The sequence below is a fragment of the Lontra canadensis genome, unplaced genomic scaffold, assembly GCF_010015895.1.
Source record: "Lontra canadensis isolate GAN:19392208 unplaced genomic scaffold, GSC_riverotter_1.0 scaffold43, whole genome shotgun sequence".
Lineage (NCBI taxonomy): Eukaryota > Metazoa > Chordata > Mammalia > Carnivora > Mustelidae > Lontra > Lontra canadensis.
Genome location: NW_022631037.1, coordinates 15,096,632 through 15,164,335, shown reverse-complemented (window position 1 = coordinate 15,164,335; position 67,704 = coordinate 15,096,632). Strand labels below are relative to the sequence as shown.

Sequence of the window (67,704 nt, the reverse complement as noted above, 5' to 3'; positions counted from 1 at the left end):
GGTTGGTAAAGATGAGAGAAGGGACTAGTCCTTGCTCCAGGGAGGGGGAAGCTCTCTCTTCAAGTTGTGATGCCAAGAGGCCTGTCCTCTGCTTTGCAGAAGGAAACCTTAGGAAGACTCATATTTGGGTCTTGACTCTGTCCAGGTACATCCTTGAATATGTATGTGGGGTCACTAATTTTTCTTTCTGTGTTATCTTTTCTTCTCAGTGAATCTCATGAATCTGGACGAAGCCACTTTGGAGATGGCAGAAATAGATATCAAGGTGGAAGTGGAGGCAGTCATGGAAGAGGATCCCGGGGAGGAAGTGGTGGCAGCTATGGAGGAGGAAGTGGAGGCAGCTATGGTGGAGGAAGCAGTTCTGGAGGAGGAAGTGGAGGCAGCTATGGTGGAGGCAGCAGCTCTGGAGGAGGAAGTGGAGGCAGCTACGGAGGAGGAAGTGGAGGCAGCCATGGTGGAGGAAGTAGCTCTGGAGGAGGAAGTAGAGGCAGCTATGGTGGAGGAAGTAGTTCTGGAGGAGGAAGTGGAGGCAGGGGAGGAAGTGGAGGTAGTTATGGTGGAGGCAGTAGCTCTGGAGGAGGAAGTGGAGGCAGCTACGGAGGAGGAAGTGGAGGCAGCTATGGTGGAGGCAGTAGCTCTGGAGGAGGAAGTGGTAGTGGCTATGAAGAAGGCAGTGGATTCAAAGGAAGTGGAAGATCATCTCAGTCCCAGTCCTCTTCCTCCAAATCTGGTGAATGTGATGATAAACAAGGTAAGGGACAACTCTAGCTTGTGAGGTCAGGGGGCATGGGTTTTAAGCTGTCAAGTTACCACCCCTTTTTGAGTATCTTTGAGCTTTCTGGGAAATGAGTATTCTGAACAGAACTAGATTTTAGGGAGGTGTATACACTCTAGTGAGGTGTAATACATTTGCCCTTGTTTCTGAATTATCATTCATTAATTTTGACAGAGTTTTGGGTGAGGCTAGGACAAAATCTACACATGTTTTGAGTCTCAATAGCATAGGAGATGGGTTGGAAAGTGTGCATTATCTTATATATTTCCCACCACACCCTATGAGATGGGTATTGTTTTACCTATTTTAGAGATAAGGAAAATGAGGTTCAGAGAAGATATGTAGCTTATTCAAGGTCATACAACTAACAATTGAGGGACTCACCTCTGTGGGTCTCTACAGCCAGTACTTTTAATCATCATGAGGGTGGGGAGACCTGGAACAGCATTAGTTCAGGTAGAAAAGAGGTTCAGGTGTTGTAGCCAATGGTTGGCTCATACAAGTCTGTTATATGGTGCAACCATCTAAAAAAGGAGATACTGAACATAATAATCTAAATGTAGAAGAGTCACACAGTCAAGTGGTCTCCAGGTCAGAGAAAGTTTCCCTCTTGTATGTTGAATTTTATAAAATAAAAATTTAATATGAAATTGTAGTAAAAGTCTGGGTAACACAACTGGGAATGTTTAGCTCAGAGAAGCCTTGAGGTGTGTGGGAGCTCTCTTTCTCTAGGGTGTCTGATGTGGTTTTGTGTGTTAAGTGGCACTGCAGGGCCATGGATGTGGTTGAGGCCTTGCCTCAGTATATAAGAAATTTACTAATATAGCTGTTGAGTGGAGAAAGGGCCAGGCTCATGAGCTTTCATCCTCAGAAATGGAAGGGTATCAGGGCTGAGACTGGGTGGCTCAGTCAGTTAAGCATCTGCCTTTGGCTCATGTCATAATCTCTGGGTCCTGAGATTGAGCCCCACATCAGGCTCCCTGTTCAGTGGGGAGCCTGCTTCTTCCTCTCCATCTGTTGCTCCCTCTGCTTGTGCTCTCTCTCTCTATCAAATAAGTAGAATCTTAAAAAAAAAAAAAAGAAATGGAGAGTATATGTTAGGGCTGCTGCAGGAGAGGTTTAGGAATTAGATGGGGGCCACTGGGACCCCCGGGTTCTTCCAGCTCTTTGAGCTCCAGTCTCCTTGCTCCCAGTGTGACCTTCTTTCTTTAAGTCTCATTCTCTCTTTCTCCTCTTCTAAGTTCTCTCTTCACACTCTTACCTCTCTTCCTCTCTCCACAGGCTACCAGAATCAATATTAGAGCTCCTGTAAACGTTCCTGGCCCTGCCCCAGCTGAGTGTCCTCCAGACAGGCAGCCTCCCAATGAAGCCTGCTCATTGTCTTCTGGCATCAGGCACAGCTGGCAACGAGCCCCAGAGCTTATTTGGGACTGCCCTGAGTGGGTCTCTGTCTGCCCATTGACTCCCTCCCTTGGGAGGGTTGGGGAGACCTCTCTTCCACTGTCTGGTCTCGGGGTGATCCCACTCCCTGACTGATTTCAAGTTCCCAATAAAGCATTCCTACTGCAAATAAAACTTGGGCTTTGACTGATTTGTTCTTTGGGATTAAAAAAGAGCAGAAAGGAGGTGAAGGGAGAACCCACCGAATCCACCTTGAAAAGTGTTGGTTAGGTTTTCTGTAAGTTGACCTTTGCTTGTAACAAAACAACTCATTCTATAGTGAATTCAGATGACAACCATTTATTTAGCTCATGATTTTGCAGTTGGCAGTTTAGACTGGCAGTCCTGTTTTCCTTCATGCATCTATGGTCAGCTATAAGTTGGCTGGTGGCTCTGCCTCTGGGGCTTGGCTATGTGCTGTTGGGGTGTTGGGGGATGAATGAGACACATGACTCTCATCCTCCAGCTGGCTACCCCAAGCAAGTGTCCCAAGAGAGTGAGTAGAAGATGCAAGACCTCTTGAGGCTTAGGCTCAGAGTAATCACTTTGGCCACATCTTACTGTCCAAGGCAAGTCCCAACCTTGGCCAGATTCAAGAACAGGGGAAATAGACTCTTCTTGATGGTGGAAGCTACAAAGTTACATGGCAAGGACATGGATATAGGAAGGGCCATAATTGAGGCCAGTTTGTGCAAATGGTGTGCCATAGTCTATTAGCAAGTCATGTGTTAGGTACAGAGGGAAATAGGACAAAAACAATGTGATTTTGCTTTGGAAGATTTCACAGATGGTAACAAATACAGTGCAAATAAAGTGCTCCAAGGCACAATAAGGAATATTCCACACGACAACAGCCAACAATGTTCTCCAGGGATTCTGACTGGGCCTGATACAAAACTCCTTGCTCTAATTAGGGACAGATGGCCCCTCAGCCTATGTTTCAGATATTATGGCTGCTTATCAAACCTTCCCAAAGTTTGGAGGCTTAAAAGAATTACATTTGTTTGAGGGCTTGGTGGGGACAGCTCACCTCATCTCCACTTATCACTGTGGCTCACAAGCTCAGGGCTGGAATCATTTGAAGTCTTGCTCATATGTCTGGCCCCTGGGCTAGAAAGACTCAGATGTGGGGCTGGCCCCACAGGGACTCCTTAGCAGTTCTGTATGGAGATTCTCAATGTGATCCCTCCAGCAGGGCAGCTTTGGGGTAGCCAGACTTCTTCTATGCTAGAGCCGGGAAGAAGCTGTTTTGCTTTACTCTCTAGACTCGGAAGTCATGTTGTGTCCCTTCTGCTGTAGTCATGGACCTGCTCAGATCCAAGAGAGGAAGCATAGACCTTGCAGTGGGAAGGATTCTAAGATGACCCCAGTTATTCAAACAAACACCGATCTAGGTACTGCTGCAAAGGGATTTTGGAGAAGTAATTAATATTTCTAATGTGTTGACCTTAAGAAAGATTATCTGGTGGGCCTGACATAGTCACATAAGCTTTTTATTTTTTTAATTTAAAAAATTTTTTTATTTTTTAAAGACTTATTTATTTATTTTTCAGAGAGAGAGAGAGAGAGAGAGGGCGCAAACAGGAGGAGTAGCAGGCAGAGGGAGAAGCAGGCTCCCCACCAAGCAAGGAACACTCTGTAGGACTCGATCCCAAGACCTTGGGATCATGAACTGAGCTGAAAGCAGACGCTCAACCAACTGAGCCACCCAGGCATCCCCCACATAAGCTTTTTAAAAGGAAAGAGTTTTCTCTGGCTTGTCATAGAAGAGGAAGTCTGAGATTTGAAGCACAAGATTTTGACATGCCACTGGTGGCATGAAGATGAAAGGTGCATGTGGCAAGAAATGTGGGTGGCCTCTAGGAGCTGAAAGCCACCAAGAAAAAGGGGATCTCTGCCCTCCAGTTGCAAAGAACTGAATTTTTCCAAGAACAAGAAAGACTTTGGAAGCGGATTTCTCATCGGATTCTCCAAATGAGAACTCAGACTTGTCGATACCTTGATTTCAGCCTGGTGATATTCTTTGTAAAGAACCAGCCACACCTGCAGAGCTGTGATCTAATATATGGGTGCTGCTTTAAGCGTCTACATTTGCAGTAATTTGTTAAGCAGAAATGGAAAACAAGTATAAACTCCATCTCAAGATGGAGGAGTGTCAATATCACACTGAAGATCAGCATGTAGAAGGGGATATATTGATCTTTGGAAAACACAATTTGCCACGATTGGCCAAATTATTGGGGGAGAGGTTACATAAAGGTAAACATAGGACACCAATGGCACAGAAGCTCAGGAAAAGTCAAGATCCTGGGGTTTATGAAGATGGAAGCTGAGTGGTATCTCTGGGTCCAAGATGGCTCTAGCTGGTTGCTGGAGCAGTGAGAGTTTGTGATTCTTTTGCTATAACTCCACCCCTTACTGTGCAGCTGGTTACTGTTTCCTGGTTCTCTTCCTGCTCCTAGATGTCTTCCTCTCCTACCACTTTATATCTTCTCTCTACCCCCACTTGGAGAACTGCCCATCTTGAGTCTGAGTTTCCCCAAGAGAAAAGCCAGAAACTCATTTTCCCAAACTCCCTTGCAGCAAGGGCATGAGCATGTGACACAGCTCTGCCAATCAGGTGTTCCCACACAAGGTTGACTTGAATGTGAAGGAAGCGCTGGGTAGAATCTAATATGGCAGGAACAGAGCTGATGCAGAGACACATGGTTTATTGGGGTCACAGAAATGGTGGCTCTGCAGGGATATTCAGTACCCAACATCAACTGTTTGAGCTGCAATTCTGTGCCCAGTAGCAATGGCAGTAGTGTTTTCTTAGCACAATCCTTTAGAGTGATTTGGGCAATGTTTCTGGTTGCCTATACCCCAAGTCTGATTCTCTGAATATGCTGGGAATGAAGTACTGCTTTCTCTATAGCTGAAAGCAAACACATTCTGTTATTCTTTGCTTATTAGGGTAAAGAAAAAAGAGTTTTCCACATCAGAGTCCAGGGATGATGGTGGTTTGTTCTAGTAAGTAGACCAAATCTGGATCAATGATTGCTATTGGAATACCTATGTGTTAAATTATAAAGTAATCATTCCCTAACAACTGTCTGTATTCTACACAGGGAAAATGGCAAGTTAGTTGGGAAGATATCAGAGTCTACAATGCTGAATTTATCAAATCTTTTTAGTGGCACTAATCTCTGTCATTCTCCTAGTGGTGTAGTGTAGCATTATTGGCTCTTCTTACCACAATAATCCTTACTGTATGAATCAGAGAGCCATTTACTGACTATATTGATTCTGCTTCAGACACTAGGAAATAACAACAGGATAGGTCCCGTGTACTACTGGGCTCACAAGAAGCAGACTTAAATCAAAACTCCTTTGCTATCTGATCTTTTGTACTGGTCAGATTCTCAGTTGCAACCAACAAAAGCTACTCTTCCTCTTCCTATTTTAACAAGTAAGGGATTTATAAGAGTTCTAGATAACTTGAAAAATCATTAGGAGGGCTGGAGAAACAAAATCGAGACTGAATTTCTAACATCTCTCCAAATGACACATCAGAATGGGTCTGCCAAGGGAGTTGCTGCCTCTCCATGAGTAGGAGGTTTCCAAGTCAGGATGTGGCCAGCTGAATTAAGAAACAGCATCCACAGCTAAGGCCTCAGAACCATATTGTCTCTGTCATCACGCCAGCAAACTGGCTGCCCCAAGTGGAGCCCATTTCCTCAGATACCTCCCTTCTAAATTAAGGCTCACATGGTACAGAACCTCATTTTAGTGGCAAAGGAGGCTGGGAAATGTAGTTTTTGGATGTACCTGGGAAAGAACAGTAATCAAAATGATATAACATATACCCACATTATCTTCCAGTCTAACTGGTAAACCACAGAGTTTTTATGCTAACCTCCAATTTTCAGAAATTAAAGTTAGTGTGGAGTTAGTGTCCAATAATCCAAGAAGGTTTGGGTATTTCTCTTCCCCCAATATATGGCTACTCTTGTAAATGCCCACAGGTTCCTGTGGGGAAGATTGGAAGTAGACATACACTATGCGCTTATGACGTTATTGCAAAGACCTTCCTCAAGGACACCTGGACTTCCCTTTATTCAAAGTCCTCTGCATCCCTGAGCTAGTTCTGGTTTTGGAATTATGAGTCGGTCATTCTCTATCATGGTGTTAAGACAGGCCTCTTTTTGACCCAAAGTTTTCTTTTTGGAGTGTGGGATAGGGAATTGGGGGCACATATGGAAGACCCACTTGCTTATATTGGTCACACATCCTTCTAGGAGCATTTCTGTACTCTAAAGCCTGGTAATCTTAGACCTGGCTTTCCCAGACTCCCTTACAGCTATGGCTGTAGGTGCAATTTAAATTTTCCCAGTCACGTATGCTTCAGTGGGACATGAGTCGAGTGGGGAGAGGTCCAGAGTGGGGAATGTTTTTGCTGGTATAGATCTAGGTACTATATGGTTCTGGGGTCAACAGATCCAGTTCTGGCTTACAGATTCCCAAGCTTTCTGATTGTGACATACCAGGAGTTCCCTTGGGCACTGGTTCTGTGATGTTAACCTGGGAGCTATTCCTGAGGCCCAATCTAGAGTCTGCTTCTCCAGTCTTCTTATGATTTTGTAAGCAACTAATGCTCTGTATTAAATTCCTTTCTGTTAAAAAAGGTGAGGTTTGTTTCTGTTACTTAAAATGGAATCTTGACTGAATCAGGACCCTGGTGGGCTGCTCATATATTTTGGTCTTAGACACCCATGACCAACTGACCATAATCATAGATCCCTACAGATTTTTATCATCCTACCTACTATTCTAACCCTGCAGCATTAAAATTCCCCTATTTGTCCTCTGACACTTAGAATTCCATTGTTATCAAAATAGGGATCTTCATTTAGTGGTAGCATCTCTCACCCACATCCTCAGAGAACACTGCTACTGTGCTTTTCAGAGATTCTGTGTTCCCTCTTGTCTAGGTATTTCTTAATTGCCAGAGTCTACACAGTGTCTTCTGGGCTCTCGTAGTTGGAGAATTGTTAAGTGGGTTCCACATGATAACTCCACTCCAACATTCCTGTTTCCCTAACTGGTTGCATTTCTTCTTCTTTATTAAAACAGGATTTTTCTGGAAACTCAATTTTATTTTGTATAGGCCACCACTGAGTTCGGTGTCTGCCACCCAACTGAGCAAATATTTAGACCTACTCCCAGATACTCAAGCTAGTAGTTGAGCTGTGAATCTCTGGTGAATGCTTCCATATTAGTCAGCTCAACCTGATTAAAAATGAAAATTAACTCTCAAACCCAAGTCTCATTTCTGCTGATACAGATTGGCAACATCTTGAAATTCTCCTGGTGGGTAACCTTTTCTCTCTAAGCTTTGACTTTATGATGTACCTTCTTTTCCAGAGATCTGGCTTATTTATAATTTTGGAGGCAGTAAAGAGTGGTAGCATGGAGTGTGAGGATAACTTGGAGTTTCATTGACTTACAATGAAATCCTTTCATATAAGCCCATTCCAATTTTGTGAGTGCCCCTGTTTCCAGATCAACAGTCTAATTTTTATGTAGGAGACTTGGCAAGGTTGTGATTTCAACTGGTGCTGTGACTTAGCAACTTGGGGAATTCCTTTGAGATGAACTCTTACCTACTCCAGCCTGGTAAGTACAGGGAATAAGAGACCTTTTTAGTGTAGCCATGGAAAGTCCCTGGTCTCCTGACTGCCCGTAAAGTCCAGAACTTAGGAATCTGAGCATATTACTCTTTCTTTAATCTCTCCAGTATTGTTAGAAGAAACTAGACAACTCCTATCTCATCACTGCCTCTTTTGGGCTTCCAGAGCTCCATATTTTAATAATATTAGACTTACACTGGCCCATGTGGACCAGATTCTCATGTCATTCCCTTCAACAACCCTTATGGGGTAAAATTGTATTATGTTCCTTCTACGCCAGGCACTGTTCAGTGAACAAAAGAGGCAACGATTCCTGCCTACCCAGAGCTTACATTATAGGTAGGGGGAGGGGAAAATAACAAATGTAATACACAGATCAATTGTTATGATATATTTTATGGTGGTAAGTGCAGAGAGCAGTAGGGAATGGTGAGGGGGATTGGAGTGTTGTGGTAGGGAGGGAAGGATGGCAAGGTCAAATAGGGTGGCCAAGGTTGGGGTCATTGAGAAGCTAAAATATAAGCAATGACCTGACAGAGTGAGGGAGATAGGCAGGCAGATCAATCTGGGCACAGGGCATGGGTGTGTTAAGGCCCTAAGGTCAGAAGGGAACATATTCAGCATGTTTAAAGATGAGTAAGGAGGCCATTGTAGTTGGAAAAGAGCAAGTGAGGAAATCAGCAGTGGAAGATGGGGGTCAGAGAGGTAAGGCATGGCTATATCACAGAGGGCTTTGTGGGGTCACTCTGAATAACTTGGCTTTGATGTTCAGTGAAATGGGGAGCCCCTGAAGGCCCAGTTGAAAGCAAAGGAGTCCAGGGGCACCTCGGTCACTCAGTCGGTTGAGTGTCTGTCTGCCTTCAATGCAGGTCATGATCCCAGGGTCCTGGGATCATGCCCTGGATTGGTCTCCCTGCTCAGGGGGAAGTCTGCTTCTCCCTCTGCCCCTCCCCCTGCTCGTGTTTTCTCTCTCTTTCAAATAAATAAAATCTTAAAAAAAAGACAGAAAAGGACCCCAAGATGGTAGATGGCAGAGGATAGAAGGAGCCTGGATGCCTGAGTTCATCGTTTGGAGGGGAGATTTTAGGAGAGCTGCCCAACCTGGTTGTTCCTTATGTGAGCAAGTGACAGACATTCATCATGTTAAGCCAGTGAGGTTTTCGAGGTCCTTACAGTTAGTTGTGGTGATCATGACTAACACACGGGGGTCCCAGCAGAGGTGTGGCACCATCTAAATGATGTCTTAAAAGGATCTCCTTGGCTATTGCTGGGTAAGTGGTCAAGGGACCAGGGGTGGAAGCAGAGAGACCAGTCTGAGGGAGGTAATGCAGACGAGAGACTGTGGCACTCACAGCAGAGATGGTCAGGTCAGTTGGTTCTGGATATAATTTGAAGGTGGCTTCCACAGGATTTTTGAATGACTGATGCTGGTTTAAAAGAAGGGAGTCCAGGATGTCTCTGAATCTTTGGTCTGAGAAACTAGACTAGAGGAATTGTTCCCCACTGAGATGGGAAGTCTCTGACTGGAGGCCAGCTGGGGTGGAAGATGAGTCATTTGGGGACACGCTGAATTACAAGGTCTGTTGACACCATTATGGGCTGAGTTGTATCTCCTCAAATCCGTATGTTGAAGCCTTGTCCCCTGTTACCTCAGGAGGTGACTGAACTTGGAGATAGAGCCTTTAAAGTGGGGATTAAGTTAAAGCGAAACCATTATGGTGGGCCCTAATCCACTCTCACTGGTGTGCTTATATGAAGAGGAAATCTGGACACCAAGGGGGATGGCAGGGTTGTGCACTTACAGAGGAAAAGACCACAGGAGGACACAGTGCAAAGGCGGCCATCTGCAAGCAAGGAGAGAGGTCTCAGAACAAACTAAACCTAGAACACCGTAATTTCGGATGTCTAGCTTCCGGAAATGTGAGAAAATAAATTCCTGTTGTGGAGGCTGCCAAGTCTGTGGTATTTCGGTATGACAGCCTGAGCATGCTAAGTGAATCGGACACCCAAGCAGAGATTTCTTAGGAGTCTTTTGCTGGCTGCGCCCCCCCCTTTTTAAAAATTAATTCTGAATCAGTCAGGGTTTTTACCTGCATAGATTGGAAGTCACACTCTGAAGCCAGTTTGTTAAGGGATGGTCGGTATGTCAGAGAATCCCCTAGAAGAACTCCCAAAGAAGGAGGCTGGCAGGTCGTGCAGCTGGAGGAAGTCCCATGCTTGCCACTGTCTGTGCGCCCAGGTTCAGTGGCATGTTCTCCTTGGTGCTACCGCTAAGGCTTGGGCCTTACTGCTCCAGGGTCTCTGTGGCCACTCCTGCCAGAACGGATCCCATGGGCACCTCCTTCCTCAGGTCATTAGCTCTCAGTTTGCAGGCTTAGGCCAGAGGTTTAGGTTGGGGGGGTTGTCAACGTGGACCCCCCCCTCCCCCACACACACCCATGGATTTGAGTCATGCATCTTTGTTCCAGCTGCCAGGGAGCCTGGAAGGCTAATTCTGGCTTCTGTACTGGGGAGGCACAGCCACCACATGGAGAATCCCTTTGCAAAGGAGCTGGGTGACAAAGACCAAGAACAAGAGAAAGGGGCAGGGAGAAATATTTATCAAGTTCTTAACCATCGGCAAGGCGCCATGCTAAGCGCTTCATATATATGACCTTTCTCAGTCCTCACAGCGACCTCATGATGCCGCTCGTATTTTCGTTTCATGCAGGAGGAAACATGTTTCGAGGGAGTCAATGACTTGCCAAAAAGATTGTGCAGCCTGTAAGGGGTGGAGCCAAGATGTGAATCTAGAACTCTGTTCCAACAAAGCGGAGATGATTATGCCCATCTTACAGAAGAAGAAACTCTAGCTCAGAGAGCTCAGGTAACTTGTCTGAGGTGGCACAGCTTCTAAGTGACTGAGCCTCAAATCCAGCTTGGCCTGGCTCCAGAACTCCCTGTTCTTCCCGCCCTGTCCCGCCTCAGATAATTATTGAGCTTCCTGTGAACGTAGAGGCAAGCAGCGCCGGTAAGCAGAAGCTTGTCAGAGATGCCCTGTGTGGGAAGCAGTGACGGCACAAAGAACTGAGAAGATGGGCAGCCTCGCACATGTGGGTTCTTTCCTGGGACCTCAGTTTCCCCCCTGCTGAGAAGGCCCTGGGTCTGTGCCTGCCAAAGGGAAGAAGGGGTACGAGCGGATGGTGGAGGAATGAGGAGTGACAGCTGGATGGCCTGGAAAACCCTCTTGGCTCCAACGGTTCTTGTTCCAAAACTCGTAACTCTCCAGAGCCTTGATCTCACTGAGGTCCCTGCCCCTGCGAGTCTCTCTTGCGGGTAGAGGCTGCTGCCGGCCTCGTGGCTTGGGGCTCTGGTGCTCTCTCCCCACCTCAGGCCCAGGCAGGAGCAATGTTCCCTTCTCTGCTCCTCTTACTAGGCTGGGGACCACTGGGACTGTGGGGGGATTCTCGTGAAACCAAGGGGAAGTTCAAGGAGATGGACACGTTCACCAAGTACAAGCCAAGACACATGGTACAGCGTGAGGTTAGACGTTAGGAAAGGGGAAAGAGGAAAGGGGCGCCTGGGCGGCTCAGGTGGTTAAGTGTTGGATTCATGATTTCAGCTCAGGTCACGATCTCAGGGTCATGAGGTTGAACCCGGTGTCGGGCCCTGTGCTCAGTGGACTGTTGGCTTGGGATTCTCTCTCCTTCTTCCTCTGCCCCTCCCCACTATGCTTGCTCTCTCTCTCAAATAAATAAATAGAATAAAAAATAATAAATAAATAAATATTAAAAAAAAGTCAGGAAAGGCAAGGCGGTGGTGGGAGTCTCAAAGCTGCCTCTCTATGAGACTCTCATTAGAGCTTCTATTTTCATCTCCTCTTCAAACCATTTCATTCATCTATTCCTTCATTCCACAAATATTTACTGGTGACTTTTCTGCATTGGGGCCCGAAAGAAATAAAACTGGGGGGAAAAGGGATGCAGTGTCTTTCCCCGTGGGGCTCTCCATCTCATGCTGGAGGCAGATGTGCAGGTCGGAAATTGCGGAAAGGTGCCATGAGCTCGGTCCACGGAGGGACGAGCCTGGCCATGGCGGCTGGGAGCTTCCTGTGACAGGTGCGGGACAGTGTGTCACTGTTTCTCAGAACACCTCATTTCTCACAACAGCCATGGGAAGGAGATACTGTTGCTTCCATTTGTTAATGAGCAGACAGGCTCAGAGAAGGGGAGTCACTTGCCCAAGTCACATATACCAAGGTTGGCCTGGCTCCAAATATTGCTTTCCCCACACGGCCCACCAGGACTCTTAACAATTTTTGGAACTTTCTTAGGTCAGAGATGGGCTTCCGATGTTTTGAGACAACCATGCAAACAACCAAGAGTGAGATCTGTAGTTTCTGGTCTCAGTTTCCCCCTGAGGGTATTTTGTCTGAACTTGTTAAAGGAATGAGTGAGGGGATGAAGCCACTGGGACAGTTGGTGCCTAAGAATCCCTCTGCCCCAACGGTACCTGCTTCTGACCTTCATACATTGCTGGGTGGCTTTGATCTTCCTGAACTTCCTGGAATCTCTCCCCCAGGAATCTCTGAACCCATCTTTGCTGCCACCAGCACCCTCAGCATCAAGGACATGCCATTTTCACTTGGACTCAGACCAAACCCAGTAGAACATGATCCCTTTCATGGGTTCCCCTCAGCGTGGCTGAGATGTGTTGGGGACCTCAGGGAAGGGAAGCACGAAAACAAAAACCCCATAGGAGAGTGTCAAGATTGCGACAGACCCAAAGGTGAGGTGGGGGTGGAGAGTAAGTTGGCACCTCTGGGCTCCCTGCTCACGGAGAGCCCCAAGCAGAGCCCTGATCTACTTTTATCAAGTCGTTGTTCCTTTCATTCAGCAGGTGCTCGTTGAAGGACTGCTCTGCACCTGGCATGCTGCTCGTTGCTGGGGCCACAACAGTGCCCCATGCAGACACAGGCTCTGCCCTGTGGGGTCTTGTCGAGGAGACCAGTGAGGACCAGCAGCCATCGTGCAGCGTGCTGAGAACCTGCCGGGGGAAGTCTGTGGGGCTCTGGGACATAGCGGGAGTGCCTGACCTAGTCTTGGAACATTCCATGGAGGAAGTACTGGGCTGGGACCCGATGCATGATTGGGTTTATCCAGGTTGTAGCTGATGGAGGTGTGCTGGGCATGCGGGGGTGGAAGGGTATATTTTGGGCTGGGGTACCTGCACCTGTCAAGGCCTAGAAATGGCACTGAGTGTGGCACAAGAGAGGACCCAGACCACGCTTCCCAAGGCAGAGTGTGAGGAGGGGCTGCTGAGAGGCAAGGGGGGTTGGTGGGGACGCTGAGGTCTGGGCTTGTTGAACATATGTGCTCAAGTGTGACAGATGCAGGAACCCCTGGCTCTATTGATTAATGATTCTGAAACTCATCAATTTCTCTTTCTTTTTTTTTTTTTTTTTAGGATTTTATTTATTTATTTGACAGAGAGCGAGCGTACAAGCAGGGGGAGCAGTAGGCAGAGGGAGAAGCAGACTTCCCACTGCAAGGAGCACGAGGACATGGGAAATGATCCCAGGACCTTGGGATCATGACCTGCACCAAAGGCAGATGCTTAATCTGAGCCACCTAGGTGTCCCTGAAACTCATCAATTTCACAGAAAACCTTCATTTCCCAAGCTTTCTCCTTCCTGTGAGGCCTCACCTCTCTCTCCAATGTCATAGCTCTCCTCTGCCACAGGGGAATGCTGCTCTAGTTTTCTCTTAGGTCCGAACACCAGGAAAGCAAAATACTCTTTTCTCTTCCCTTGGTTCCCTTCCTTTCCCTTCTTGCTGATGTCTGAGATGCTTTGGAATTTTCAGACGAAAGTTTGGCAACCCAGGGAAGGCTTACTAAAAAGCAACAAGGAGTATTCAGAGATGGACAAGCTTGCAGGATTCAGGGATCATGAAAGGTTTAGAAAACCATGCCAGGGAAGTGGGCCCACTGAAGGTCCTGTGTTCGGGCTGTGCAATCTTCCAATGTCAAATTACTCGAAGGCTTCTCCATTGCCCACATTTCCCACTGTGTGGGGAAAATGCTGGGGGGTAGGAGATCTTGGTGGAGGGTCCCCTGGTCCAAACATAGACCCACCACCTCTCCCGCAGAGTGTCTACTCCCACTGAGCGGTTCTGGGAGGTTCAGTGAGTTGTCTTAGACCAAGAGCTATGGAGAAACTCACTACCCTCCTGGATTTGAACCCGAGTACATGGGATTCCATGACTAGTGGCTTTTCTTTTGGCATCCTGTCTCAGCCCTTTGCAAAGGATTTAGGGCTGTTTCTAGGTCACATTGGATATAGGCTCCTATCTGCCCTGCTTTCCTTGGGTTGATCTCCAAGAGTCCTAATCAATTCCACTCCATTCAATAGAACTGGATTAGGAAGATTGTCCTATTCCTGGAAGTGTTTAACCATTCGGGTCACACTGTGATTCCGGCAGGTCTGGTACTGGGAGGCAGGAAGCTGAGCTGAAGCCACAGGGGCACCAGGGGCAGGGAGTTGGGATGGGGAGACGCGGGTGCCAGCTTCCTTCACAGCTGTGGCTGCAGCGGCCCCTTGTGGCCATTTTACACACGGGGAAACTGAGTGTTAGATAAGGAGAAGTACCTTCCCTTAGAGAGATGGCCTCCTGCACTCGTTTGTTGCCCAGAGAAGGAAGGACGCATGCCCGGGGTCGCACAGCTGGAATCCAGTTCCTTCGACTTCCAGCCGTCCTGGAACTCCTTCTCCTGTTACCTCTCTCAGCTCCTTCTCCTGTTACCTCTCTCTCCTTCGTTGTCCGTAGGAAGGCCGGGGAGTAGCCTGGAGTGTGGGGCCTGACCTTGCCCACATAGGTCCCCTCTGGTCCTTCTCGCTTCAGAAATGAGCAGGGTCAAGGGTCCGCAAAGAGGGGTCAGGGTCGCAGGAGGGAGCGCGCCTGATGGCTGGGCAGCTTCTCCAAGCGGCCTCTAGGGGCCGCTGTGGCACCGAGTTGGCCTCTCCCTGGGCGCCCGCTTGCAGGGGCGGAGCAAGCTCGGCGGAGGGAGAACAGAGGGCGGTCAGCCGGCCTGAGGAGCGAGTGGGGGAGCCCGCAAAGTCGGCAGTCTGCCCTGTGCAACGCTGTGTCTGGCTCCACAGTGGACACCAACACGTCTTTCCGTGGCTCAAGATGCCAGACCTCTAATCCACCTTGGAACCCCCTCCTCGAAACTGCACTTTCCAGAAGCAACCTCTTCTTGTTGAGTTTCCCCACATCCAGGGAGGTGGGTAGGCAGGACCACTGTCCCTGTTACTAGGATGGCGAACAGTTTCAGAGAGGCAGAAGTCTTGGCCAGGTCCCCCCAGCTGATAAGGGGGAGGCTGGCTTCCAACCAGAGCTTAAGACTCGAAATCCAGTCCCGTTTCCTACACGCTAAGGTTGCTGTGAGTTTGGCTCGGGGTTAATGGGAAGGTGTGCTGCGGCGGGAGAGGGGGCTTTGAGGTCCCCTCCACTACTACCTGCTGAGGGGGCCTTGGGCAAATCACTCAGCCTTTCTGTACCTCCTCTTCTCATCTGTAGAATGGGTGGTCATCATTTCCCTTGGGAGGTGGCAATAAGAAATGGACATAAGGATGGAAAGAGGCAGCTGGGCACCTGGTCTAGGATGGCCAGTGTTGTAAATACCACAGCCACTAGGCCCTGTTCTCTGTATAGCCTTCTCCCTAGGGATCCAGGCTGGGAATGGCAGAGCCCTGCTGTGCCTCTCTGAGGCAGGGGTGCGCTGGTCTGGACTCTGGGGTGCAGAGCGTGGGGCAGGAATTGCTCAGACTGCTGGAGCCATGCGGCAGTGGAGCTGAAAAGGGCCAGGTTTGCTGGGGTCAGGGGCAGGGCAGGGTGTGAGGGATGCGGGGTGAGTCACTCACCAGCCCAGATGCTGCGGAGTGAAGGGGAAGGAGTGTGGGGGCTGGCCAAGCCTGGCGGCACCAGGCACCAGAATACCAGGCAGGGAGGGTGGCCGCCTAGCAGCGGGAAGAGAGGGTATGGTCCTGTGTCTGGCCCACACTGCCAGCTCCTGTCTTGTATGGTGCACCTCGGGAATGGGCCAAAGGAAAAATGTGGTCTGGGACTTCTCAGTGTGGATCTGTGTGGTGACTGAGGTCATCCCCCAGCTCCCTGCCCTCTCCTGCTCTCCCCTGCTCTCCACCCTTGCTAAGGCCTTTCTTTCTGCCCCTGTGGCTGGGGCTGGAGGAAAAAGCTCTGTGGGCCTCTCCCAGCCCCCAGAGGGTCCCCATCTAAGACAGACAGACCGAGACAGTGTCCACAGTACATCAGGCCCGTTGCAGCAGACATTAGCCACACATACCTGGGTCAGGGGGTCTGCAGGGTACTATGGACACTCAAGATCAACCGAAAGGACTTTACAGAAAGAACAAATTTTGGAAGTGTGAGCAGGAGCAGGGTTGGGCCCGAACCTGGGGCGTGGAGTGTGGGAGGGGAGTGGGAGTAACAGCGGGAGGCTTAGGGATAAGTGAGGGTGCGGTGTGATGGTCGCTGGTGAGGGTGGTGGTGGGGAGGGGTGCCCAGGGCGCTTAACAGATACCCCCCACCGCCTGCAGCTGCCTTCCATTGGCTGACCAGCCTTCCTCCATCAGAGCAGGGCACAGAAGTGTGGGGAATGGACCTGGAAGGACCCTGGAGAATGATCAGTATGATGGGGACATCAGATGAATAGGCCAGACTCTGCCCTCCAGTTGCTCACTGGCTGGAGGAAGCAAGAGCCAGCTAAGCTCCCCAGGTGGGAAGAGCATAGTCCCAGGAGAGACAAAGCACTAGACAGGCCTGGAGGAGGGAAGGAGCTGGGCCTGGGCTGCACGGGGCCGGGGACCACAGTGGCTTTGAGGAAGAAGCTTCCTTTGATTGCTGTTACGAGTTGTCACAGACTTAGTAACTTAAAACAGCACCAGCTTGGTGTCTTATCGTTGTAGGGGGCAGAAGTCTGAAATGGGTCTATGGGCCAAAGTCGTCCTGTCAGCAGAAACGTATTCCTTCTGGAGATTCTAGGGGAGAGTCTTTTCCTTGCCTTTCTAGCTTTTAGAGGCTGCTGGATGCCTTGGTTCGTGGCCCCTTCCTCCTTCAAAGTGCATCGTTCTGCCCTGTTTCCATGGTCCAATCTCCTCTCTCTGACCTTGACCACCTTGCCTCCCTTTTATGAGGACCCTGGCAGCTACATCAAGCCCACTCCGATAATCCAGGATATTCTCTACAACGCGAGACCCTTAACTTCATTGCATCTACAAAGTCCCTTTTTGCCACAGAAGGTGCGTGTTCAGGTGTTCTGGGGACATGCATCTCTGGAGGGCCATTATTCTGCCGACTGCAGGTGGCGCTGGAGGCAGGGTGGGGCTTAGACGTGTGAGGGCTGAGGGAGGGGACGCTGCAGGTGGCGGGGACAACCTGAGCAGAGGCCGGGACCTGAGGACGGAAGTGGCATCAGCCAGCTCCTGGTGTGTGGTTGTAGGAAGCTGTGATTTGGGGGAACAGCCCTGGGGAAGCTGAAAGGCCACTGCCCACTCCATGTCTAAATAAACCCAGCCTGCCTCCAAGGCGACAAGGCAGACTAGCCCCTGAAGGGTGGTGGGTCTGGGGCAGGACTGTTCCTCCAGGACTTAGCACTGCTCTTTTCGGGTACGGTGCCCAGAATACCCTGGTAATTGTTTCCCAGCGGTGTCCTCCATTTAGCCGCGCCCCCTCCCACCCATGTGACTCCCACTGCAGACTTCCTCAGAATCTGTACCATCCACTCCTTCCCTCTCATCCTCCCTTCCTGCTCCGAATGGTGGATCTGGGCTTGTTTCCCCTCCGTGGCCTGCGCCAGCCTCCAAGTTCTGATTATTTCCTCCAGCGTGACTCCCCAGCCACCCTGAACGGTTCCCTGCTCCTGAACTCCCCCTTTCGGCTCACTGGTTAGGCCCAGACCATTCTAGCAGCCCCCCTCCCCCTTCCCCACTATTCAGCTTCGAAGCCTCAGCTCTTGGGAAGGCTGCCTCCCCCTTACCTCCTCTCCACCAAGCATGGAAGCTGTGAGCGGCTTCCAAGGGATCTTATATGATAGCCCGTGCCTGCTGAGTGGCCGTCCAGTGCCTGGATGATGGACACATCACCTTCAGTCTTCCTGCCAGGGGTAAGCACTGTTGACTCTTGAAGGCTTACTGTGTGCTGGGCACTGTCCTTCTTCTTCCTCCTCCTCCTCCTCCTCTTCTTCTTCTTCTTTTTTTTTTTTTTTTTAAGATTTTATTTATTTACTTGTCAGAGAAAGAGAGAGCACAAGCAGGGGAGCGGCAGGCAGAGCAGGCAGAGGGAGAAGCAGGCCCCCTGCTGAACAAGGAGCCTGAAGCAGGGCTCGATCCCAGGACCCTGAGATCATGACCTGAGCCAAAGGCAGCTACCTAACCGACTGAGCTACCTGGGTGTCTCCCCGGGCACTGTTCTTGACACACGGTTTTGACTTCTCCCCAACAAACCCTCTGAGACTGATCTTATTGGCTGTAACTGGCCTTGAGTGACATGGCTTTAAAATAAATAGTGGATCCATGAATTAAATCCAGGCCTCATTTTATAGGGGAGATTTAATAACTGGGCTAGGCTAAGGAAACCAAGGTGTGGCTCATTTCAAAGGCCACGCTTGTCGCTGTCTCACTACGTGGTCACTCATTAATCTTAACTGCCACACGATGCCACTTAGCCTTTGCCTTGTTGTTTGTACAGATCTCTCCTACCCCACCTTCCCCTTGGCCACTATCTGCGCAGCTGGTTGGGTGCTGGGCCTGGGTCTCTCTCACCTCTGCGTTCCATACCTGGTACAGGTCTAGCTCAGAGCACAAGCCTGGCCAGATGAGTGAACGGAGGACGAAATGATGTTTCCCTGGTCATGGCTCTGGGCAGAGGCCACCAGCAGCCACTGAGCTCTGGAGGGGCTGCAGGCTTGAGGCCATGTGAGGTACAGAACCAGGGTTCCGGCCCCTCCACATTTCTTGGCAGATCCAAACATTCAAGTCTGCTTTTTAAAAAAAATTTACAAATATATTTTATTCATAGTTCTGGGAAGAGGTAATACACGCTCAGTAGAATACAGAATTGTAAAAGGACCAAAAGGATCTACAATGAAAGGGTCCTCTCCCTGCCTCCGTGAATCCTGTGCTCCAGCGCTCTGGCTACAAGCAGCAGCCTGTGCTGTCACTTTCTTATGTGTCTTTCTAAACATATCCCTGCATTTAAAAACCTGTTTGTGGCTATGTTCTCCCCAGGAGCACGCATACAAGGTGTGGCCATTGATGCACATGGCTCTGCAGCCTTACTTTTTCATTTAATAAAATATTTTGAAAAATCTTTCCTATCAGTCTGCTGGACACATTCTTTCTGGAGGATGCACAATATCTTATTGTACAAGAGGTATCCTATGATGGATATATCGGTGTTTTCACTCTCGCAACTACAAATAATGTGTCGATGAATATCCTGGTACATGGTGTCACTTTGCACGTGTGCAAAATTACACCTGAAAAAGATAAAACACTTGTAAGAGAGGTTGACAGGACAAAGTGTGAGATTTAAAATCCTGATAGATGTTGGCAATCATTGTTCATGCAAGTTCTCCTGATTTTACCTCTACCGACAACGTGTGGGTATCTGGCTCCCCCTGTTCTCAACAAACAGTAAGATATCAACCCTTTTTATCTTTGCAGATCTGACACCTGTAAAAAAGGAGATTTTAGGATGGTCTAAATTTGCATTTCTCTTACTGGGAGGCCGGACACTTTCATATATCTAAATGCCATTTGTATATTCTTTCCTAGGAACTGTTTGCTTTTATTTTTTGCTCTTTCCCTCCTGGGTTATGGATCTCTTATTCAGTTCTTTGTAGGAAGTCTTTATATGTGTTAAGGATATTGAACCTTGGGCCATGATGGAGGTTGCAAATACCTTCCCTATTGTCATTTCCGCAAGGTCTGTTGTGAAAGGCTAGCTGCTTATCACTTTCCACCTTTGACTCTGGTGCCTTGCCCCCCTGCCTTATCTCTTCCGTAATTATGTCTCCTGGGCTGGGTGTCTTCCTCTTGTGTGACCTGGTTTACAGCTTCTAAGCTCCATGCAATAAAAATGCCCATTTATGTTGGGAGACAATTATCCACGGATCTGTCCCATGTATTCTGTACACCTTGTGACCAGGGGTGCTGAATGGCTCTCGATGTGGTCTGTCTTCTCCAGAATGTTTTAGGAGCTGACTGCCTTGGAGGGCAGAGAGAGCATCTCCCACTGTTCCGTGTAATAATGACGATGCTTCCTGCTGGAGCGAAGACTGCCTAGGTCTGCTTGCTGCTCATTATAAAAGATCTGGTTTCCCAAAGCTTGGGGTTTCTCACCTGTGAATCAAAACCCGTGGCATATGGAGCACCAGCTGGGTCAAGCTTTGCATCACCCCATGGTCCCTGACGGACAGGGTGAGAGGTGTCAGCCCAAACACCACACCGCAGCTGCTTGCTGTGCCTTGAGTAATCAGATCCTTTGTCTCTGACCCAGGAATCTCTGGTTTGTCAGCACCCAGAAAACTGCGGCAGGCTAACTTGTCAGCTTGCCAAAAGAGTAAATCTCAGACCCTTACGGTTGTTGTCAGTTCGGCAGTTGGACAAGGTGAGGCTTTGTTCACCTGAGTCCAAGGTCACCCAGATAGAATGCAGCAAAGCCAGGCCTGGAATTGGGTCTCTTCCTTCCGAGCTTTGGCCATGCATAGCCTTTCCTCGCTGGCAGGGAAGCTGGCCATGTCTAGGCTCTTGAGGCTGATTTATCTTCGTGTCTTTCCCATGCCTCCTGCACGGTTCCAACATGGCGGTTCGATGACTCTCATTCTGACGCTAGTGGTTCTCAAGCTGCAGTGAGCCTCAGAGCCATGAGCATATAGAAGCTGTGGACTGGGGGCGCCTGGGGGGCTTTGCCATTAAGCGTCTGCCTTCAGCTCAGGTCATGATCCCGGGGTCCTGCAATCCAGCCCTGCATTGGGCTCCCTGCTCAGTGGGAGGCCTGCTTCTCCCTCTCCCACTCCCTCTGCTTGTGTTCCCTTTCTTGCTGTGTCTCTCTCTGTCGACTAAATAAATGAAGTCTTAACAAGAAAAGAAGATGGGTACTTATTGAAAATGTAGGCTCACCGCCAGAGATTTGATTCAGTAACCCTGGGGCGTGGGGCACCCAGGCATCAGCGTTTTAAACAAGCTCTTCTGGTGATGCTCATGCAGGGGGTCTAAGGACCCCAGGCGGGGCGTCACTGCTGTGAGCTGGCGGCCACTGCAGTTCGTGGGCAGAGTGACTTGAAGGAAGCTGGTGGAGACGGAGGAGCCTGGTAGTGGGAGAGGCACGGCAGATCAGCCCTGAGGGAGGCACCGCTGTTGCTGGCTCTTGAGGTGATAAGGCTTGGATTAGGGGGGTGACAGAGGGAAGGAATGAAGGGGGTGTGGGGATGCTTAGCTGGGACCATGGCCCTGGTGTCCCAGCTTCGGGGCATCCTGCTGTGGCTGTCTGACTCATCTGACACTTTGCATGTGTAACCTTGCTTCTGCGTTCCAAAAAAAAAAAAAAAAAAAAAAAAAAAAAAATAAATAAATAAATAAAGAAAAGAAAGAAATCCGGTAGCCTGGTCTGGAAGGTCCTTCCTTGTCTGAGTCAGCTCTGCAGCCTCCACTGGGCTCATCCTTCTTTGGCACAGAGGTTAGACCACGAGTCATAGGGCCAGGCGTCCTGGGTTCAAACCCCAGCTCTGCCACTTACCAAACTCTAAGCTTAAGCCGGTTGGCCTCAGTTTCCTAGTCAGCGAAATGGGGAGGTTGCTATTGGCCACAGTGTCTATAGCATAGGAGCCCTGATGATTTAAACAAGTCAGCGTACGTCGTGCACTTAGAGAGTCAGGCCTGTAGTAAGGACTTGATAGATTTGGATCCTTTGTTCCTGGGACTTTCTGCCCACCTGCCACCTTCATGTGCTCATTCCCTTCACTGTTTATGGTGGTTCGCCCCAGGCTCTACTCAGAGCCCTCCTCCTCTAGGAGGCCCTCCCTGCACACCCCAGGCCTCCCTCTGGGTGTTTGTTGTCCTTCCCTGAGCCCCAGCAGCCCTCTGATTTGCATCCCTTCTCTAACCCTGGCCTGCACATCTGCCCTTGTCGGGAACCTGTGATGTTTACCTTTCTCTCCTGTAAGCACAGATCTTCCCTTAGGGGCAGACAGTCCGGATCCGGGACACCTGCCTGTGGGGCCCAAGTTCAGCGGGAAACCAACTGTGTGAGCAGGGGCAGGTGGAGTATCAGCTGCTGTCTCAGTTTTCTGATCTGTAGACAGAGGGAGTTGGGCTGACGCACCAGCTACGGGAGTTTAAAAGAAGGAGACCTTCTGCTTAAGCAAAATCCTATGGGAAGCGGTATGTATGTATGTATGTAGCACGAGGGAGGGCTGAGCTGCTCTGGGTGAGTGTGCACACGTGTGTATGAGCGTTGAGGGTGTGAGTGAGCGTGTGAGCATGTGAACACATAACAGTGAGTGTGGAGGGTAGGCGAGGGTGTGCGAGTATGTGTGCATGAATGAGTTGAGTGTGGGCGAGTGTGTGTGTATATGTGACTGCACGTGTGTGTGTGTGTGTGTGTGTGGCTGGTCAGCGGCTGCTCTGTGCTGTGGGCTTTGCGGGCCATACTTGGAAACCTCTGGGTGAGGAGGTTTCGACACTCCCATCTTACAAGGGTAGGAGTTTGTCTGATTCATCTCGCTAGGCTCCTAGTAGATGCTTTTTTTTTTTTTTTTAAAGATTTTATTTATTTATTTGACACACAGAGAGAGATCACAAGTAGGCAGAGAGGCAGGCAAAGAGAGAGGGGGAAGCAGGCTCCCCACTGAGCAGAGAGCCCAATGTGGGGCTCTATCCCAGGACCCTGAGATCACGACCTGAGCTGAAGGCAGAAGCTTAACCCACTGAGCCACCCAGGTGCCCCTCCTAGTAGATGCTTAATGCTTCTCAGTGGTCAGGAGGAGGAGAAGGACAAGGGAAAACAGGCCTGGCAAAACTGGCAAGTTCTATGTTCCTGAAGCCTCCCGCTCCCCTTCCTGAGCTCAAACCCTTCCTTCAGAAACCGCAGATACCGATCTGTGTGTGTGAAGGCATCTGTTTGGTTTCTGTGTGCCGGGGGCCCTAGCTGTGTGTTTACTGAGCTAGGGCTGATGTCTTTGCTGGATGTTCTGGTCTCCGCAGGCCCCTGCACTAATCCCAGATGAGGTCTGCAGAGGAGGTATCCCCTCCCCAACTCTAGCACATTCCGAGGGAGGGGGGCTGCGTCTCAGGTAGGACTGGAGGGCTTCCTAGCTGCTTCCCGATGCCTTTTCAGTGTTGGCCTGGTCGGAAGGCCTCAGGCTGGTGCCCAGGCACCTTGGTGAGGGCTGGGCCGGATAGGTCCTGCCTCGACTAGCCGTGAGGTGCCCATGGGAGCCAATGAGGCTTTGTCCTCTGGTAATGGTGTGTGTGTGTGTGCGTGTGTGTGTGTGTGTGCGCGCGCGCACCTTGGCTGGAGTATAGATTCCCTTTCTCTCCCAATCCACTGTCCACTGATACCAGGCCCCTGGCCGAGGGTGGGGCCTCAGCTGTGCTTTCTCCGAGTAAAGGACATCTCACCCATCAGACCCCAGACCTGGGCATTCCTAGTGTTCCCAGCTTCTGGCAGCCCACCTTGCCATGGGATTCTCTGTGGTGTCTGCTAACGAATGTTTATGCTGCAGCCAGCTGGAGCCAGGAGGGGCCAGGCAAAGCCAGGAAAGGGGGGCTCAGCATTTTGTCTCTAGAGCAGCTCTAAATTCCAGCTGCTCTCAAGAATGTCTCCCCGCCCCTGCCTGTCTTCCTTTCGGAGGAAGAAGCAACTTTTCCAGAAACTCAGCTAACCTGACCATCCCCACCCCAAGGGGGGCCCCACTTGCCAACCTGAAGCCAGTGGAACCTGGGGCAAGTCAGAATTGAGAATATATAAATGCCCCTTATCTCGGATTATAGAGGTGATACCCATTCATTGTAGCTTTGTTGAAAATGGAGAAAACCACACGTCAGAGATCACCTCCCTGCTTCCTCCCTGATCTGTGGGCTTCCTGGGTGGGCACAGCCTTTGTCCTTCCCCTCCTTCAGGGGGTGTCAGCACTGCCAGGCTTGGATACAGTGAGGGCTTACTGCTTGGTGAGAGGAACCCAATGAGAACCTAAGGCTGCTTGAGGACCCAGCTCTGGGGTTGACCCTGGGGTGACCACTGTCTATCTGGAGGGGCATCAGAGAAACCGTGGCCCCTGCTGACCTGTCCTCTGACTGCAATGCAAAGGTCAGCCTCAGACCTCAAGCTCGGAGTCACCTGGATGCCTCTTCTTCCCTTTGCTGCAAGGGAACGCACCCGCTCCCCCTGTTCAGAATGCCAAGCCACCTCTCACATGTACGCACACACGGTCTCCCCCATGGCCCCAGAATAAGCTCTCAGCATCTCTAAACTTTATAAGAGTCTCTTATCAGATTTCCAGCTTCCACCCTTGGCCCCTAGTTCCAGAGAGCAGCCCCAGTGCTCCCAGTGCTGCCCTGAACAAAGCTCTCAGGACAAAGCCCAGCCCTTGAGACACACCCTGCTCCTTCTTCCTCTAGGACCTTGCCCCTGCCTTGCCCGCTGCCTGGCTCCCCCAGGAGCCTGCAGGCTCCTTTGCCTCATTGAGGTCTTTCTGTCCATGTGCCACTTCCTCTGTTCTGGCCCTCCTTCGATGGCCACTCTCCGCTAGTGTCTCTTCACCCCTTCCCTGCTCAACTCCTCCCCACACACCTCTGTATGTTCGCCCCACCCAGACTGAAAGCTCAGGAGGGCAGGGAGTTTTTGACCATTTTGTTCCCAATGCCCAGAATCTGAAAGGTGCGTGGCACATAGAGGGTGGTCCATAATTATTGGTTGAATGAAAAAAAAAAAAAAAGGGCTTCTCCGTGTCCTCCTTCTCAGCAAATCTTCATTAATCATTCGCTAGGGCTGGAGTCAGCCCCTGAGCCAGAGGTGGGGTAAGCTCCGAGGACATCTAGTTGGGGAGACAGGGCTGTGCCTCTAATGTGGAGAGTACAGTGGTTGTTGGGGGTGGGGGGTAGTAGTGGGAAAAACTGGCCTGGCCTGAGTGCATCACGGAGGACGTTCCGGAGGAGGTGATGCCCAGGCTGGGCTTGGAAGAGGAGCTGGAGTTCCTGACATGGAGGGAAGGGGAAGAGGCAGGTGAGGAGCGAGAGTTCTCCAGGCCCGAGGAAGGTCCTGGTCCCTCCTGGAGGGCGGGGATGTCGCCCTCGTGGCCACATGTTGGCCTCTGGCTCACAGTAGGTGTTCCGAGAAGCAGCTGAGGCAGCCAGTGTGCTGGAGCCACACCTGATCTTGAGGAAGACCATGTCAGCTGCCGGACCGGAGCCTTGTGGGGGTGCGGCTAGCAAGGGCTCTGTAGAGCTCTTACTTAACGGGATCAGATGAGCTTTGAAATGGACAGAGCCCCAGGTCTGAGAGTCTCTGTCCCTGAGGGAGGAAGCGCAGCTTCCCTGGCGGGAAGGACTAGCTGGCTGGAAAGGGAGGACCATTTGGACAGAATCAGGGCAGACACCAGACGCTCTTCTTTCTAGACACTCTTCTTTCTCTCTGTCAGTCTCGCGTCTGGCCCTCTTGGTGTCCCAGCCCAGGTGGGATGGGCTGAGGTTTGGCACAGAGCTCCAGATGGGGCCCAGAGAGCCCGGGGCCAGGACAGATGCAGAGAGACGCACCCCTGGCCCAGAGGACACCTAGTCCCTCCTTGTGTGCCAAGGAGCCTGAGGCTGGTCACGTACTCTGAGCCCCTCAGGAGGGGTGGGGTGGGAGGGAGAGGCAGCCTGTCTTCCCAGAGTGTGGAATGTGGCACCCGGGGTGGGGGGGGGGGGAAGCTGACCCTCTCCCTTCCCCCACTGCCTGGACAAGGGGCAGTTCCCTAGGACTCAGAGCTTCTTCCCTTCCCCCAGGATTGGCTCTGGTTCCTGTCAGGCTGGTTTTTCCTCCCCTGGGGCTTGAAGAGGAACACCAGGGGCCATCCTGACCCGGCCTGCCCTGCCTTACCTTCCCTGGCTTCCCACGCGGTGGGGGTAGTGACTGAGATGAGCTACCATAGAGGCAGCCGGACCTGGGCTGCCGGCCTTGGGGCCCTATGGCACCACGCACCTGGCTGGAGCAAGGTCTCGAGTTCCTCACAGCGTGACCAGTGTTTCATGTCTCTGTCCTTTTACAACCCATGCTCCCTGCTAGGACTTAATTCAGGCTCTCTTTATCTGTAACTTGGGCTCTATCAGCAGACCCTAAACTGGTCTCCCTACCCTAGGCTACGTCTACCTTCCTCGTCCCACCAGCCCTCTCACCACTTGGAACCCACAGCGATTTCTAAAGTGTAGGTTGGGCACATCTCTGGTTAAAATAACTTCCCATTGTCTTTAGGATAAAGACCAGCTCCTTGCTTGAGCTTACAGCCCCCTCCCCGACTCCTTCCCTGATCCCTGCCCTCACCCATGTACCCCAACCAGACCGAATTACCAGGGGTTCCCCAAACTGGCCCCAGTGGTGCTACTCTTCCAGGCCCCTGTCCCCTTGCCCTTCTGATAAGGACCTACTACTCTTTTAGCCTCTTGCTCAAGGGTTGTGCCCTCCACGAAACATCTCTCCATGCTCCCAGGCAGAAATGAAGGCTCTTTCCCTTTGCCCCCACTTTGCTCCTGTGCAGACCCAATTCCCAGCACCTACACACTTGATTCTGCTGATCTGTTTGAGGCCTAATCCCTACTGACTCAACAGTTGTAGAAAGGTGGCCCCCATAGGGGCGACTTGCTCCAGCACCTCTAGAAATCCCCCAGTTATTTTGGGTGGTCCTGGAGGAATGCCCCCCTGTGCTGCTGGCTGTAGGCCCATGTAGGGTCTTCCCTCCAGCTCCAGCACCACTCCCGCCCACACGGTCCATGTGCACTACCTGGGCTGAATGTCTGTCTCTCTGCTGACAGGCTGACTCTGACAAAGCTTCCGGTCTTGGGGAGCCACAGCAGGGGTCTCCCTACCACATCCCTCTGTTCCACATCATCAGGCCTGAAGGAGTCCTCCTGCACCCAGACTCTTTCCCAGTTTCTGCCATCTCTTCCCTTCTACCCTCTTGCTTCCTAAAGAGGGAAAACCAGTGCAAGGGACCCAGGGGTGGAGGCAGGAGCCTAGAAAACTTTTGGGGGGGCTCTCTTTTCCCCACATCTGCTGCTGCCCTTTCCAAAACTTCCTCTCTAGTGTATGAGATGAGGATGTCAGTGGTGCACCGATGGAGAGGAATCAAATGAGGTTGGTTCTCAGTGTCCATCATATAATGTTTCTTAAGAAATTATTACCTGTTCATACATAACATGAAACAGGTTCCATGTAAATACATCCTTATAAAAATAAGAATAGCAGAGACAAGTGTGGGTTCTCCTTGACACAAGCCTCCCCTTGACTATGAGCCTTCATTCAGCTTCTCTCAGAGGAATCCCTTGTATTCAGGCTGGTGCATGTCCTCCCACATCTATGTGCTTACATGCATAACCATATGTATATCATATGTATATCATATATGTTTATGTGCACAATCATATGTACACCACATGTACTTACAGGCACATAGGCACACCATATGCTTACATGCACAATCACATGCAACCATATGTGCTTATGTGCATAATCATACGTACATCGTATGTGCATATGTGCATAATATGTACATCCATATGTGCTCACACGCAACCATATGTACACCACATATGCTTACATTCACAGTCATATTACATATGTACTTAGCATGCACAATCACATGCACATCACATATGCTTACATGCACAATCATATGTACATATGTCATTGAGTGCATAATCTATGTGCATCACGCACATATGTGCATAATCATATGTACATTAATGCCGGCATTAATTTATCATGTGTGTTGCTCTCTTGCCACTTTTATCGATGACTTCACTCTTTAGGGATTTTTGTGTCACTGTATATTGACATTACTCATTCTGTTTATGTTACCCAGTTTACTCAACTGTCACCAGTGGTTTGTCTTTCCACCCTGACAAACGGCGCTTCCGAGAGCATCCTTTCATACGCCTCCCTGAACATAGGGCCGAGCGGTTCTTCGGGGTAAATGAGAAAGAGTGGCACTGATGGATTTTTGTGGGAAGAACCTGCCCAGTCAGCCTGCAAAGTGGCCATTACAGGTCCCCTTCTGCCATGTTTAAGGGAGTTCATTGGCCCCTCAGCTACCCCAACACCTGCCATGATCGGACTTTGTAACTGTGCCTTGGCTGATGGGAAAGAGTGAAGCTGCTGTCTTCTCCTGGCTGCCCTTGGTTGGGTAGGGAGTCTGGGAAAGGAGCCTGGTGCTGTTTATGGAAACTTACAGCCAGACTGTTCAGTCCGAGCCTCCACTGCCCCACTCAGGGGACCTGGCACCCCAGTTCCTGATCTCTGAGCTTCCTGCCCCGCCCTCCTCTCCCTATGCTCCCAAGCTCTGGTCTCAGCTTTCTCCTGTCTCTTGTGAGTTATCATTTTGCGGGTTTCAACGTTTTGTGGGAGTTAATCATCTTCTCTTGCCTCTTATTTTATTCTCTCCAATATTCCCTAACTGTCAGCTTAACAGGGTTTCAGGAAGGAGCGGAAATTAATGTGAGTATTCAGGTTAACACATTTCATCAAAACTAATCCATCTCTATAATCCCCTGAGGGATTGTTAGCTTCTGAGAGGCAGCAAAAGCTTGTATATCCTTCTGTATCCCAGAACCTAGTACTATGCCTGGCAGACAGGGGACAGATACAGGGTCGACGAATGGAGGCACAGGTCAGAAAGTACCTTTAGCATCCGTGCTCATGGTCCCTGAAGAAGGGGATGGTGTCTAGAGAAGGGTTGCCAATTTACACAACAAACAAGTTCATGAGATCTCCACTTTCTTTCTTTCCTCCAGCTTATGAATTCTGTTCTGTTCATGTGCACGAGTCCACCTCCTCTGTGGGGCTGATCTTAGAGCTTCGCTTGAATGACTCACTGACTAAATAAATAATTGCATATTGGAATAGGAAGGACAGGTTAGGATCTTAACAGGTGACCCTATGCCTTTCCCAGCTTGATGACTCTTGCTCCAGGCCAGTGGAGGAAGGACCCCTGACCTCCATCCTGTGAGAGGAACACAGCTTTCCTTTGGTGCTTTGGTCCTTTCCTTTGGTGCTGTGGCTTTAGGGTATTAAAGGTCTGGGCTTGAATACTTATAATGATAATATAACAAATACATGTAAGTATTTATTATAGAATATTGTGACATATCGTGATATTACTATTTCAGATTATATAATAACATTTTTTGGTGCTCACTATGTGTCAGGCACCCTTACAAGCATCATCTCATTTAACCCTCAAAACAACCCCATGAACCAGGTTGTTACTATTATTACTTTTATCTCTATTTTACAAGTGACTCAGGGCATCAGAGACTTGGGTACCAAGCACTGAAACTCTAACGAGCAGTGTTTCTGATCTTATTGGACGGAGCCCCGCTTTCCTGCAAGGACCTCATGATGCTGGGGTTCTGCAGATATGAGTTGGGGGCAGCTGGGCAGGATCCACTGTGGGATCCCTTCATGCTTTAATATTCCCTTCCCCCTCCTGACCCTGTGTGCACCTGCCATGGAGACGACAGAACCCAGGCTCAGGGACCAGAGCTTGGGAAGGGAGTGCCTTTGGTCAGGTTTTGCCTTCAAACAGCCAGGAGCAGATCTGGGACTCCTGGTGGTGGGCAGTCCATTAGTGACCCCTCAGTTCCATCTCTGGGGAAGGCAGCCTGTAGAGATCGTTCTCCTGAGTTCTTGATGAATCAGAGAACTGGTCAGAAGCCACAGTTTATGGTGGAAGATGCTGGGGACTCTGCTGGCAAGAGAATGGGAATGGGGGATTCCTGCTGACTCCAACTGCATTTCAGTCTGGGGCTTACTGCCCTGGCAACTGGTATACGACTTTGGAAATGGGACCCAAAGGAGTTGTTCTAGAACTGGGACCTCTTCGGAAGGGAAAGCAGAGCCTCTGTCACATTCAGGAACCCAGGCCACAGGGCTGAGGATTGAGAGGCTGGAAGCCAGACTCTGACACACCTGGCTGGGGACCCAGCAGGTCACTGCTCCTCTTGAAGCCTATGTTTTCTCCTGTGTGAAATGGGCGGGGCTGCCAGAGTATCTAATGAGTCTTAAGAGAATGTAAGCTAGACACCCCCAGTCAGTTGTTCTTAGGACTATGGCCCTGGGGTGGGCACTGGGACCCGAAGCTCCTCTGGAGTTTAAGGAACTCACAACCCCTTAATATCTGGGGGTGGGGATTGTTGGTTCTGTTACTTTGTTTCTTAACACAAAGTCCTTCCTATCAGGCCAGAAAACCAGAGATCCCAACTGGGGCTTGGTGTGTGTAGCAACTATCTGGCCCATGAGGAACAGGCCTCCTTCTCAGGGTCAAATAAAGGGTGACTCACCTCAGACCAGCCCTGGCGGCTACAACCTTTGTGAAGGCCCAGCCGCACCCTGCTTTCATGGCCAGCTTGGATCACGCCCGCCTTCTTTCCCTTTCGGGCACCTCGGACCCACTTGTAGGTCTGATTCACTAGTTTAAACAGCCTCAGGCTGGCCTTCCTGAGTGGGTCAGGGCTGCTCCGATGGATTACGGGGTGTGTAGGCGGTTTCCTGCCCCCGTTCCTGGATAAGTGGGTGGCTAGAAGGCAGTTTATTGGGGAATGGTGAGGCTGGGACAAGTCTTCCTTTAGCCACAGGTGATCCAGGTGATGATGTGTAAAAGGAGGGCTGAGATTTCACTGGGGGAAACTGAGGCCTGTTGCTGGCCCACCTCCCTAACAGCATCTCCAGAGGGCTTGGGGCCCCTGTCTTGCAACTTTGTGACTGCTCTGACCTAAGGAACCACTGGGGCAGTTCTGAGGAGGGGTGAGGTCCTTGGGGACAGGAACTGGGGTGAGGGGCAGGTAGTGTCTGATCGGGGGCCTGGCCCTCTCAAGTGATCAGAAAGGATGGGTAGAATTGTTGAGCAGGGTGAAGAGTGGGGATCATGGAGAGGAGGGCTCCTTCCTCTTATTATCAAAGCTGTTTGCTTTGTCTGTGAGCACCCTGCAGGGCCTAGCAGCCCACTCACTGATCCAGGAACTAGGACAGGACACTGTCAGGCTCCAGGACTGAGCCTGACACTCGCCTTCCAGATGCTCACAAGGAGGGAGGGATCCCATCCCGTTTTCCCTCTCTGGGTGGCAGGTGCTAAATGTCTCATGGACAAGTTATTTGCCTCCTTTAGGCTCAGATCCCCCCATCATGATTTCAGTAAATCTGTGATGAATGAATGCATGATTTTGGGGTTGGAGGTTGGGGTTGTTCTGGAAGGGTGGGAGGTAAGAGGCCCCCAGTGGGGGCAGGTGGGGGCAGGCTTGAGCTTGCAGTTACCAGGAAGTCCCTTACAGTCCAGGGACAGAAGCCTCCCTGCAGCTGTCCCCAGGAGTCTCTGGTGGCCCCAGGGCTTTGTCTGGCTCCAGCAGGGCGGGACAGCTTTGTCTCTGGAGGCCAGCGGCCAGGGCACCCTCCTCTGGGGGACTGAGAGGAAGTCAGGATGTGGGTGAATCCTCAAGGGGCAGGCTCTGAGAGGTGTAATTCCAAGTGGGGTTTAGGAATCTCCTAAATGTATTGACGGAAAGTGTTTAACTCCAATCCCCAGAAAGGGGCTTCAGAACGTAATTCCAGAGGGGGTCTCTGAGGGACGCGGGGTTGGAGGGAGGACAGGGTTTAGGAGCCTACTCTCTGGGGCACTTAATTCCTGGGGGGTTTCGAGCCTGGGGAGGGTGAGAATGTGAATGAGGGCGTCTCTGTGTATGATGGGGGTGAAGAAAGGAATGAGTGCGCTAGGAGGTGAGGAGGAGTGCAGTCGGGGCTCCGGAGGAGTTGGGGTGGGGTAGTTCCCCGCAGGGCGGCGGGAAGGAAGGGCTGGAGGTAGAGCCGCCAGGAACTGACCAATTGGGAGAACGCCCATATTTGTACCCAGGAGCCTGGAAATTCCTCGGGGCTCAGATATCCGCCCCTTCTCCCTCCCCCTTCCCCCGCCCGCCCCCGGCATAAAAGGCGCCAGGTGAGGCCCTCGCCATTCCTCTCGCCTACGGCTGCTCCTCTGACCAGTGTCGCCCGAGTTCTCCTTCGCCATGACTTCCTACAGCTATCGCCAGTCGTCCGCCACCTCGTCCTTCGGGGGCCTGGGCGGCGGATCCCTGCGCCTCGGGGCGGGAGGTGCCTTCCGCGCGCCCAGCATCCACGGGGGCTCGGGCGGCCGCGGCGTGTCTGTGTCCTCCGCGCGTTTCGTGTCCTCGTCCTCCGGGGGCTACGGCGGGGGCTACGGCGGGACCTTCGGCAGCAGCTTTGGGGTCCGGTCCGACGGGCTGCTGGCGGGCAATGAGAAGCTCACCATGCAGAACCTCAACGACCGCCTGGCCTCCTACCTGGACAAAGTGCGCGCCCTGGAGGAGGCCAACGGCGCCCTGGAGGTGAAGATCCGGGATTGGTACCAGAAGCAGGGGCCCGGGCCGGCCCACGACTACAGCCACTACTTCAAAACCATCGAGGAGCTGCGGGACAAGGTGGGCGGCGGCCCAGCTGCGGGAGGTGCACCTGTAGCGCAAACCTAGTCAGCCCCGCGGGCCGGGCGAGGCCGGAGGAGGGACCGGCGCCACCACCCGGCGGGGCGGGAGCTAGCCCGTTAGGAGGTGGGAGGGCCGCAGGGTGGGGCCGAGAGCAGGGGGCAGGTGGAGGGGCAGGACAATGGGGCAGGAAGTGGAGGTCTGGGTATCGGGAAGGGGGTGGGTTAGTGGGTGGGGTGTGCCGTGGCGGCGGGGGCGGGGCTGGTGGGTGGGGAGGCCTGGGAGATGAGGTCCGGAGGTGTGGGAGGAGGTGGGACAAGGCTGTAGGCTGCCCAGGGGCCTTGGCCCGGGGTGCAGTTGCAGCAGGGACAAGCAGGAATTTGGCCTGAGAGGAATGCAGTCCACCCCGGGCCAAACCTACCCTCTGCTGCCCCCGGCATGGGCCCGTCTGCATTCCTTTTCTCTGGTGGGGCAGCTCTGGTTTCCATCAGGCTCAGGCTGAAGCCCCTCCTGCCCCGCCCGGGGTGGGGGCGGGAGGGCACCCTGTAGTTAGAAACTTCAAAGAAGAATGGGAGGGGACATATGCTAATAACCTAAGGATCTAGTAAAGGCAAGATAACACACGCAGAGCCACCCCTCCCAACCCCGTCCTTTTCTTCGGGGTTGGGGGTGCTGGAGCCATAGGTCTAACAGGGAGCCCCTAAAGGCTTGCAGGGTGCCCGGAAGAAATGTATCAGTAACCAGCGGGACATTTTAATGATTCCACGTGCTGGGGCTCCAAACACGCAGCTCCCCGCGCTGTCGCCCAGTGCTCGCCAGGTGCTGGATGCCATGCCCATGGAGCAGGTAAACCAGACCTATGGACAAGGAGGGACAGCTAGAGTTGCAAACAACAAAATAGAATACTGCTTACATACTTTAAAAAATTGTAACCTGACAATAATACATTTTACCATGTACCTTCTTCACCCATTCTCTGTCCTACACACACCCAAAATAGAAGCAAAATTTCCTTTTTTTTTTTTTTTTTTAAGATTTTATTTATTTATTTATTTGATAGAGACACAGCGAGAGAGGGAACACAAGCAGGGGGAGTGGGAGAGCGAGCAGCAGGCTTCCCTGCCTGGTGCAGGGAGCCAGGACCCTGGGAAGTTCAACAACTGAGAGAGCCCGGAGCCCCCTCCTTTTCTTTTCTTTTTTCTTTTCTTTTCTCTTCTTTTTTCTTTTCCCTCCCTTCCTTCCTCCCTCCCTTCCTTCCTTCCTTCTTTCTTTCAGATTTATTTATTTATTTGAGAGAGAGAGAGGTGTGGGTAGGGACAGAGGGAGAGGGAGAGAGTTTCCTCAAGCAGATTCCCCTCTGAGTGTGAAGCCCTGTGCAGGGTTCCATCTCAGGACCCTGAAATCATGACCTGAGCAAAGAATCAAGAGTTGGCTGTTTAACCAACTGAACCACCCAGGTGCCCTAGCGAGACTTTCTTGAAACAATACTTACTGTACTGTGGGTGATCTCATTTTATATTCTGTTCTATATTCTGATCTCTTTTATATTCTGTTCAAGTTCATTAAAAAAACTATGCAAATTACCTCCCAGTACAATGACTAATGAGTCATGACTTGCTCTTTGAAAAACATAAACCCAAGTACCTTAATCAATGGTGTAAATATGTCCATCACAGCAGAGGGACTTCAGGGGGGGGTGAACTTGGACAAGGAATCCTGAGCTTCATTTCTTGCCTCTATAAAATAGGCATACCCACTGACCTGGCGTGAAAGATGAGGGGCAAAGTGCCTGGCACATAACTGATGCCCAAGAAATGGGACTTCCCTTTCCTGAGGCAGAATGTGCTTTGAATGGGGCTATGGACAAAAGTACCCCAACACAGCATCTGGTCGGCAGATCACTAGAGACTGCCTCCTGTAAGACTATTTAGAGTTTCCCCTGGTACAGTTCTCAGACACTTTCCTCCCAGACTTACCTCCCTGTCCTCCTGCACCCGTGCCCTACTGTTGGCTCAGCGTCCCTGATGATGGTTTCTCCTGCTGCAGCTCCTGGGCCTGGACTGATTTCAAGACCTCCCAGAGAGCTGGCCAACGGACAGCTGAGACATGGCTGGGCTTTGGTCTCTAGGGGTTAGAGGCATACTCATTTGCTCTCCTCTCTTTCCTAGGAAGAAAGAGGGTGGTTAGTGCCAGTACACTAAACTGGTGCCAACTTCCTGTCTCTTATCTTCCAGATTCTTGGTGCCACCATCGAGAACTCCAAGATTGTCCTGCAGATTGACAATGCCCGTCTGGCTGCAGATGACTTCCGAACCAAGTGAGTGTGTTTGCCTTGGTGGGTTGCTGAAGCCGGGGCAGAGAAGGAGGGGCAATCCCAGGCCCTTTGGGGGCTCAGTGCAGTGGGGGGACCAGACTCTGTCCTCATTCCTCCCAGCTGGCATGAAGCAACTGCCCCCCATGGACTTCTGCGGGAGATGGGGGGAAGTCTTCAGGGGTTCAGAGGAAATGCTGCTCTGACTATATCTATTTCCTTTGAAAGGTTTGAGATGGAGCAGGCCATGCGCATGAGTGTGGAGGCTGACATCAACGGCCTGCGGCGGGTGCTGGATGAGCTGACCCTGGCCAGGACCGACCTGGAAGTACAGATCGAGAGCCTGAAGGAGGAGCTGGTCTACTTGAAGAAGAACCATGAGGAGGTGGGTTTCAGGTTGGGCCATCTCTCCATCCCACCCCAACTTCCCAGGGCTGAAGACATTTTTATTCTGTATCCTCTTGACCTTGGCCATACCTGCTGCACCATCGGTATGGCCCCGGGTGTGGAGCGGGGCTCCCAGGGCTCCAGCAGTGGATGGACTGTCCACTAGTTTGTCTTGTCGGTGCTGGCTCCGAGGTCTGCACCCGAACCAGCCCCTTCCGTCTGGGGAATGGGGGAGTGATCTGGCCCAGGCCCAGCAGGCTCTGGGCTCCAACATGCCCATCTCTGCTGTGTCTTTCCAGGAAATCAGTGCCCTGAGGGGCCAGGTGGGGGGCCAGGTCAGTGTGGAGGTGGATTCCGCTCCAGGCATCGACCTTGCCAAGATCCTGGGTGACATGAGAAGCCAGTACGAGGTCATGGCTGAGAAGAACCGAAAAGATGCTGAAGTCTGGTTTATCAGCCGGGTACGCAGTGGGTAGCAGGTGTCCTTGGGGGAGGTGGCGGAGAGAGATCTTCATGCTCTCAGGCAGAGGTCTGCCTCAGTGCTCATTCCTTCTGCCTCCTCTCTTCTTGCAGACGGAGGAGCTGAATCGGGAGGTAGCCGGTAACACAGAGCAGCTGCAGATAAGCAAGTCGGAGGTCACGGATCTGCGGCGCACCCTCCAGGGTCTGGAGATCGAGCTGCAGTCTCACCTAAGCACGGTCCGTATGCCCAGCCCGGTGGGATGCATAATGGAGCCCGTGAAGCCTTGCACGGCCTGGGCTGTGGCTGTGCCCATGCCCTCTCTGGGAACCAGTCTCCCCTGAGTCTCTTTCCCTCTCCCTGCCCTCAGAAAGCTGCTCTGGAAAGCACGCTGGCAGAAATAGAGGCCCGCTTTGGAGTCCAGCTGGCCCAGATCCAGGCTCTAATCAGTACCCTGGAGGCCCAGCTGAGTGAGGTGCGTGCGGACACTGAGCGCCAGAACCAGGAGTACCAGCGGCTCATGGATGTCAAGTCGCGGCTGGAGCAGGAGATCGCCACCTACCGAAGCCTGCTGGAGGGCCAGGACAACCCGCCCACCCCCAAGGCACTCTGAGTCCAGCACCTCCTGGCTTCCTGCTCTACTGCAGAGGGGAGCCCTGGGTAGGGCCATGGGAGGGGGGGGACCCTACCCCTGACTCTTCCCCCTGACCTGCCAATAAAGTTTTATGGCTTGAGGACTGTTGTTGGGTTTGTTTTTTTGGCCGTTAGAGATGGGCCAGAACTTCTTGGTCCTGTTTTGGTTTTATTTAGATCAGGGTGCACCCTGTCTGTCTCAGGGGAAGGTGGGAGGGTGCTCACCAGCAGCTACTGGTAGGGTAATTCCTGTTTGCAGAACTCTTTGTCTATCTGACCTGTTCTTTAAAACAGGCTTGTGAAACAAGCATTGCTCCCCCAGCCCCCGCCCATTTTTGAAAGATTTATTTATTTGAGAAAGAGAGAGGGAGAGCGCAAGAACAAGTGTAGTGTGCATGACTGGGGTGGGGGTGGCAGAGGGAGAGAATCCAATCCCCCTGAGCACGGTGCCGAGTGCAGGGCCAGGTCCCAGGACCCATGAGATCATGACCTGAGGCGAAACCAAGAATTAGAAGCTCAACAGGCTGAGCCACCCAGGCACCCCACATCGCTCCCTTTCTATGGATGGGTAAACTAAGGGTCAGAGATTAAGTGGTTTGTTATATATGTGACTCTTCTAACATGGCAAAGGTAGGATTTGAAACTATGGTTTTTTTTTTTTTTTTCTCTTCAGATTTAGTTTTCTCTCCACTTCACTTCCTCAAGGGTTGGTATATATTTGTGTGTCTGAAAGGAATGCTTAATTGAGCACCTAGTATATACCATTTGATCAACCCTAAAAGGCAGTTCAGATGAGTAGCATCTTATAGAGCAAGAAACAGTTTCAGAGAGGGTAAGTAACTTGTCAGAGGTCACACAGTGACTTAATGGCAGAGCCAGGACCAGAAACAAAGTTTCCTGATGGTGCCACCCTATACCCCAGTCTCCTGGGATTGATGCACCTTATGCCAGGTCCTTAATACCTGTCAGTTTTGCTCCATGTGAGGGTCTGGGACTGCAGTCCCCTGGGCCAGGTCCTAGCAATCCATTCCTCCACCTACCGAAGGAGAGCCTGGGGCTTTGTGGGTCAGAGCCTGAGTGATGGGGGCAGGCCTCCCACTTAGAAAGCCGAAGAGGGTATACCTGTTGGTGTGTGTGTGTGTGTGTGTGTGTGTGCATGCACCAACACATTCATCCATCCCTGGGCAGCCCCACAGAAGCCCCTTACACCCACCAGCTCATACCTGGGCCCAGAGCCCGGAACGGGACCCAGCTGTGACCCAGACCTCCCGTACAGACCCCCAACCTGGCTTGCCTGAAGTTGGTCCCAGGCCAGCAAAGGAACCCAAGTCCCAGCTTCTCGGTCTAACTCTGCCCTTGTGTGGGTATGGTCTTGCCCCTGTGGTTTACAGTTCAGCTGCCAAGAACTGAGGCCAATTAAAGGTAAATAAGTAGTCCCACTTCCCCTTGGCTGAGAGGTTCAGGCTGAGTGGGTCTGTTAGGCCCCATGGATCTGTCTGATCCTGTGCTGGAAGAGGCTGGGGGGGAACACTGCACCCCGTGCCCCCGGAAGGTCTCTTGGAGGGGCACATGTGGCCGCCAGGTGTGCCCAGCGCTGTACCAAGGAGGCTGAGATCCAGTCGTACCCTGTGCTGAGAATCCTGAAGGAGGCGCTCTTGTTGCCACTTTCCTGTGGTTCTTAGAGACGTTCCTTAACTCCTTCAGGTCACAGAACTGGGGACTCCAGAGCCCAGCTCTTCCTTCCCTCCCTGGGCCAGGAGCTCCTTCGGCCCCTCCCTAGCTATTCTGCTGTGGCCTCGGGCGCCCACAGCCACACCCCACCCCTGCTTAATTTTAGAGGTCTGGCTCACCCCCAGGCTGGGACTGCCCAGAGATACTTGTCCCCAGTTCATGAAAGTCTCTGTTGTCACAGCTGAAACCCTCCCCTATACCCCAGAGGCCCCTGGAATGTGGCTCTGGGGTGGGGTCTGGGCCCCACACAGGTGGGACAGGTGACTGGGTAGCAGGTCTGGGTGTCAGGAATGAAGCCTTCCTTTGTGTGTGTGTGTGGGGGGGAAGGTGGGGGGAGGCAAGGGCTGGGACACTTGTCTGTCTCAGTTAAGGAGCTGAAACCAGGGGTGCCCTGTTGACAGAGAGGCTGGGATGGAGAAGAGGGAGAGGGAGGGAAGGAGAGAGAAGGGGAGAGGATTCAGGGGGCAGGTCTTTCCCTCCTTGCTGGTCCTTGTGATCTCTTCAGTTTGCAGAGCGTTTCCTGTCAGTCACAGGCATCCCTCTACCCCTTCAAGGCAAGTGGGGGGGGGTTGTTTCCATTTTCCAGATTGGTAGACTGAGGCTGAGAGCGGCAGCTGGATTACTAAGAAAGCCACATACCTAATAGAGGAGGAATTATCCAGGCCCCAGGGAGTGAGGAGTGAGGCTGGATGTCGAGGACCCTGCCGCTGTGTGTGACTGGATGCTCACTGGAACCCCCCAGTAAAACTGAGTGTTAATGGCTCCATTGTCTTTTTGTGTATTCCGGTAATACACACATTGTAATTTACCATCTCTGCCATGGTTAAGTGGACAGTTCTGTGGCCTGAAGTCCGTTCACATATGGTGCCACCAGCATTGCCATGCGTGCTCAGGATGGTTTCCATCTTGTAAAACCAAAACTCTAAATCTGTTAAACAGTTAACTCCTTCTGTCATTCGGACTATCCTGAGTCCCTCATATATGTGGAAAGATGGCCCAGCATTAAGTTGGGAACCTGGCTCGGAGAGGTAGTCACACCCAGAGGTGGAGTCCAGCCCAGGCTTTTCCGCTGGGCTGCACATGCCATCCCAAGGAGAGAAGGCCTTGGGGATGGCACTCTGCAGTGGGCCAAGGACAGAAACTGGCACAACGTCCTGGGCGTGCTGCCTGGGGCAGGGCCCTGGGCTGCAGCCTGGGCTGGAGCCAAACAGAACTGGGTCCCCACCCTTCCCCAGCCTCCCCACCTGGGGCTAATGAGCCCAAGACCTTGAGCTCACAGGAGCTGTTTGCATTGAAAACAGGGATCTGTGACTGGGGCAGCTGCCATGCCAGATAGTGTATGAGAGCCACCTCTCGAGGGGTGCTAGAGGGGAGTCAGGGTGCAGAAGAAGGGCTGGCGGGGGCCCAGCCCTTGCTTAGCCTGGGGTGATGGCGTGTAATCGTTCCCTTATTAATTGCTGGGGCCGTGATGTCTGCAGAGGCTTTAATGAGCTGTGGCTGATCTGAGTTTGATTATTTTTCTTTCGGAGGAAAAGACAATACCCACCCACCCACGAGACAATACCGCCCTGTCTGCGCTCAGCGCTCAGAGGCCCAGCTCATCCACCCCCACTCACCTCGGCCTGCGCTCCTTCTTGTACCACCCCAGCTCAGAGGGGAACCCCAGGTCCTGAGCCCCACCGTCTGCTTCCTTAGAAGATAGGGAGGCAGGAGGAGGCAGGCTGGGGGCTCTCAGGCCTCAGGTGGAAGCTGAGAGTGCCCCTTGCCACCGGAACATGCCAAGGGTTTCACAGGTAGTAACTGATGGAACCAGGATTTGAACCGGAGGCGGAGGGACTCCGGAGCTCCACGTATGTCCCTGCACATCAGCCCTGGACCAAGTATCCTTCTGATTCTCCAGATCAGCCTTGCTTCCCTCCCCAGCCCCTGGCTCCCCCGGAGCCCTGGAGCCGGTGCCGGCAGGCCAGGATTTGTATATTATGTATCCCTGAAACCGGCCCCTGGTCGTTCAGCTCCCCTCTCTGGCCTCAGCGTCCTTCTCTGAGAAAAGATGTCTTCCAGTCTGCCTGCCAGGCATCCCCGAATCCTCCCTCCCAACACTCAGGCACATAGAGCCCTCGGGGTCGGGTCCCTCCCCAGCCCCAAAGCGCTTGACGGGACAGAGTTCATGTGGCCCTGCTCTGCAGGAACATGCCTCCCTCTGGAGAAGGCAGGGGTTTTCTGGACTGTGCTCCAGTCTTATCTGCAGAGGTTTGCCCCGACGTGCGTCCTAGGAGCAAGCAAAGGTTCAGGGACATGTGCGGTTGGCAGGTGGCGCGATTATCAATCAGCGCCTTGTCAGCCCTGAGCCTCCTGGCCTTTGTGAGAGTGCCAGGGCAATGGGGCTGGGGGTGGGGGGGAAGGGGAAGAGGCATGGCGGAGGAGAGTCCTGACCTGTCAGGGAAGTGACATATGTAGGCTTCTCTGACCACCTTAGTTGGAAATTGACCCATGACCTCCCCCCCAGCCTGTCCCCAGAGGCCCTGCAAGCCTCCCTGTGCTTCCCCCAACTCATTCCCCGACAACCCCCCCCACCCCAGGCCACTGCTGTCCCTGGGCCCTGCAGGCTCACTCATGGGGTCTGAGAGTGGGACAACACAGAGAATTCTCCCCAAACTGAGAGAGGGGAGCTGGCCGTCTTGGGAGGAGGGTCCTGGCCTGGTGGCAGCAGAGAAGTCTGGTGAGGACAGATGGGGCCTGAGCTGCTCCACCCCTGCGGTCAGAGGCCTGGGAGCTGTGGGGTGACAAGGTGTTGTTCCCCGCTACTCTCCCCACTACTTGCTACTCTCCGTGTTCTCCCAGAGTGCGGAGATACCTGCCAGGGAAGTGTTAAAACCATGGCCCTGGGGGCAAAACACCATTCATTCTGAATCATCTCTTTTGTTGCATTGAAAAAAAAAGAAAGACTCCACATCAGCCTTGAAGAGGTGTGCAGGCAGTCCCGTTTGAACAAGGGAGTTGGCCTCCCTTTGGGGGAGGAGACTCGGTCCCACAACCCCCTCGGAGGGGTATATATAAGGAGCCCCAGGCTGGGGGGTGACGGGGCAGTGCTCGCTCCGCTCTCAGTCTAGCCTCCTCCTCGCCTGGTGCCTCTGTGCTTGCTGAGAACTCACCAACCACCCAGCCATGAGCACCACGTTTCTGCAGACCTCTTCCTCCACCTTTGGGGGTGGCTCTACCAGGGGGGGCCCCCTCCGGGTTGGGGGAGGCGGCTTTGGTGGGGGGAGTCTCTGTGGGGGCGGTGGAAGCCGCACTATTTCGGCTTCTTCTGCTAGGTTCGTCTCCTCGGGGTCAGGAGGGGGCTATGGGGGTGGCATGAGCTGCGGCTTCGGTGGAGGGGCTGGTAGTGGTTTTGGGGGTGGCCTTGGAGGTGGCTTTGGTGGGGGTTTTGGCGGTGGCTTTGGTGACTACAGTGGTGGCGATGGCGGCCTCCTCTCTGGCAACGAGAAGATCACTATGCAGAACCTCAACGACCGGCTGGCCTCCTACCTGGACAAGGTGCGGGCCCTGGAGGAGGCCAACACGGAGCTGGAGGTGAAGATCCGGGACTGGTACCAGAAGCAGAGCCCCAGCAGCCCGGAGCGGGACTATAGCCCTTACTTCAAGACCATTGAGGAGCTCCGCGACAAGGTGAGTCCGCGACAAGGGAGCAGGTGGCTGGTGCGTGCCCAGGTCTGTAACATCAGCGCTCCAGCTGCCTCAAGGAAACACTTTCCTGCCCGGGCAGTGAGTGTCGGTGTATAGCTTGGAGAGCAGGGAATGCTTTCCTGGTGGGGATGCCGGCACACATCCGCTCAACCTGGCGGTGTGGGAAGATGCCGAGACTGGTCAGGACTAGGGGGTCCGAGGTGGGGGCAGTGACACACGCCAGCAGGGCTCTGCATCCAGTCCCCCTTTGCTTCTTTTGTAAGAGCGGTTAAGTATTGCCTCAGGAGCCCTGAAGGTCAGGACCACCGCCTCACCCTTTGAGGATATCTTTGGTGCCCAAAGCAGTATTGGGGCTTAGAACACCTCGAACTCATGATGTGCTCTGCCAGCCACTTACTCACCCTTCCAACCCACCTGGACCAGTTTCCTCAGCTGCAGCATGCCTTTCTGACCTGCCCTCTGGGGTTCTCTTGGCTGTGGGATGTTCTGTGGGCCCATGGCTGTGTCCAGGTGTGCTGGAGTCCAGTGACCGGGGCAGGCTGGTGGACTATCCCTGAGAGGGCTATTGTTAGAGCCTCCCGAACCCCACCACAATCCCTCCTGGCCAGGCAGTTCCCACGGGGGAGTCTGGGCACTCTGGATTCCTTGGTCTTTCACGGCCTGGAGCCAGGAAGGGTGGCGTGCAGGAAGACCTCACGTGGGTACTTGAGGGTCGTCTGAACCCTGTCTTGGGGAGCCTACAGGCTTCTGGGGCTGGTGTCAGTGGGGAGACTGTCAGCCAGGGGTCTGACCTGGGGCACAGGGTGGGGAGACACCAGGAAAGACAGAATACTGCTCCAGGTGCTGACTCCCCGTCTCCTGCAGATCCTGGCGGCCACCATTGACAACAACCGGGTCATCCTGGAGATTGACAACGCCCGGCTGGCGGCGGACGACTTTAGGCTCAAGTGCGCTCCTGCCTCCTTTCCCCTCCTGGATACCCCACCTCCCCACCCCCTTCTCGGCCTTCTTTCCTTCCTGCAGCTCCAACAGCCCCTTCCTTCCTCTGGGCTCCCTCTCTCTTCCCAGGTACGAGAACGAGCTGGCCCTGCGCCAGAGTGTGGAGGCCGACATCAACGGCCTGCGCCGGGTGCTGGATGAACTGACCTTGGCCAAGACCGACCTGGAGATGCAGATTGAGGGCCTGAACGAGGAGCTGGCCTACCTGAAGAAGAACCATGAGGAGGTGAGGGTCGGCAGGGCTGCTGGAGGTGGGAGGCAGAGTGGGGCCCCGGCACCTCCTTCTAGTTAGCAGAAGGGCTTAGTGGTTCAGATATGCTCCCCTCCACCAAAGCAGGGGTCCCCATGGAGAACAAGGGGTATTATCCTTTGAGGACCCAGACCTCTTTCCTTCTCAGATCCATAGCCGGGCCAGGGGGCCAGTGTGACCTGCTGTCCTGATTTGTGTCATGAGCTCAGACAGGGGTTACACTGTCTTGAGGTCCTCCTGTAGCATCCGGCAAGGAAGAGAGGCCCTCAGAGCCAAGGGGCCCACGTGATTGAACCTCTTCATCTTCAGCAGGAAACCGAGGCTGGGGTGGGTACACAGGAATACGAAGGGTGTGCAGTGAGTTAGGGACAAAGCCGGGATGGGCCTGTGGGAGTCCAGGCTCCCAGCTCTCCCTTCAGCCCTCTGTCCCTAAACGGGCCCTGTCCACCCTGCAGGAAATGAAGGAGTACGGCAGCCAGCTGGCCGGCCAGGTCAACGTGGAGATGGACGCGGCACCAGGCGTGGACTTGACCCGCGTGCTGGCCGAGATGAGGGAGCAGTATGAGGCCATGGCGGAGAAGAACCGACGGGACGCCGAGGCCTGGTTCTTCAGCAAGGTGGGCCTGACCTCGCAGCCCCGCCCCGGCTCCCCAGGTCTCCTAGGATGCCTGTGGGCCTCACTGGTCTTGTGTGTGACCCACAGACAGAGGAGCTGAACAAGGAGGTGGCCTCCAACACAGAGATGATCCAGACCAGCAAGACGGAGATCACAGACCTGAGGCGCACGATGCAGGGGCTGGAGATCGAGCTGCAGTCCCAGCTCAGCATGGTAGGGCCACCTGCCCCCCAGCTCACCACAGCCTGCCGCAGCCTGCCCCAGTGTCACCTGGCCTTTCCCATCATCCAGGCCTGGTTAAGTCTTGGGTTCCCAAGCCCTGGCCGAGGGGGTCCCCTGTCCTCCATTCAACGCTGGTTCACATGCTGTGGCAGCTTCTTTCCTGGCCTGACAAGATGTCTGTCGATCTGCTGCCCGCCCCCAGAAAGCCGGGCTGGAGGGCTCACTGGCCGAGACGGAGTGCCGCTACGCCACGCAGCTGCAGCAGATTCAGGGGCTCATCAGCAGCCTGGAGGCCCAGCTGAGCGAGCTCCGCAGTGAGATGGAGTGCCAGAACCAGGAGTATAAGACGCTGCTGGACATCAAGTCTCGGCTGGAGCAGGAGATCGCCACCTACCGCAGCCTGCTGGAGGGCCAGGACGCCAGGTGGGGGCAAGGGTGCAGGGGGGAGGGATGAGAGAGGGGCCGGCTGGTCCTCCCCGGATAGCAGTGGGACAGCGAAAAGGAAGCAGATAGGGTGTTAGTGTGATCCGCAATCTATCTGCTCGAGGGTGGCAGGTGTGGACAGGCTTTCAGGATGTCCCAGCCTCTAGAGAAGTCACATGTGCAGCTGGTGGTGGGGGCCTCTGGAGACGATTACTTGGCCAGCCACTGGGGACTCCCTTCCAGAGACCTGGGCTCACGCCCTTCTCTTACATCAGCTTCTCCTCTCTTTCAGGATGGCTGGCATTGGCGCCAGAGAAGGTAAGAAGTCTTCACGTTTCCTGTGTGGGGTGGCAAGGGGGCTGTTGAAGCCACCATTCCCCCTGGAATGGGCTGGAAGGAGAAAGATACCAAACATGCCAGTTGGGCGGGGATACGTCCATTCTACACCTCTTCCACAGGCACTCTCTATCAGCCCCAGTAAAGTGGGGGTTAAAGATTTCTTGAGAACCTTCCAGCCTGAGCAGGCTTTGTCAAAGGAATATCTTCCCAGGGCCCACCCAGGGCCCACCTTCTTGCATTTAATGCTAAGAGGCCCCCAGTCACTTCCTGTTCACTTGCAGTTAAATCCCTGGCTTTCTTGCTCACTGCGGGGCATAACTGTTGCTACCAGCTGCCTCTATGATGAGTGACTCAACACCAGACCTCCTGGCCACTCTGGAAGGATTGGCCAGTGGCCATTCTCCGGGGTGCTGTCCAGTTCTCCCTGAGCTTAGCCAGGTCCTGGCTGCCTTGGGGGAGAAAAGTGAGGGTCCCCTACTCTGAAGCTTGCTCCTTCTTCCTACAGCCTCCCTGGGAGGCAGTGGCGGCGGCAAAGTTCGCATCAATGTCGAGGAGACAGTGGACGGGAAGGTGGTTTCTTCTCGCAAGAGAGAGGTCTGAGTGCCCGGTATAGGAGAGATGTCCCTCGTCACCTCCCCGCTTCCCAGGCTGAGTGGAGGACTGGCTAGAGGGGCCAGAAGAGCAAACCCTAGTCCCTGCTTCCAGAGGGTCAAGCTCTCTTTGTTGGGTGCTTGGCATGCTCTCCCTTCCACTCCTTTCCAGCTCTCCCCATCTGCTTTTGAGCAGTGATGGGCAGGAAGCCACTGGATTGTGTAACAAGGTTGTTTGTGCCATGTGTGTCCATGCAATAAAGAATTGCTTTTCCTTTTGCAAATATCTTTGGTAGTATGTCCAGTTTTTCTTTTCTTTTCTTTTTTTTTTAAAGATTTTATTTATTAATTTGACAGAGATCACAATTAGGCAGAGAGGCAGGCAGACAGAGAGAGAGAGAGAGAGGAGGAAGCAGACTCCTTGCTGAGCAGAGAGCCTGATATGGGGCTCGATCCCAGGACCCTGGGATCATGACCTGAGCTGAAGGCAGAGGCTTTAACCCACTGAGCCACCCAGGCGCCCCATGTCCAGTTTTTCTGTTGGGGGCCTCTGTGGGTCTAGGACCCACAGGCTGACATCTCTTTTTACTTTAGCTTTTCCTCTGTATGGTCCTAATTCACTCTTTGGGGTGCCTAGGGCATCTAGGACCAACTCAGGCTGCACAGGTGACTTGCTCTTCTGGCTTATTCCAACCAGTGATCATGGAAGCAGGATAGGGACTGTCCTCAGAACATCTTGGTGCACCCAACACTGTACTTGTCGCATTGAACAATTATTTACCAAACAATTGACTGTATAGATTGTATTGGTTCACCCTTGTGTGGGTTCGCACTGTGCTAGGCAACCCCACCTATGTGTCTTATTTAATGTGATTGTGGGCGGTCAGGATTTATGATTCCCATCTGAGAGATGAGGAAGTCAGAGAGGTGAATGACTTTGCCAGGGGCCTCATGGATGGATAGTGAACAACAGGGCTGGGACTGGGCCCCATATCTGCATGACTCAAAGTCCACCGCTTGTTCCGGGAGCGCAGGCCTTGGCCCTTCACAGGTCATTACCAGGACCTTCCTCCTTATTTCTGGCCCTCCCACATGTGTTCCTAGAACCTCCCTTTTTTTCCCCTCCAGGCACACCTGACCTCCAGAGTGGCTGAGCCACCTAACATCTCTGCCTCCTGCAAAGAGGGACCTTATCCACCCTCTCACCCCCTGAAGCCACAGTCTCCTTCCCATAAAGCAATTAAGGGGAAATCAGAGGGAAAGACACCAACTCCAGGAAGCCCTCCGTGATTTTTCCAAGCTTAAGTCCAAAGACACATCAACCCCTATTGTCCTCCTCAGTCCAAACCCTGCTCCTGATCCCCCATACCCAGCGTCTCTGACCTTGGGCTCACTGGAGCAGCCACATTCACACACACTTAATTTGCTGCCTCAGGTCTGACGCTGGTTCCTCAGGGGTTCATAACCCCAGACAGAGGGCAAGGAATGAGGAAGCTGAGAACTCTCGGTGCTGTGGCTGGGCTGGGCTCTGGTGAGGACAGGGGGGAGAGGGAAAACCGGTTTCTTAGTCCTGCTGGGAAGAGGAGGTTGGAGGTTCCTCTCTTCTCCTGAGAATCAGATCATTTTCGGGGGGAGATTCATGCCCTCTGAGAGGGCCCCCATGAGTCTTGCTGGGTGAAACTCCTTGCCCAGCAATCCTGTTTGGAGAGGGCAAGGCACCTGTTTTTTTCTGAGGGAGATTTAATCTAGAATACATCTCCTGAGTGCACACTCTGAGGACAGACTTCTCTGGAGCTGGAGGAATGGAACAGAAGTTATTAAGCATCTACACTATGCAGGGCTCTGGGCAGAGCATTCAATGGATAGCATCTGATTTGCTCCCCCAGAGGCTTTGTAAAAGTGTGGTCATGAAGGCATGAGCCAGGAATCCGTGAGGCTAGGCCTGGGACTGGTCTCTCTGCGTTCAGACCTTTGCTTTTTCCTGGATGTCTTGCAGGTCACGGAAACTGGCAACATATTTCTTTCTTTTCCTTCCTTCCTCCCTTCCTTCCTTCCTTCCTTCCTTCCTTCCTTCCTTCCTTCCTTCCTTCCTCCCTTCCTCCCTTCCTTCCTTGAAAGATTTTATTTATTTATTTGACAGACAGAGATCACAAGTAGTGGAGAGGAGTGTAGAGAGAGAGGGGGAAGCAGGCCCCCCGCTGAGCAGAAAGCCCAATGTGGGGCTGGATCCCAGGACCCCAGGATCATGACCTGAGCCAAAGGCAGAGGCTTTAACCCACTGAGCCACCCAGGCGCCCCTGGCAACATCTTTCTTAGGAGGGTGTGTTAATCTGAAGCCCCTTTTTTCACCTCTGTGGGAAGCCTGTTCAAATGTCATCCAGCCATTACTGCTAAAAAGATCATTCTCAGTCTCTCACAATGGGGCTTAAGCTCATGCTGAAGCGGTCATGTCCCTGACATCCTGAAAATGGCCAGACCCCTTCCTGGGTCTCCCAGGCCCAACGGCCTGACTGCTGCTCCTGCTTCACTGGCCTCCGGGCCTCTCTCGAGGAGTCTCAGATCTTCAAAGCAACCCACAAAGGGTTTTCTCAGCCCGTAGTTTGCCAAAATAACCTCTGCAAAGCTGCAGAGAGGCAAGGTGGGGCTCCCTCCTCATCCAGCGGGCTTTCTCTCAGGCCAGACCCTGGGCTGGAGAGGGAAAGCTGCTTCTGTTTCCTTGGAGGGCCCATTCCTGCTCTCCAGGGATCCTGGGGTCCGAGAGAGGTCCTTGGACTTGCCAAATCCTGTTTCCTGCCTGACCCTGGAGAGAGACACTCACACCCCGGGATAGCTTGTTCCTGGCTGAGCCCTTTAAATAGTCTTTGGGCAGAGATGGCCCGCCTTCTGCCTGCCCCTGGGCTGAGGTCCGGCTTGGTTTCCAACCAATCTGGGAAGCAGGCAGCAGGCCTCCCTTCTCCCTGAGAGAGAGGCTAGCTTTGGGGCCAGGCATTAGGGACTTAGGCTAGTCTCAGGCGAGGCTAGGCTTCCCAGAGCAGGCACAGGGCATGACTATGCATCTCCCTGGGGACTTTGCCAGGTCCCTGTCCCTCTCCGGGTCTCAGTGTCCTCAGCTTTAAACTGGGGAGGCTGGCTGGACCAGAATCAAGGTTCTCTATGAGTTCATCTGTATTGTGGAAACTCAGAGGGGAACCTGGCCTGTGAGATTGGTGACATCAGGGGCAGTGTCTCCTCCTTGCACTTCTGAGCTCTTGGAGTGGGAGCTTCATAAATATTCATTGAATTAATGCATGACCTTGCTTCTTTGCTTTTTCCTGCCTTAGACATGGCTCTGGCCATTCCCTACTATTTTGGGTGAGTGTGGGTCTGGTGGTCACCTGTCCCTGCACAGGCAACTGGCAGCATGGGGGGAAATCAGGGGCTGGCAGTTTCTCCTGTGAGATTTGCGGCTGGGATGACCCCGCTGGGTACTTGTTTTGGCCCCCATCTCTTCTCTCCTAAAGCCAGCAAAGTCTCCCTTTGCTGGAGTAGTATTTGGGGCTACTCAAAGACCTTTTCCTCAGGGAATGTAAAGCCGAATTGGTGAAATAAGATAGGAATGCCACCAACTGTCACTTGTCTGGTCCTTGTGGGCACCTTGCTGGCTGAAGGGACCAGAGAGAGAAGCACAGCAAACTGGCCCAGAATGGAGGCCCAGGACAGGTCACGACCCAAGGATGAGCTTGAAATTCCTCCTTTGTAAAAGGGAGAGCCTAGCTAGAGACCTTCTGCCTGCCAAGTTTTCCCGCATGTCAGGCACTTCTCCAATGCTAACTCATCTAATGTCTGGTTTTCAGCTGTGGCCACCAAACCACTGAAAGGCTGAATAACTTTCCCAGGGTCACACAGCCAGTCGATGGCAGATACAGGTTTGAAACTCAGTTCCACCTAATTCAAAGCCTCTGGCGACCTCCCTGGGTTCCTGTAAAGGATTTTAGAAAGCTGGGGATTGGGGCGCCTGGGTGGCTCAGTGGGTTAAAGCCTCTGCCTTCGGCTCAGGTCACGATCTCAGGGTCCTGGGATCGAGCCCCACATCGGGCTCTCTGCTCAGCAGGGAGCCTGCTTCCTCTTCTCTCTCTGCCTACCTGAGATCTCTATCTGTCAAATAAATAAATAAAATCTTAAAAAAAAAAAAAGAAAGCTGGGGATTATAGGTATGTGAGGACTGGGGGCCTTGACACTTGGCAGGAGAAGGCTGCTGAGTACTGCTATGGGAAGCAGGTGTCTCTGAGGGTGAGGACGGCTGACCAGATGGCCCAGCTTCACTGTCTGGGGAAGGTCTGCTTTTCATGAGAGGCTCCTTTTCTCCACGGGGAAGCCTCGAAACATTTTGGGAAGTGGGTCAGCCATCCTGCGCTCTAGACCCTATGTGGTCTAGGGAAAGAGATAAGCAGGGAGGAGCCTGATCCAAGAGCCAATCGAGGATCCCTGAATTCAGAGCTTGGGGGACAGGATCGAAGCCTCAGCTGTGCAGGTGAACAATCTGGCAACTTTGGGCAAATCCTTGAGAACCAGAGACCCAGAAAGGCATTGCACAGGGAGACTTAGAAATCATTCAACATAAGGCCCCCAGGGAGCTGGTGGGAGAGATGGAAAGCCGCACGTTTCTCCTTGCTTCCTACTGCCTTGGGCCTTGGCATTCTGGGTCTGGGACAACTCTGGGACAACTTTGACATTCTGCATTGAGCACCTCGCAAGCCCCCAAGCTTTGGAGCTCACACCAGGTCAGAGAGCAGACAGGCTGCCCCATCAGGCCATCAACTGCACAGGCCCAGCTGCTGTGGGAAACAGGACCCCCTAGCTGCTGGCCTGCAGTGTCAGGAAGCCTGGGAGCGTGGTGGGTGACAGAAGATGCCCCTGCTTGGGTGGGGTGGTGCTGAGGCTGGCCTGAAGGGGCGTTAGCACGCAGGCGCGAAGGATGCAGACCCTGGATCCAGAGGTTCGGATCTTGGGCAAGGAATTCAGACTTTTCTGGGTTTCAGCGTCCGCAGGTGAAAAGGGGATGTGACCAATGCCATAGAGTTCTTTTGAGGTCACACAGGTAGAGTGTCTAACACAGCATTCAAGAAATATTAGCTAATGTCATTTTATTATCTTTAAAAAATATAGAATGTAACATTCAGAGATCATCTACTGAGTTCACAGCAAGGCTCCAAGGCACCATCAGTCGGGGTAGAGAGAGCCAGAAACGAGCTTTGAACCTTGCCTTCATGGTGACCTTGAGCAAGTAACTTGGCCTCCCCAAACCTCAGCTGTAAAATGGGGCCAAGAACACCCCTCGCCCCTTGTCGTGAGGTCCCAGTGACAGTGTGTGAAGCCCGCCTTGTTTGTGGGGGCTGCTTACACATGGGGCTTCCCCTCCTCTTATGACGTTGGTGTGATTTTGTCAGAAAGCAAAGAAGGAGTCTCAGCCCCAGGACTCTGTCCTGCCCCATCAGGAGCAGGGCCAGGAGAGGTGAAACTGGGGCCCCAGGATGGGTCCTTGCACAGCTTCCTCCAGAAGGGCCCTGGGGTTCACCGTGGGTCAGAGGAAGACATTCCTGTGTTATGCACTGTAAGTACCTGCTCGGGGAGGGGATGGGAGGGGAGGGGAGGGACGGTGCCCTGACAGTGCAAGGGAGGCATGTCACCCCCCCCCCCCAATGTTTGTACTACTGGGACTTTGGAAGATCTGGGGCATTGTTCCTCTAAGAGGCGTTGGTCTCAGCCCACTGTCAGCCCTGGGGGGAGGATCGTCACTCCAGGCCTGGCAGGTTTTATTAATCACCTTTTTGTCAGTTTTGATCCTCTACTGAGAGCGAGAAGAGAGGGAGAGCCTGAGAGCTCCTGCTTTGGGCTGAATCACACAGCTTTTCAGAGAGTGAGAGCGCTGAGCTGTCAGTTTGGGGCAGCAGGGCTGGGCAGGGTCAGAGGGTCAGCCTGAAGCCCTGGCCTCCCTGTGAGACCCCAAGCATGCCGTGACCCCCTCCCTGGTGCTGACACCTGCTGGATGAAACATAGGCCTACTTCCCTACCTGCAGAAGACGAAGGGCAGGAAAGCCCTGACTCTGAGCCTTGTTTCCTGGCTTGCTGAATCAGCAAAGGGGTTCTCGGGATCCCTTCGAGCCTGGGTCACCCTACCCAGTCCTTAGCCTGGTGCAGACCCCCTGGCTGCTGTGGGCCAGCAGGCTGCCCCTGAGAGGCCATTCATGGTAAGTCTGGCCGCCTTGGTGAGTGGGAGTTGGAGCCTGAGTCCAGAGTTCTCCATTCTTAGCCCTGGAAACTTCTCCATCTAACTTGGTCTCTGAGAGGCCACCTCTAGGCCCTTTTATTCGGGCCTGAAACCTTCTCTGGCAGGGAGACTAAGCAGTACCTGAGTTTTAGCTATGTCTGAGGCTCCTCGGCAGAGACCGTATCCTCCCATGTGGCCTCTTGGTCAAGCGCTCACGAGCTGGACAGATGTCCCGTGACCGGGGGGCTAGAAGGAGCCCTGTCAGGCATTCTAAGACTTCCTTTCCATGCTCAACCACGCCTCGAAGGCAGGTGATATGAGGGTATGATTGAACACCGGGGCCAGGCTGATCCAGCCCTTCTCAACTCCATACCATTGACCTTTTGGGCTGGGGAATTCTTTGTTGTGGGGGCTGTCCTGGGCATGGTAGGATATTTAGCAGTATCCCTGGTCTCTGTCCTCTAGATACCTGTAGGATCCCCCTGTTGTTGCAACTGAAATGTCTCCAGGCATTGTCAAATGTTCTCTAGGGAGAAAAAGAGCCCTTAGCCAAGATCTTCGAATTAATCTAGGGGGGCAGAAGTGGGAATCGTGGTCTTGTTAGGGGCAGGGGGTGTAGGTAATTGACTGGGAAAGGGTACAGGGAGCTTTATGGAGTGCTGCAAATGTTCTGGGTGCTGGGTACACAGGTGAACGCGTGTTTGAAGCTTCCTACATAAGTAAGCATGCACTGAGTTGGACACTGATAGTTTGTACAATTTACCGTATGAATTATATACTTAGAAAAGGAGTCTTTGTGTCAGTGTGAACCCAACTTGGGTTTTAGTCCTGACTACTCTTAAGCCTTGGTTTCTCCATGTGTAAAACGGGGTGACTTGTAGGACCTGCCTCACTAGGTTGCTGCAAAGATTGAATGACACAGCGAGTATACTTAGCTCTGCGCCTGCTTATGGTGAGGGATCTGAGTGTGTTAGCTGTTATGATGTGCCGGGCTGCTTGCTTCTGTATTCTGTGCCTCAGTTTCCCCAGCTGTGTTAGATGGTCCCTAAGTTCCCTTGTTGCTGGGACTTTATCGGATTGTCTTGGCGCTCCCCCGCTGCCCGCCACCAGCCTAAACAGCTTCAAGGTGGTCAATTCTACAGGACCAAGCTAAGTTTGTCAACAGATTCGCTGGGAGCACTGGAGTAGGAGAAATGCTAAGAAGAATGCAGAATATCCTAGTCTGAGGATTTAGAAATAGAAAGAAGGGAGCTGAGGGCTGCGGTGACTTTGTAAAAGCACAGGGCCACCTCGCAGCTCTGTCCCCATTCTAATACTGGGTGGAGCTGAGAGCCTGCGGAGTGAGCTCCCTAAGTGCAGAGCTGAAGTGGAATTCAGCTGTCAAAAGGGTAGTCTCAGGCAGAACACTGTGCCCTCTGAATCATCCCTTTTGTTAAGGATTAAAAAAAAAAAAAAAAGCCACCCCCAAAGGCACAACCCACCTTGGAGAGCAGAGGTAACTGGGCTTGTGGGAAACAGAGTGCAGCTGGCAGCAGTCAGAGGGTGGGGAAGGGAGGAGAGAAGATGGGGCAATTGTTCAACCTGGTGGAGGACAGTATAAAAGGCACCCACTCTGGGGAAGAGCCACAGTCTTCGGCCCAGGCCAAGCCCGGCTCCTGTCCACACCTGCTCCTTCTTTTGCTCTCACCATGAGCTGCCGCCTGCAGAGCTCTTCCGCCAGCTATGGAGGTGGTTTTGGGGGTGGCTCTTGCCAGCTAGGAGGAGGCCGCAGTGTCTCTGCCTGCTCAACCCGCTTTGTCTCTGGGGGGTCAGCTGGGGGCTATGGGGGTGGCATGAGCTGCGGCTTTGGTGGAGGGGCTGGTAGTGGTTTTGGAGGTGGCTTTGGAGGTGGCCTTGGAGGTGGTCTTGGAGGTGGCCTTGGCGGTGGCTTTGGTGGGGGTTTTGGCGGTGGCTTTGGTGACTACGGTGGTGGTGATGGAGGCCTCCTCTCTGGCAACGAGAAGATCACTATGCAGAACCTCAACGACCGGCTGGCCTCCTACCTGGAGAAGGTGCGGGCCCTGGAGGAGGCCAACACGGAGCTGGAGGTGAAGATCCGGGACTGGCACCAGAAGCAGAGCCCCAGCAGCCCGGAGCGGGACTATAGCCCTTACTTCAAGACCATTGAGGAGCTCCGCGACAAGGTGAGTCCTCGGGTGTTGGCGAGCTTTCTTCCTGCAGGGCAGAGCTGCAAAGGCCAGGGAACACGGCATCCCAAAGGACCAGAAGATGGAGCGTGGTGGAATCCTCACCCCGCCTTTGGAGGAAAATTCTAGTCTTTTACTACCAAGCGTCTCTACTCCTGATAAGCTTTCTTAGGCCACTGCTCCCCAAACGCATTCTTTTACTGTTATGACTCACGTCAACATTTTTACCGCTTCCTAAACAGTTATGTTATTATTAATGAATTGATCCCTATAATTCTAACCCACGGAGATGTTTGGAAACCATGACAGTTTTAAAAACCACTAAGAATGACTCAAATCAGCAGAGAAAGGAATACTGGTCTGGAATACTCGTTGACTTTGTAGGGGTCCCATTTAAACTGTTATTCTCAGCTGGCTAGGAGGAGCAGGAGGGGGAGGCAGAGGCCTAGGTCGTGCTAAGCTGAGCTGAGATTGCCTCATCAAGGCCTATCTGTCACGCTGGGGTCCCAGCTTGTTGGAACAGAAATCCACCAGCCTGGGCTGGGTCCCAGCTGTGTGGGGTGGCTTTTAACTGCTTCGGTGTATGAGAGTTTAGACAAGGAATTCAAGTGGACGGCGGTGTTTATTGGCTCTTCCTTCTGCTTAGCCAGGAGGCCAGCTCCAGTGAGCTTACTATGAGCTGTGTGGACCCAGGCTGACCCCCTCCTGACCTTAAGGAGAAGGCTGTCCCCATGGTGAGCGAGAGAGGTGGCTAGTCTGAGGCCTTCAAGACATGACTAACCAAGGAAGTCCCGGGCAGCGTCATTCCCCTGAAATGTACATTCCGATATTCCCCGTCATGACCAGGCGTAGATAGAATGTCAGAGTGACAGACTCAGAGGAGGGACCCGCCCGGCCCCTCACTTCACCGATCTCAGAGAGCAGGGCCTTACCCTGGTGCCTTATCAGGCACCCAGGTGTCTGAGAACAACAGCCCCGCCTGTGTTTTCCCTTCCTCTTCCTCCGGCTCGTGGACCCTCCCGTGATGACCCTTTGTGTTTTGCAGATCCTGGCGGCCACCATCGACAACAACCGGGTCATCCTGGAGATCGACAACGCCCGGCTGGCGGCGGACGACTTCAGGCTCAAGTGAGTTCCTTGTCCCCACTGGTCTTTCCAAATTTTATTTGAGACAGAGGCTCATCTGAACACTGAAATCGGAGCATCCCAGGCATGAAGGTCTTGGAGACTCCAGTGCAGAAGTAGGGGAGGGTCCAATATCATTTCTGTGTTGCTTTTCCAAAAAAAAAAAAAAAAAAAAAATCCTTTAGGTACGAGAATGAGCTGGCCCTGCGCCAGAGCGTAGAGGCCGACACCAACGGCCTGCGGCGGGTGCTGGACGAGCTGACCCTGTCCAAGGCCGACCTGGAGATGCAGATCGAGAGCCTGAACGAGGAGCTGGCCTACCTGAAGAAGAACCACGAGGAGGTGAGCGTGGGCAGAGGCTGCCATGGCTGAATCACCTTCAGTGAGAAAGGGGAGCAGCCAGACTTAGCCTTCTGCTGGGGGACCCGGAAGTGCTTCCCGGAACATGCTGGTAGCCCTCAGAGCTAAGGAGGAGGAGGACGGGGAGCATCATGTGTCTTCCTCTTCCATCGCTGTAGGAGATGAAGGAGTTCAGCAGTCAGGTGGTAGGTCAGGTCAACGTGGAGATGGACGCCACCCCGGGCATTGACCTGACCCGCGTGCTGGCCGAGATGAGGGAGCAGTACGAGGCCATGGCGGAGAAGAACCGGCGGGATGCCGAGGAATGGTTCCACAGCAAGGTGCCCAGCCTTCTTACCCCACGGAGCCGGGGGCTGCCTGGGCCTTCCACGGGGCTCCTCCATGACCTTCTTCCCGCTCTAATTTCAGAGCGCAGAGCTGACCAAGGAGGTGTCCTCTAGCACTGCCATGATCCAGACCAGCAAGACAGAGATCACGGAGCTGAGGAGCACGCTCCAGGGCCTGGAGATCGAGCTGCAGTCCCAGCTCAGCATGGTACACCCGAGGCCCTCCGTCCGGCAGCCACCGCCTCTCAGCCTTGGCCTGGCCTGTCTCCCCTCATCACTTCTTTGTTGCCCCCCCAGAAAGCCGGGCTGGAGGGCTCACTGGCCGAGACGGAGTGCCGCTACGCCACGCAGCTGCAGCAGATTCAGGGGCTCATCAGCAGCCTGGAGGCCCAGCTGAGCGAGCTCCGCAGTGAGATGGAGTGCCAGAACCAGGAGTACAAGACGCTGCTGGACATCAAGTCTCGGCTGGAGCAGGAGATCGCCACCTACCGCAGCCTGCTGGAGGGCCAGGACGCCAGGTGGGGCCTCTCAAGTCTCCCTCTTGGGAAGGTGACCACAGGGCCCTTGGACAGCCGAGTGGGCAGGGCCTTAGGGATCAGGTCCTCATGGCCCTCCCAGAAGGGGACCTTCTGAGCTTAGACTGGATGCAGATCCAGGACCAGAGCTCCCTGTTTTCTAGAATCAGACTGTGGGGGCATTTCCTCAGCAGGCCACAGGGTCTGTCCCTTTAAACTCTGTAGTTTGGGCCTTTGGATTAGATGGGCAGGAATAGGGACCACGGACAGAACATCTCATATTGGAAGAATATTACCTTGGGTTCAGGTCAGCTGAACAAAGCTATGAATGTGGTGTTTTAACTCCCTTCAGACCGTTTACAAGGACTAGGCCATCCTTGTGGGCTCAGGGGGAGGGATTGTGGGAGGGGAGTGGTACCAAATGGACCAGAGGGAGGAAAAACTTCCAACAAATGTGCTGGATTTGGGGCCCGAGACAAACAGCGGACAGGCCTGGCAGGTACCAGCTGCTGCCCCTTTGGCTAAGGGCAGAGTTGGTAAAAAAGCCCAACTCAGGGGCTCTGAATGATGATCTGAGTTGCTCCCTCTGAGGACAGGTGAGCCACTGTCCTCCGGTGCCTTCTGCTCACATGACCTCTCTCCTCTCTCCCAGGATGGCTGGCCTGACCTCCTCGGGAGGTAAGGAGACAACCCCAGGGGTGGGGAGGGGTGAGTTCGGCTCCTGTTCACTGCCCTGGGGGGCTGGGAGATAGGCTGTGTAGGGAGGGAGGGAGGGGGCTCTGGGGGACATGGCCATTTGCTCGTCTCTTTTCTTTGCAAAATAGCTAGGTCTGCCCACTGGGATATATCCCACTGGCATACTTTGGAGGGAGCCAGCTTTGGGGACAATAACACGAGTCCCTATCAACTGACCTCCAACCTGACCCATGAGGGGGCTTGGGGCCCTCCTGGGGGACCCTGACCTGCCGAGGTGGGTCTTCTCCAGCTTGAGTATGTCTTGCCCCCTCCATGTCTCAGCGAACACCAGCGTCACAGTCACCACCACCAGCAGCTCCTCTTCCGGTCGCCGCATTTCAGACACCCATAGGCTTTAAATCCACTCGGCATCCTCTCCCTCTGTCTTCAGCATCCAGAGGAGAGAGCTGATGGGTCCCTGCTGGAGAAAGGGGGAGACCGCAAGATGCACCCTGGCCCCGCACTTTCCTGAGGGCAGGCGCTCCCTGCTTCTCTCCCCGTGTGCTTCCTCTTCTCCCTTACCTGGTTCCTCAGGCTTCTCAGCTTCTCTACTCAAAACAAAAGATAATTCAATAAAGTTTCCTGCTTTTTTGCAACTGTATTTTTGATTCTGGTCTGGTCTCTGAGGGTAGCACCTGCCAAGGCCCTGATCTGGAGCGGTGGGTGAATGGGTGACGTTGGCTGGGTGACCCCCCCCCACCCAACAAGTCTGGCCCAGGGAGCTCCTGGCTGGAAAGGACACAAGGCACCCGGACCAGCCATCGGGGCTCATCGATGATGGTGCTCAGCAAACGCAGACAAATGGGGCGAACTGGAGACATGGGGGAACACGGGAACCAGTTCTACACCTTGTAGAACATACGGCAGCAACGGGTTCTAGTAGTGTCAGGTGATGGGGAGATGTGGGAAAGAGGCACAGAGGGCTCTGTGGCAAGCTTCAAGGAGCCAGTGCAGGGCTGATTGAAGGAGGAGACCCAAGACAATTACCCCAGGCCCAGCGTTCTGCCTCCTTGCTTTCTGCAGAGCCCTTCCTTCTTTCCTTTCTTTCTTTCTTCCTCTCTTTCTTTCTTTCTTTCTTTCTTTCTTTCTTTCTTTCTTTCTTTCTTTCTTTCTTTCTTTTAAGATTATTTATTTATTTGAGAGAGAGAGAGAGAGCGCATGCACGCACATGAGGGGGTAGGGGCAGTGGGAGAGGCATACTCCTGCTTGAGCAAGGACCCCATGCAGGGCTCCATCCCAGGACCCTGGGATCATGACCTGAGCTGAAGACAGATGATCAACTGACTGAGCCGCCCAGGCTCCCCCAGAGCCTTTTTCTTTTAAGATGAGGGACATCCAGACCTTCAGTTGCTCCTAGCTCCCGGCCTACCCCAGCACTCAATGCATCAGCCACGTGACTCAATGAGTAGCCTCCATCTGAGCTGACCTTCCTCCCCAATTCCCCTCCGCAGCTCTGTGCCCTTGCCTCTCTCATCCCAGCTCAGACTTGCAACCTCCTCTTGCTTTGCTCACTCCTTACATGGAGTCTGGTCCTCTGGGTTCTGCACAGGCACACTGTCTCCTTTTCACTCTCCCCTTGGCCCATCTGGAACATGTCCTTGGTCAAAATTGCCAAAACATTTTGATGACACTCCAGGGAGGCCCCTTTCCTCCGCGCCAGACTCTCACGCCCACTACACTAGCTGTTGCCTCCTCAGATCTACTTGTCGGAAGGAGCACCCCTCATCCTCCCAGATCTGTGCCTTCCTGGTCCCCCATTCCAGAGGACCTGGAAACCCAAGCCAGGAGCCCAGTAGTCACCTTGGCCTCTTCAATCCCTATTTCCCTTCCAAGTTCATCTTGTGGTTGCTGTTAGCTATAATGTCCTCACAGCCTCCCTGGCCTCCTTGCCTCCAGTCTGAACTTCTCCTGCATCTCTGTCCCACACTCCAATGCGGACGATTGCTGGAAATGGAAAGTCTTCCTCCTGGCCTAGCAAAGCTTCCATAGCTACCCACCGCCACTGAGGAAAACACCAATTCCTCCCTGGCTTAGGGACCCCAGGCCTCTTCCTGCCTCTCTCCAGCCCTGAATTCTATAATTGCCTCCTCACTCCCTGCTGTCCTGCCAGGGCAAACCGCTCTCGGTGACCCAGCCATGTGGCTGGGAACCTTGGGCCCTTGTTCTGAGTGACCTCAGTCTGACCTTCCTCCACTCTTTCTCTCTGGATCCCCATCTTAGTGTTATTGGAGATGACCAGGTTTTTATTCAACACTCTGCCTGAGATGAACATCCCGTCCCCTGTGGCCCCCGGATAGTGTGGGGTGTGTTCAGGTGTGTGCAAGCCTGCGCCTGTACAGCGTTGACCCTGGGGTTGGAGGGCCCGGCTGTCTCAGGGCTGGTCTGCTGCCGGGGTTCAGCCCCGCTAACCAGCAGGAGGCACAGATGATGAATGAACTGGGCAGTGTCTGTCCGATGCCATCTAGTTTCCATTGTGGGGTTTAGGCCAGAACATGGGTGGGCTCTGCCGCCCCTGCCAGCTGTCCCGTTTCCCTGCCCCCTCCTCATTTTCTCTCTCTTCCCTTCTCCAGCCCCCTGCCCAGTTTACTCCCCTCATTCTTTGTCCTCCCTCTCCTCCTCCAATCCCAAGACTGTTGTGGGCTCAGCAGGCTGGCTTTGTCCCACAGGGGTCACTCAGACACAGCCCACCTGGCTGACTAAGCCAGATGGTTTCAGATCCCACCTCCAGCAGAATAGGCAGGGCCAGGTTCTAGCTCCCATGCCCAGAACTGTGCTTGAGCTGAGGTGGGTGTCAAAGAGAAACAGGACCTGGCCTCCACTCCTGACACCTTTGTACCTGTCTGTGATTCAGTTTTGTCAGCTGCTATTTGTTGAGTGCCTGCTGTGTGACAGGCCCAGTGTGGGGACCTGGAGAGAAGGGCAAAGGTGGCGTCTGTCTTCAAGGAGCTCACGGACTGATTGACAGGGCAGAGGGAGTAGACACCCCCCAAAAACAAGTGATTGTAACCTTCAAAGCTCAGCGTATGCTTCATCTTCTCTGGTCTCCCCCCACCACTCCCAGCATTTCCGATCTGTCCCCACAGCCTCCCCATGGTCCCTATCTGTCCTCGTGTGTTGATGACGATCGCAGCAGTTATTGGAGAGGAGGGCATGAGGGCCACCGGTTCTGGAGAACATCTGTGTGTCCCAGCTCTGCTGCACGCTGTGTTCCTAACCCTGGCCAAGAGGCTTACCTTGTGGGCTCACTTTCCTCACCCCCACCCAGCACTATTGCCCTTGGAGGCTCAAAGTCAAGTGCTTAGAGCAGTCCCCGGCACACAGCAGGTGCTCAGTAAATGAGAGCTTTCCCCCTCTCCTCCCTAACTGTGAGTTCTTGCAGGGCAGTTCTTTGTGGTCAACCTCCTCCTCATACCCAGAATGTTCTAGGAGCTCAGTAAACCTGCTGGATGGAGGATGAGAGAATGGATCCACCACAGAGTGGTTAAAGATGAGCCACAGGGATGAAAGAAGTAAGGAGGCGCACTGCACTGAGATCACCCAGAGAAGGGGTGTCCCCCAGGCTGAGGGAGGGACCTGGGCCAGAGGAGCCCCTCAGAGCTGAGCCCCATGGCTGATCCAAGGCCCCTGGGGTCCATATCCCAGGCTTTCTGGGCCAGGAACAGCCCCTCTCCCTGAGACCTAGGCGAAGGCTCTTTAGGGGGGCAGCCCCACTTTTTTGAGCTTGTTTTAGGAGCCTGGTGGGGTTTGAGGTTAGTGGTCCATGTGGAGCAGTGAAATGAGCCGGACCCTGGGCCTGGTGGGGGATCTGGTCTGGGGCCCTTTCACCCAGACCCCAGGGAGGACCCTGAGAATCTGGGCTCCCCACAAAGTGAGGCCCTATTGGGAGTCCCAGGGAAGCCAGGAGGGAAGCCCAGGAGGGGCTGTGCCCACCAAACCAGGAGGCTTCCCAAACTGGGAAGAGGTGGTTACCTCAGTAGTGCCGCTGAGGGGTGAGACTTTGCAACCGGGACTCAGTTTTCTCCCTGTCATCTGCAGGTGGTCGCCATTGGAAGGGGGACAGCTTCATCAGCGTTATTGGGTCCATATTTCCCTCCCTGTTGTCTAGGTGCCCCGCCCACCCTGGACTCACACCCCTGCTTCTCAGGGCTACGGCTATGAGCGACTGGCTAGACTCCATCATGATTGCCATGGAGCACACATGAAGGCAAGAGATGCCAACCCAGAGGGGGTAAAAATAAAGGGGAGAAGAACAATGTGTCTAGCACTTGACTCTTTACCAAACTCCTTTTCATTCTTTATTTCATCTTTATAACAAGCCCACGAGTTGGTACCATTGTGCCCATTTCACACATTTGAAGACTGAGGACCAGACTGGTGAAGTGCCCTATCATGAGAGCGGGGATCCGTGTTTCAAGGCGCTTTCCAAGACCGTGGTTGGCCTTCTGTCAGAGTCAAGTGGTCAGCCCTGGGAATCTAGGGAAAGAAGTGAGGCTCCCTTCTAAGGCCAGTGCTCAGGGGACATGGGCATCAACCTCGGAATGTTCCTGTGGCGTCCCAGTGCCTCAGAGCTGGTCAGGCTCTGGAGGCAAGTGCTGCCACGTGGTAGGTGCCCACCCAAGGGTGGCTAATTGCTGAGTTGCCTCTGGCTCATGGCTGCTTCAGCCACCTTGCCCTGCACCAGCAGCAGAAGGTGCCTCCCTCTCCCTCAGGCTCCACCCCACGGATGCGGCAGTGAACTTGTGGCGCTCAGTGATGGGGCTGTTGGTCCTGCCTGGGCCCTGCAGGGGGCAGGCTCACCCCAGGAAGCAGATCAGCTCCTCTTGGGCCACCTGCTGGGATCCAGGCTGGAGGGACAGAGCCCCAGACCCTATCCTATCTGGGCTTGGTCTCAACACAAGGGCCTGGCCAGTCCCCAGCCTCGTGTTGGGCAGCTCTGGAGAACAGGGCATGGTGGAGGCTAGAACTGTAGTCCCAAGAAGCCTTGGGTGCCTCTTTTCTCTCTGTTTTAGGTGGCAACCTTCGAGGGTCCACAAAAGACCCAGAGTGTGAGACGAAGCATGCCTTGGGCTTTCTGGGAAGGGGAATCTCAGGTCCTTCACAAGGGAAACTTGAGGGAAGAAGAAGAAGGGGTATCACAGGAAGCCTGCGGTGAAGGATGTGTGACTCTGCACAGTTCCATGTTTCCCATGTCAGCTGCTGGGGCGCATCTTGTCTCTCTGCCTGGGTCAGCACATCTCAGGGCTGCCCGGGGACCTGCTGCCTAGTGGATGGTGTTCCTGGGGCTATTAGTGGCTGGAGTGGAGCAGGGTATGTGGGTGGTGTCCCTTTGAGCCATTCCTCTGGGAGGTTCTACAGGAGCTGAGCACGCATCAGACTCCATCCTCTGCAGAGGCTGGGAGGGGTCAGGTTGGTGGGTGGGTGCTGAGACCCATACGGGTACCCACGGAGGGTGGGGAGAGGGGGCAGCTGGCAAAGAGCTGGTATTCACTCTTCTGGCCCATTTTTATGAACTGCTATAACGACTCTGTGGCTTCTTTCATCCAGGGATCTCAGACTAGTTTGAAAGTGGAATCTACAGTATAAAGCGTAGTTAATTACAACCTGGAGCCCACAGCCTGGTTTGCAGACATGCTGTTGTGAGGAAGAGATTCTGAGACCAAGGGCACACCAGGTCCTGTAAATGTAGACGGGGGAATCCAATTAAAGAGGCTGTTTGGGAAATTGGCTTTGTAGTTCAGTTAAGTGGTACCTGAATCAAGGGGACGCGGGGCACTGAGGTTCGGCTGCTTTCTCCCAGTGGGCTTGGCTGCGCGTCTCCCACAAACCACAGGTTCTCTAGGCACACTGGGGAGAGCAGTGACAGCTCTGGAATTTTCCATAAAAGCCGGGTGGGGGGAGTTAGGGTCTGAGTGGATCTGAGCAGGAGGCCCTGGGCTCTTCCAGATTGGAACTGTCAGCCGACACAGCTGTGCAGGAAAAGCTGGCTGTAGGTGAGGGACGTGGGCCCTGGGACGTCACAGGCGGAGTCCAGCGAGAGAGAACCAGAGAGGTATGGCTGAAGATGGGGGTCAGGGTGGCTCTCTGGGCCTCCTCCAAGGCCACAGCAGTTTGGAGCTGGATCCTGAAGCCTTGGGCAATCGCCAACATTACACCACAGGGAGACAGAAAGCACCTTGTATTTTGGGGGGAAATGAGAGTTCTGGGGGAGTTCCAGGGCTGGTGAAGTGGGAGTTTCAAGGCTTAATCTGGGTGAGGTCCAGGCCCAGTGGGGACTGATTCAGGACAGTGCAAGAAGCAGCAGGCTGGGAAGCCACATCCCCAGAATCCCTGTAGAGCTCTTGAGTCCCCGAAGGGGCTACCACTCAGGGTCGTGGTCTACTCCTCAGCTCTCCTGAGGTCCCTGAGCATGGGATCTGAGCCCTTTAGAGGGGGAGTGAGGAAGTAGGGACAGATCACGCTGGTCACTTGGCTGTCACTGACTGTCCTGAGCCTGGTGAGGGCAGGCAGCAGCAAGGGGTAGGTGGAGGTCTGGGGCTCAGACTGGGAGAGTGAAAATGAGCAGGGACGGACTTGCCAAATCTTGCCCAAGAAGATCTGAGTCACCTTGCTCAAGGCAGCTGCTCCGAGGGTGGAATGCCACTGAGGTGGCCAGGACGAGAGAGAGGACAACCCAGCGGGGTACATCTGAGTCGAGCTCTCTCTTGCCCATGAGGGCAAAGTTGGCAGACCTGCCCAGTTAATTCGGAATTGCAGATAGACAATAGAATAATTTGTAGTACAAGTATGTCCCAATATTGTATGCATTTTTATTTGCTAAATCTGGCAACGCTATCCTTAGCAGGTCTGGGAATAGCTCTGAGTCTCCTATCATCAAGACTAAAGAAGCAAGACCTTTCTCTGATTCTTTGGACAAATCAAATTGGTGGCTCAAAATGTCTTAATTGAAGGTTTTTTTTTTTTTCCTCCCCTCCCGTAATGCTTCCTTCAACTTTGTGTACCTGTTACTGCATGTCTACACTAGAACCCTACAGCAGGCAGCAGATCTGGCACGAGCTTTTGATGTGGTTATTAGAAACAGAATATATAGTAACTGTGCTTTTCAGGGAGGAGCCAGGAACCCCGGGCACTTTGTTGCTTGAAGAAATGGAGAAAGCAAGTTGTGTGGGGGGAAGAAATGAAGATCAGTGTGGGTCTCCCCGTCTCTGGGTGGGAGGGGGCTGGGTAGGGTCTAAAGTGTTGAAGAATTGGGATCAGCATTTCTCCTCTTTAAAAAATTATTATTATTATTTTTTAAGATTTTTAAAAAAGATTTTATTTATTTATTTGACAGACAGAGATCACAAGTAGGCAGAGAGGCAGGCAGAGAGAGAGGAGGAAGCAGGCTCCCTGCTGAGCAGAGAGCCCGATGTGGGGCTCGATCCCAGGATCCTGGGACCATGACCTGAGCCAAAGGCAGAGGCTTTAACCCACTGAGCCACCCAGGCACCCCTTAAAAATTATTTTTATTAAAAAAATTTTTTTGAAGTTTTTGTTTCTTTAAGTAATCTCTACACCCAACGTGGGCTTCGAACTCACAACCCCAAGGTCAAGGGTCACATGCTCTTCTGACTGAGCCAGTATTTCTTAGATTCCTCTTAGAGTGGGAAATTCTGCAGAACCTGTGTGTATGGCTGTCAGAGATCAAATAGGTACCAGGAGAAAGCCGGGAAGCTCAAGCATAAGCCAGCAGTCCACTCTGAGAGAGAGAGAGAGAATGAGAGAGAGAGAAACATTGTGCTTCTACAATGATCTTACTCCTTTGGGTACCCATTGTAGGTGACCTGTCTGCCCCATGGTCCATTGTCTGCTTCCTCTGATGCCTTTGGTGATGGCAACTGGCACCTTTTAACCACAGCCCTGAGAAGCAGGAAAAGAGGAACCCTGATTTCTTCTTCAGGCACACTGTGACAGGTTGTGCCTGGTACCTTCCACGTCAAAGGGACTGATCCACTGGGAGGGAGACTCAGGCTTGATTTCTTGGGTTGCTGCCCACGGAGAACCTTGGCTTTGAGATGGAAGCTCATTTGGGAATGGAAACTTCTTTTTACCAAAGGAGGACCCACAAATCCAGTGGTTGATTTTGAACTTGGTGGCCTTCCAAGGTGGGCTTTCTCCTCTTGACCCTGAAGCTGGGGCCATGGTGGGCAGAGAGCATCCTGTCAGTTCCGTAGCCCTAAGCCCAGCACTTTGTGCCAGCAGGAAGTGGAGGTGGCTTTGGAAGCTGCTAGAATAAGTGTCAGAGGGCTGGTCTAGGGGTTCCTGCTGCTCTGGACACAGTCCCAGCCACGGTCTTCTCTTGCACAGCTGGGCTCAGCCACTATCCTATGAAACCAGGGCGAGTGGTTTGTGCCCTTGGATATAGCATTTGACTGGGACTCAGACTAGATGGGCTCTAAGAACAATTTTGATCTCTTAAGTCCATGACTCCAGTTCCTATTTGTCATGCATGTTTCTATTGACTTTTTTTTTTTTTAAAGATTTTATTTATTTATTTGACAGAGAGAGAGATCACAAGTAGGCAGAGAGGCAGGCAGAAAGAGAGGAGGAAGCAGGCTCCCTGCTGAGCAGAGAGCCCGATGCAGGGCTCGATCCCAGGACCCTGGATCATGACCTGAACTGAAGGCAGAGGCTTTAACCCCCTGAAGAACCCAGGTGCCCCTCTATTAACTTCTCACAATCCCGTGAATGTGGTGCCTCTTGGGGAACCCGAGGCTCAGAGTGGCTGAGTGGCGCCAGCTGAGGTCTGGCTGCGTTCAGGCCCAGGGCCCGCTCTGTCCAGCCTGACACTATCGGAGCCCCTTCTTTGGCAAGTCTGTCCCGGCTCAGGTGGCCAGAGATGTCATTCCATCTTGGACATGCTGGGCTGCCCACACGACATCCCGGTGACGCTGTCCCTCCGAATGGGGGCTCCTGGGAAACAGCCCTGGGAGGTGGCTCAATGTGGCTTCTGCCTATGAGGGAAGGCCAGGGGGAAGCTCGTGCCATAGTCTTATGCTGTGTAGGCTGGAGGCAAAGGGTGACCTGGGGTCCAAGGGAGGGTGCAAAAATAGAACAACAGGAGAAGAAACTCTATGTCATGAGCTTGATGGTCCATAACTCCTATTTATTCTTTTATGCTGTAGGTCAGCAGCAAAGAAAAGGATGGTGGTTGTGAGGGATGGTGAGAGTCACCAACATATCTGGTGACACCTGGGCCCCTGCACAGGAAATGCCTATAATGTCTGAGAGGGAAGGGCCTCAAGCTTACCTTGTCTAGGCCCTTCCTGTTCAGACTGGGGCTCTGGGGCCCAGAGTGGACGGGGCTCACTCAAGGAGTTTGGGGCTAAGCTTGGCCTGGAGTCCAGGCCCTGACCCTTAGCCCAGTGTATTTTAGATTAACGTTAGAAAGAATGGCCTCAGAATAGGGACTCTCTTTTGAAATAAAACCTGATGAACGGGACTCCTGGTTTATTTCACACCAAAGAGGTGGATTTTCTCCAAGGTTGGGGAGCGGGATGGGCAGATCTCCGGGCCTGTGCTGGGAGATGAGCGGCTCTGTGAGTCCTGGCTTCTCTTCCCTGACACAGGTAGAACATCTGTTCCACGTGATGGTCCTGTCTCCTGGGTAGAAGAAAGCAGAGGAATTCCTCCCATGAGGCCCCTTCCACACTTTCCTCTGAGAGGTGGCCTTGTGGCCTACAACATGGAGAAAAGGCAGGGGACCTAGGGGGGCCAAAAGCCCTTCTCTGGCCCTCTCTGCAGGAGGGGAATGTGCCTTTCCTCACAGCTTGTAAGACACCTGCCTGGACTCTGGCCCTCGGTGGGCCTCCTGGCGAAGCAGCTGAGAGTGATGGGAAGAGCCAGAGCAGCAACTGCCCTGGAGGAAACCTGGCGTCACCTTCAGATACAGATGGCACAGCAGAGGGGCTTAAAAACCCCAGAAAATGAAAACATCCCTTTTAGATGCCTGACAGGCAGACACCCCAGAGAAGAGCCGCTTCGAGGCTCAGTGAGGGCTGCCCTTAGAGTGAGCGCTGTGTCACCAATGAGCTATATCGAAGCCTTAAGGACTTGCCCACCTGGGCCCCGCAGGGACAGCCAGACTCGGCACTGGTTTTCCTAGGAGTAAAAGGCAGTGTCTGTAGGAGGTCTGGTCAGAGCCCCCGTTCCTGTCCTGATGGTCCAGCGGTTCTCAAACAAGGGTGGTTTTGCCTCCCAGGGGATACCTGGCAATGTCTGGAGACAGTCTGGGGGAGGGTGTGGCTATTGGCATCAGGTGGTGGAATCCAGGGATGTTGCCAACATCTTACAGGGCACACCAAGTGCCCACCTTGAAGAATTCAGTAGTCTACGATGTCAACAGTGCCGAGGCTGAGAAACCCTGAGGCTGTGCTGGGACAGCAGGGATGCTGGTGCTGCTGTAAGAGCCCAAGGTCCTCGCTTTCACTCCCAGGAGGGGCTGCTCTCAGGCGTCCCGTCAAGGTGCCCACTGCGCTGGGCGAGGCGTGTGCTCCACAGCCAACCCTCCTGAGTAATTCCAGAGAGAAGCTTATAAAGCGTTTTAAGAGGTTGCTAAATTACAGCTTCAGAAGCACATAAATGCTTCCATAAACGCCAACCTTGCAAACCAAGTCCGTGTGGGAGAAGAGCGAGCCGGTTGCCCGAGCCTTGGGAAGTCCCACTTGGTGAGGCGGAAGAAGGAACTTCCCTGGGGTGGTGACTTCTCGGGTGCCCCTCCCATCTTGCTTGTTGCCCTAGCAGCTCTTTGTTTGTCCTTCTTATTCCTCCCCTGCCCAGACCCATGACTTGGGGACTAGGGGGTCAGGGCAAACTGCCCCAGGATCGAGGTCTCTACTCTTCTGGGTTCAAAGAACTCTGGGTCACAAAGGAAAGTGCCTTCCAAAGCAACCCTTCAGAG

General features: G+C 53.1%; 4 protein-coding genes across 5 annotated transcripts in view; all 4 read left to right on the top strand.

The window, feature by feature from the left end:
- Window positions 1–2,076, top strand: part of KRT9 (keratin 9) — a 6,460-nt gene extending 4,384 nt beyond the window's left edge. Inside the window, exons 8-9 of the mRNA XM_032871815.1 lie at window positions 210–751; window positions 2,057–2,076. Coding sequence (XP_032727706.1) covers window positions 210–751; window positions 2,057–2,076 — 562 coding nt within the window. The remainder of the gene's footprint in view (window positions 1–209; window positions 752–2,056) is intronic.
- A 30,039-nt stretch (window positions 2,077–32,115) lies between these two features.
- KRT19 (keratin 19) lies at window positions 32,116–36,516 on the top strand. The gene is made up of 6 exons (XM_032871618.1): window positions 32,116–32,626; window positions 34,861–34,943; window positions 35,166–35,322; window positions 35,624–35,785; window positions 35,898–36,023; window positions 36,155–36,516. The coding sequence occupies exons 1-6, from the start codon at window positions 32,195–32,197 to the stop codon at window positions 36,395–36,397; spliced, it is 1,203 nt and encodes a 400-aa protein (XP_032727509.1). The 5' UTR covers window positions 32,116–32,194; the 3' UTR covers window positions 36,398–36,516.
- Window positions 36,517–41,281: 4,765 nt separating this feature from the next.
- KRT15 (keratin 15) lies at window positions 41,282–45,428 on the top strand. Its single transcript, XM_032871614.1, has 8 exons — window positions 41,282–41,817; window positions 42,700–42,782; window positions 42,904–43,060; window positions 43,540–43,701; window positions 43,788–43,913; window positions 44,125–44,345; window positions 44,638–44,663; window positions 45,190–45,428. Exons 1-8 carry the CDS (start codon window positions 41,314–41,316, stop codon window positions 45,282–45,284), a joined length of 1,374 nt encoding a protein of 457 aa, XP_032727505.1. The 5' UTR covers window positions 41,282–41,313; the 3' UTR covers window positions 45,285–45,428.
- Window positions 45,429–53,026: 7,598 nt separating this feature from the next.
- On the top strand, window positions 53,027–64,674 carry KRT13 (keratin 13). 2 transcript variants are annotated; one of them, XM_032871609.1, is made up of 9 exons: window positions 53,030–53,704; window positions 54,753–54,835; window positions 55,018–55,174; window positions 55,351–55,512; window positions 55,601–55,726; window positions 55,816–56,036; window positions 56,686–56,697; window positions 59,695–59,698; window positions 64,663–64,674. In XM_032871609.1, the coding sequence occupies exons 1-9, from the start codon at window positions 53,210–53,212 to the stop codon at window positions 64,666–64,668; spliced, it is 1,266 nt and encodes a 421-aa protein (XP_032727500.1). In that variant the 5' UTR covers window positions 53,030–53,209; the 3' UTR covers window positions 64,669–64,674. The 2 variants fall into 2 exon arrangements, with proteins under 2 accessions (XP_032727498.1, XP_032727500.1); XM_032871607.1 differs by lacking the exons at window positions 59,695–59,698; window positions 64,663–64,674 and adding an exon at window positions 57,051–57,336 and having other exon boundaries at window positions 53,027–53,704; window positions 56,686–56,711.
- The last annotated feature ends 3,030 nt before the right edge of the window (window positions 64,675–67,704 follow it).

What these genes read in the sequence shown, in the direction of transcription:
- KRT19 (XM_032871618.1), top strand. Translation starts at nt 32,195, where the DNA reads ATGACTTCCTACAGCTATCGCCAGTCGTCCGCCACCTCGTCCTTCGGG. An exon ending in GCAGATGACTTCCGAACCAA is followed by an intron (nt 34,944 to 35,165) that starts GTGAGTGTGTTT and finishes TTCCTTTGAAAG; the next exon opens with GTTTGAGATGGAGCAGGCCA. An exon ending in AAGTCTGGTTTATCAGCCGG is followed by an intron (nt 35,786 to 35,897) that starts GTACGCAGTGGG and finishes CTCTTCTTGCAG; the next exon opens with ACGGAGGAGCTGAATCGGGA.
- KRT15 (XM_032871614.1), top strand. Translation starts at nt 41,314, where the DNA reads ATGAGCACCACGTTTCTGCAGACCTCTTCCTCCACCTTTGGGGGTGGC. An exon ending in AGGCCTGGTTCTTCAGCAAG is followed by an intron (nt 43,702 to 43,787) that starts GTGGGCCTGACC and finishes TGTGACCCACAG; the next exon opens with ACAGAGGAGCTGAACAAGGA. An exon ending in TGGCATTGGCGCCAGAGAAG is followed by an intron (nt 44,664 to 45,189) that starts GTAAGAAGTCTT and finishes TTCTTCCTACAG; the next exon opens with CCTCCCTGGGAGGCAGTGGC.
- KRT13 (XM_032871607.1), top strand. Translation starts at nt 53,210, where the DNA reads ATGAGCTGCCGCCTGCAGAGCTCTTCCGCCAGCTATGGAGGTGGTTTT. An exon ending in AGGAATGGTTCCACAGCAAG is followed by an intron (nt 55,513 to 55,600) that starts GTGCCCAGCCTT and finishes CTCTAATTTCAG; the next exon opens with AGCGCAGAGCTGACCAAGGA. An exon ending in TGGCCTGACCTCCTCGGGAG is followed by an intron (nt 56,712 to 57,050) that starts GTAAGGAGACAA and finishes TCCATGTCTCAG; the next exon opens with CGAACACCAGCGTCACAGTC.